General features: G+C 34.9%; 1 long non-coding RNA gene across 1 annotated transcript; it reads left to right on the top strand.

Annotated features, from left to right (window-relative positions):
• The first annotated feature begins 40,654 nt into the window (after positions 1–40,654).
• LOC123384333 lies at positions 40,655–52,375 on the top strand. The gene is made up of 3 exons (XR_006595255.1): positions 40,655–47,172; positions 48,005–48,181; positions 50,710–52,375. It is a non-coding gene; the product is annotated as an uncharacterized LOC123384333 (long non-coding RNA).
• Positions 52,376–72,089: the final 19,714 nt, after the last annotated feature.

Here is a 72,089-nt window from a genome sequence, read left to right as displayed (position 1 = left end):
AAGCAAACACAGACAAAATCCTTTATGAATATAAATGCTAAAACTCTCAGTGTGATACTAATAAATTGAATTCAGTAATATATTATAAAGGTTTATACATAATGATCATGTGGATTTATCCCAGGAAACAAGAGTAGTTGAACACACTAAAATAAATAAATACACCATATTAATAGGATGAAGAAAAAAAAACACATGATTATCTCAATTGATGAAGAAGCAGTTTTACAAAATCCAGCATCTTCCATGATTAAAAACACACAATAAACAAGGAGTAGAAGGAAGCTTCCTCTACCCGATCAAGGGCATCTAAGAAAAACTCATAGCTAATATCATTCCCAATGGTGAGGCACAGAACTTTCCAGGTTAGATCAGGAACAAGACAAAGATACGCTTTCACTGCTTCTATTTAGCATTTTACAGGAAGTTCTAGCCAACCCAATTAGGAAAGATAAAGAAAAAACAAATAGATCCAAAATGGGAAAAAAAAGAAGCAACACTGTCTTTATTCATGGATGATATATCTTTAATATAGAAAATCCTAAAGAGTCCACAGACTACTAGTCCTAATAAACAAATTCAGGAGTGCTACAGAATACAAGATAAACAAGTAAAAAATCAGTTGTATTTCTATGCATTAGCAGTGAAAATTTTGAAAATAAAATTAGGGAAACAATTCTATTTATAATAGCATCAAAAAGAATAAAATACTCAGGGCATCTGGGTGGTTCAGTCAGTTAAGCATCCATCTCTTGGTTTTCGTTCAGGTCATGATCTCACAATTTGTGGGATCAAGCCCCCAGTCAGGCTCTGTGCTGGTGACAAGGAGCTTGCTTGGGTTTCTCTCTCTCCCTCTCTTTCTGCCCCTCCCCTGCTCTCTTTTTTGTCTCTCAATAAATAAGCTTAAACAAGTAAAATACTTAAGAATTAATTTAACCAAGGATGTGGAAGACTAGTGGTTTGAACATTGTTGCAAGAAATTGAAGAAGTCAGAAGTAAATGGAAAGACATTCAATGTTTATGGACTAGAAGACAATATTGTGAAGAAGACAACACTTATCCAATCAATCTACATATTTCTCCAACCCCTGGCCTTTTTGGTAGAAATGAAATGCCTATCCTAAAATTCAGATGGAATTATAGGGGACTCTGAGAAGCCAAAACCTTTTTTTTTAATATTTTTAAATGTTTATTTATTTTTGAGAGAGAGAGAGAGAGAGAGAGAGAGAGAGCGCGCATGAGCAGGGGAAGGGTAGAGAGAGAAGAGACAGAATCCAAAGTAGGCTCCAGGCTCTGAGCTGACAGCACAGAGCCCAATATGGAGCTCGAACCCATGAACTGTGAGATCATGACCTGACCTGAAGTCAGATGCTTAATTGACTGAGCTACTCAGGCACCTCCAAAACAGTCTTTAAAAGGAAAAACAAATTGGAAGATTCACAATTCCCCATTTCAAAATTTACTACAAAGCTATAGTATTCAATGATGTGTGGTACTGGTGTACGATAGATACATATAACACTGGAATACAATTGAGAGTCCAGAAATAAACCTTACAGTTTTATTCAAATAATTTTTGACAAGAGCATCAAGATCATTTAATGGGAAAAGTATGGTCTCTTAAATAAATGATGTTGGGACAACTAAATTTCCATATGCAAAATAATAAAGATAGACCCTACTTTATGCCATATAAAAGATTAACTCAAATGAATTAAAGACCTAAGTGTAAGAGCTAAACTATAAAACTCTTAGAAAAAAATATAAAAGTAAATCTTCCGGACCTTGTATCTGGCAATGTATTCTTAGGCATAAAGCAAAAGTAACAACAAAAAATAGATAAACTGGACTTTATCAAAATTAAAAACTTTACACATAAAAGACACTATGATATGGTGAAAAGACAACCTATAGAATGGAAGGAAATATTTTTGAAACATATATCTGATAAATATCTAGTATCCAGAATATATTAATAACTTTTACAACTCAACAAGAAAAAGACAAACAACCCAATTAAAAATAGGCCAATGAACTTGAAAAGATAATTCTCCAATGAAAATAATCAAATGATCAACAAGCAAATAAAAAGATGTTCAACACCATTAATTATTAGTGAGTTGAAAATCAAAACTACAGTGAAATACCACTTTACACTTACTAGGATGGCTATTAAAAAAAAAAAGGAAAATAAAGGTTGGCAAGGATGTGGAGAAACTGGAACATTTGGACATTGCTGTTGGAAATATACAATTGTGCCATCACTGTGGAAAGCAATTTGAAAGTTCTTCAATAATTTAAACAAAATATTAACATATAATTCAGCAATTTCACTCCTAGATATATACTGAAAAGAATTGAAAGTAGTAATCAAACATATACTTACACACAAATGTTCATAGGAGGACAAAAAGGGAAGACAACTCAAACAGGGCTTGAATGGATAAACAAAATGTGTTACAGCCATACAATGAGATAGTTTTTAACCACAAAAATGAATAAAGTATTATTTATACAAGCTATAATGTAGATGAACATTGAAAACACTATGCTGAGTAAACCCAGACATGGAAAACTACATATTGGATGATTCTATTTATTTGAAATGTCCAGACTAGCTAAATCCCTAGGTACAGAAAAAACATTATTGGTTACCAGGAGTGGGGGGAAGGGAGAAATAGAAAATTACAGCTTAATGAATACAGAGTCTCCTTTCGAAGTGATGAGAATATTTTGGAAGTAGAAAGCGGTGATGATTGTACAACATTGAGACGATATGAAATGCTACTGAATTGAACTTTCAAACGGTTAATTTATGTTATGTAAATTTTACCTCAATAAAATAAATGTCACCAGTGACCTTTGAAAGAGAAGCTTTACAGCTAATTGAAAGCAAAAGTCAAATAACTGTAAGTTCTCTGGCAAGTTACTTCAAATTTTTAAAGCTCAGGAAAGTGGAAGAAATGAGAGTAATTCATAGATATATTTTGAAGATTTAAATGAGGTGATAAATATGGACATCACATTATACAAAATGGTGAGTTTTCAGTAATACTTATATATCTTAAGTACTATATTAAAAAGAATGTCTAGTGAGAAAGAACAGGTAGTCATGACAATTTTATAGACTTGACTTTCAGCAAACTTGGTATTAGAGAAAGGAAAAAAGTATATGCCCATTAATACAGGAAGAATGTTTTAAGTATAACTAAGATACAAGAATATGGATAACCATTGGGATGGAAAGAATAGAAAGAGAAATTGAAAATTCAAATGAGAGATGAGAAAGTTAATAGGGAGAGCTCTAAGAGGAGGTAGAAGTGATTGGGATTACAAGGAATTTTGAAAATACAAAATGACAGTTCTCAAAAAAAAAAAAGAAAAAAAAAAGAAAAGAATATTAAAGTTCCCATTAGGTTGAGTTACCAAGAATTTGTATTGGTTCCAACAAGTGTGGTCTTGTAAGCTTTTCCAGCTAACATGATTTGGGGCGCCTGGGTGGCGCAGTCGGTTAAGCGTCCGACTTCAGCCAGGTCACGATCTCGCGGTCTGTGAGTTGGAGCCCCGCGTCGGGCTCTGGGCTGATGGCTCAGAGCCTGGAGCCTGTTTCCGATTCTGTGTCCCCCTCTCTCTCTGCCCCTTCCCCGTTCATGCTCTGTCTCTCTCTGTCCCCAAAAAAATAAATAAACGTTGAAAAAAAATTAAAAATAACATTTGTGAGGGAAGGTGAAAAGCAAGGGGTATCACACAGTCGGACTCAGGAAAAGAGAAGAGGGACAGAGCACATTTCAGTGAATCCACTTTTTGGAGAATACAAATAATTGACTTCAACTGAATTAGAAAATTTAGTGGAGTCAGAAATAGAGTGATCAACTAGGAAGATAAAGAGGAGTTGGCTTCATGTTAAAATGAGGCAGATTTAGATGAAGCAGGAAGAGGAGTAGAAGAAGAGTCCATTGTAGTCAGAGTGGTGGAATTCAGAGTTTAAATCTTGCATTTAGAAAATTCTCAAGTAATAAGGAATGCTTAAGTTTTATGTTCTTGGTGGGTAATGGAACAAACATTTCAGTTTAACAAATAATTATTAACTGTGAACTTTGTGTCAGAAATTGTGGAAGTTGCTAAGAGAAGCATGTAGATGAAAACTACCCCCTAATTACTGATGTCTAATATGAAATTAAAAATAGATGTAAATTACAAATAGATGTAAAATAGAATTACAAATAGATGTAAAGTTTCAGTATACTGTGGAAAGTGTTATAATAGAGGGCATACAAAGAGTGTTATAGGAGCATTGAGGAGGGCTCACTAGGACAAGTGAGGTCTAAATTGAGTCTTATGGAATAGTTAATATCTATTCAGAGTCTGAATGCTTGCTTTTCAGGCAGAATGAATGAATACATAGAGATATGATCAGTAATGGCAGGGAAGTGGAGCTAGATGTAGGAACCACTAGAACCTGAATATAAGAGAAGCACCTTAAATCACTTTCTACTTGGCTGGACTAATTCTCTCCATTCCCTTTGTAATATATACCAATCTGTGCCCACCTCACAGTAATACTTGTAACTGTTAACTTTCCTACTCAGTGGGCTTGTTCAGAACATTGTTGTTTCCGCTAGCTGAGTTATACACTTAGAAAGAGTCATTTCTATTTTGTTTCAAAGTTCACCTGTAACAATTATTAATGCATTAAGATAATTATTTAATTACATTAAATATATCATGATATTCATTCATACAAAAGTTAAAATGACAAGAATCAGTAAAGAACTTTGCTGTTGAATTAGATGTGGGTAAAACAAGTAGAAATTATCGGGAAAATATTAACTAATTGAAAATCCAAGTTGCTTCTCAAATGCCTTGAGATTATTATCTTAAAGAATTTGACTAGAAATCATAAATGTTTTATGTCTGGCTCCTGCAAAAATATTAATAAAAATTCAAACCAGCTGACATATTTAAAGAAAAGATTATAGCTCTACATTAGAAGTAAATGAGTCTATATTTATAAGCCTTAAGATACCTAAAACATATATTTATTATCAATCTTAATGACTCAATCTTTAACAGATTTTTATAATTGAGTCACTATGTGTTCTCATTGTGTTGGATAAGAAGTGCTTCCATTCTACTGGTAACCGTTAAGTATAAGGACAGGAAGTGAGATAGATTGGTCAATCTTATCCTGAATGAGCTTTGATGAAATACTGAGCAATGTAGCACAGTGCTTTGAACAAAAATATAATTAGTAAATACTTGCTGAATGAAACAATATAAAGTTTAGAATTCAACTTGTAGGTTACGGCAAGACATTAATGGGTTTTAGCAAGTGAGATTGTGTTTAGATGGATTACTCTTTCTTGTGGAGTGGATAACACATTTAAGGTGTGACAAAGTGGTTGTTACAAAATGGAGGAGACTATTATAAATATCCATGTGAGATCCAATTAGGGCCTAAAGCCAGTTAAATTTAGTAAGGGTTCATTTCCTTTTTTTTTTTAATGTTTCACTGATTTTTGAGAGAGTGCAAGTGGTGAGGGGCAGAGAGAGGGACAGAAGATCTGAAGTGGACTCTCCTCTGACAGCAGCCAGCCCGATGTGAGGCTTGAACTCATGAACTGCCAGATCTTGACGAGCCAAAGTCAGATGCCCAACTGGCTGAGCCACCCAGGTGCCCCAGTAAGGGTTCATTTCATATATCATACACTTAACTACCAGTTGTTGCACACATACAATATGCCAGATTTTGGATAAGGACCTGAAGATTTATTTATGAATCAGACAGCATGGAACATGTACTTATATAATTTTCATCCTAGTATAAAATATAGCTAACAGTTAGCTATTTTTGTTATGCTAACACCTGCAATGATGGGGGAGATATAGTGTGCTATGGATACCTATAGGAGGAGAATCTGATAGAATGATGCATAATCAGGGTAGGCTTTCTAGAGGAGGTGAGCTCTATGGTCAAGTTCAAAGAAGGAATCCAATTTAACCAAGCAAAGAGAATTCAGGAGAGGTCTTCTAAATACAAAGGCTGTGTGAAAACTTATAGGTAAAGGAGAGCAAGAATGAAATCAGCAGAATGGAATGTATGGATTGTCAGTAGTGAGGCGAAGTAGTGGCAAGAGGTGAATATATAACATGAATATATAAACAGAGGTCAGATAAAGGTAAAATTAGCTTTGCTAAGTATTTAGAGCTATCTAGTGAGGAACATCAGCCATTGTAGTGTATAAAATGAGTATGTTATGTGGTTAATTTTAGTTTATAAATCTCATTCTGATTATTAAAAAAATCCATTTAATAAATGGATTAAAAAGTAGCAAGAGTTTAAGCGAGCAGTTTAGAAGCTATTGCCATAATCTGTGTGACTAGAGCTTGTTGCTAGAGCTGAAATATCATCAGTGGGGTAAAAAATAGTATAACAAAAGGTGACGTTTATTGAGTACTTACCATATACCAAGGACATGCTAAGCACCTTTAAACTTTTTAATTACTCTGTAAACTAAACTATAGTGTAGTCATTGCTATTATTTTCATTCTATAGATGATGATATTCAGATTCAAAGACATTAACTTACCCAAGATCATAGAGTGAATAAGTGTTAAAGTTATGTCATGGATATTTCTACACAGAGTACAATGCTTACAAAATTGTTGGAAGAGCTGATGAAACTAGTATAGCTTTGGCCACCAGAAATGAAAACACAACAATAGACAAATGGCCAATCAGCTGACCTACACTCAGGTCACTCCTAAAGTTGTAATGGAATCACCTACCCATTGCTGCTTCCAAGAATTACTCTGGCCCTACAGGAAATGGGCAAATGGATACTCACAGCTATAATTAAGGGATCAGGATGACAGATAAAGCGCTGCCCTCTGCCACTGCCACCACTGTTCTGATGCTTCTTATCATGGAAGAGACTGGGGAATAGAATCTGGAATTCTGTGGAGAAACCTCAGAGATCTATGGCTTTGCTAGTTTCTTAGAAAATTACTTAAGAGCAAGGGGATATGGCATCTGTCCAACTTCCATCTTCCAAATCTCACTCTGTGCATATAACTGATCCAGTACCTAACTTCAAGGGAGTCTGGCAAACGTAGTTTTTAACTTTTCAACATCTCCAATTAGGATAAGGGTAGAGGAAAGGGGATAGGTAAGCCAGCTAGAGAGGGACAAGAGGGAAATCATGGAAGATACCTAGAACGCTATGGTTAAAATCCAAACAAAAGACAATCATGGCTCAGACCAGAAGGGTAGCAGTAAAGACAGTGAGAAGTAATTTAGTTTGGAATATATTTAGAAAGTAAAACTACTGAGCTATGCTGGTGCATTAAATGAGAAATATAAAAGAAAGAGATGCGGTGCCTAGGTGGCTCAGTCGGTTGAGCGTCTGACTTTGGCTCAGGTCATGATCTCATGGTTCGTGGGTTCCAGCCCCGCATTGGACTCTGTGCTGACAGCTCAGAGCCTGGAGCCTGCTTCAAGTTCTGTGTCTCCCTCTCCCTCTTTGCCCCTCACCCACTCATGCTTTCTGTCTCTCTATCAAAAATGAATAAACATTACAAAAAATTTTTAAAGAGAATAGTCCATGATAACTAATACTTTGAGCTGAAGCAAATGGAAAACTGGAATTGCCATTTGCTGAGGTGGAGAAACCTAAGAAACAGATTTGGATGAGGAATGGGGGGAGAAAGCTTAGGAGCTAACTTTTAAACATTAAGTTGAAAATGTCTTTTAAACATCTAAGGGGAGATGTCAAGTAGACAGAAAGTATATCTGAAGTTCAGTGTGAGTTCAGTGGCAGAAAATAAATTTGGAAGACATCATCTCCTATAATTTAAAAAATGTAATTGTATGAAAGACAAAAACTTTGATAACTTTTAGTCTGCATTTTAGTCTGCATGTGTTTTATGAAATCTATCCTCTGTTTGGTTTAGCATCAGTAAGTTGTTAGTGCAACAAAAGTATACGATTCTGTCTGACAGTGCACACAGAATGATATAAATAACACTGAATGCCACATATGAATGAGGAAGATATCTCCATGTTGGAATGAACATGAATCTGGAACAACTCATGATCAAACTTAATCAGAGTTATTGCTTAGGACGATATGCAGATTATAGAAATCTGAAATGATTCAAATCCAGCAAGAGACACGAAAAGAGTTAACAAGTCTCTTGGGGCAGAGGGAGTAAAAGAAGATGGTAGATTGTGTGTTTAAAAAATGGTTCACAAAAGAATCGGTCAGAAGGCAAAGAAAAAGCTAGATTCTAACAATGAATTGTGAAGAAAAGTGAAGCAAACCCACATTGATTTTATGCACATTGTCATGCAATGTTTACTAAAGGAGAAAAGGGTTTCCCAGCTCTTGTGATAGATCAAAAGATTCTTCTAAATCTTAATATTCTCTCTTTTGTGTTCAACGTGTAAAAATAGTAAAGATTAAAGTAATTGATGGTGGGTAATATGATAAAAAGTTCATAGGTCACCCTGTTGCATTTTGCGCTCTGCTGCTTTGATTCTGCTGCTGTCTCCTTTCCTTGCAGCATTATTTATTCAATCTGTTTAGTTTGCTTTACAGGCTGTGGCAGCATTCACAGGGTGGACCTATTGAACCAAGCCGTAATAGATGTAATACATCAATACATTTGAGCTGAACAGCTTTAATTAGGCCTTCCCGGTCATTTCATCAATTCAGTTGAGTACCATTGGGATTTGGATAACACCGAGCCTCCTGTCGAGCATGAGAATTACAGCACTCCAGCAGGGCTCCACCAGTCACAAAGCAAGGTTAGGCAATCAACGATAATTCACACAGGGAAGTGCTCCGCGCCCAACCCATAAACTTGCCCTTACAGTAATATCTTTGAAATCCGGAAACCTTCACACCCAAGTGTCAATTCGGAATGCAAACTGCCTTAAAACCCCTCAAACAGACACATAAAGCTCTTTTCCTGCTCAATAGAAGAACAGGAGTTTACCTTGTTGCTGCTGACATACATGTATAATCAAGATACCGTTTCTGTAGCAGTTAGGTTGATGGACAGGATCTAAGAAGATGCAAAAACTGTGCTGAGTGTAAAATTTTATGTATGCAATTTGAACTTTCAATAACACAGCTGGTTTATATTTCGTGTTGTACTTGTCACGTACAGCCCAGAATAAATATGCTAAAAGCAACCTGATATAGAAAATCTATACAGATGAACAGTAGAGCAGGGCCAAACCATGTCTGGAAAAGGATAGACTACTTTACACACAATTTTGGCGTGACTCATGGCTAATTTTCATCTACAAAATGTCTTCAAAAAGAAATCCCAAAAATGAAAATGAACATTGGTCAGTATGGTTTGCCAAAATCCAGGTAACAAAGACATTTTCATTTATGTAGAAAGGCATCCAAAAAATCTGATGTCATTTTTCTATAATGTGTACAGTGTGGAGATATCAATTTGTCAAGAACACCCAGTGAAGATTTATTGGGGAAGAATCAACTAACACTGTAGGTGCAGCCTTATGGGTCATGGCCGGCACAGGAACTGACCTGCCTGTAGCGCTCTGAAGTGGGCTTTCCCACTTTAGATTTGAAATCTAATGATTTCCAAATCATTATATTTTGAAAACAGAAGGAATGGGCCAGGTGTATTAGACTGAGGTCTCCATTTCCCCAAATGCCAAAGAATAAATCAGCAGATTAATCGAGAATACCATATCCTAGGAAAAATAGTAAGAGGTCTTTATCAGGTAGTCTAACAAGGCTCTCCTCATTGTTTTTCATCCAAATGGAACCTTTCTCCCAGGGTAAATATCCTGGACACCTGGCTTGTGCTGTAGCCACATCTGCTGAAATTTGGGAGCAGAGCCTGCTTCATTTGACCATAAGTCAAGTAGCAACCAGTCCAATTTGTTATGACTATGAAAGTTTTAAGTTATGAAATGACAAAGGGAATGGAATGTTTCTTTAAAAAATTTAACCATGTTGAAACTGTTTTTGCAAAAAATGAAAAAGGTAGATGTACAAAATTAGAACATAGGAACTAGCAAAAGGATAAATGGTTTTCTCACTTTAAAAAATTAACCACATTTCTATGAGCTTAAAGGGTTACGCCATTTACATTTGAAAATAATACTAGACATAATATAGGTTAATTTGAAATACTCTTTCTATCAACTGCAAACAAGAAAACCAGATTAGTCTTAATTGTGCCTTGTTTAACTTGACCATTTAAATTAGAGATTCTTTGCTAATCTAGATGCTTTTATAGTTACCACATATTTTCACATGGAACTTTTTTTTTAAATTTGACTTCTTTGACCCATGGAATATTTTAAAGTGGGAATTTTTATCTTTGCAAATGGTAAGAGTGATGCTATAATTACACTTGTGGGTCTCTGAATATTTGAGTCTTTACAGTGTTCAAAACCACAATATTGATATTTGTTATTCATGTATATGGTTAGCAAGTAATATTAGTTCATTTGTTTTAATATAAGAGAAAATAATACAGCTTGGTTATGAGAGAGAATATAAATCTAATAGATATGTCAAAACAGACAGAAATATTAAGTTAAATTGTAGTAGCATTTAACTCCTCTTATTTTAATATTCGTTTTTTAGTTTGATGATGGATTGGCCAGACAATAAATGTTGGGCTGTTACACATGGAAAAAGCATTATATCAAGAAATGTAATTACAAATTTTATTAATGTCAATAATACAAATAATCTTTTAAAATGTTAAAAGATGGGTTTTCTAATGCACACCATTAACTTACAGCAAGGGTGGTTAGAGTATATAAAACATAATTATTGTGCAGTTGAATCCAAAAATCCTTCAATGTTTTCCTTCAATGTTTTCAAAGCTGTCCTTCCCACTCCATCAAGGTTCCCTGGCACATAAATTATTGTGGCTACTTATTGCACTCTGAAAAAAGATTTAGATATAGACTCAACATCTACAATATGCTCCTTCTGTAACTCTTAAATCCTACATTCCCTATCTGGATGGATTTATATTTAGATTTATATGTGATGTATATGTTATATGAAAAACATATATATGCTTAACATATATAACATATAGATACACATTTATTTTTATATGTATATATACATGTACTTTTATATATATGGGCACACATACATATATATGTCTATCCCTTACACCCTATCAAAATGCTATATGAAATCTAATATATTAGAGAAAACATTGCAGTGGTAGCTAAAATCTATTAAGTTTTAATTGTTTTTCAACCTTAAAGCAAATAAACTAATGTAGAAAAATTTCCTTAAAAAATTTTTAGTAACTAAGTTAATATTGTTGTTGTAAAAATTCAAATAGTAGAATGTTTAGAGAAAAAAATAAATATTCCTGTCCTTAGTGCATATCCCTGGGGATAACTACTGCTATCAGTTTGGTGTATATCCTTTTTGTTATTTGAAATGCATATTTTAATATTAAATAAGTAAAATAAAATATATACACTTACATTTGTTATTTTGCAATTATCTTCATTAATATTTTAGGCAAAGTTAATGTTGTGACATTTAGATTTACCTCATTCTTACTAAATATATTTTTATTTCACTATGTGCATATATAGCTATTCATTTATCTGATCTCCTTTTTTAAAAAAACATTATTTTATTTATTTACATTTTATTTATACTTATTTTTAATGCCTTATCTATTTTTGAGAGATATACACAGGGCGTGAGCAGGGGAGGGGCAGAGAGAGAGGGGGAGACAAAGAACCCGAAACAGGCTCCAGGCTCCGAGCCTTCAGCACACAGCTTAACGCAGGGCTTGAACCCACGAATAGTGAGATCATGACCTGAGCCGAAGTCGGACAGTTAACCAACTGAGCCACCCAGGCACCACGTTTTTTTATTTATACTTTAATTAATTTCTATTTTGCTAGTATAAACTGTGCTATAGTATATATCTTGGACTATATAACAAGACACTTTTGGAAATATCTCAATGTGTTAAATTCTTATATTTGTAATGCACACGTCTAGCTTTTATATAAAAAAAATTGTATTACATTTAATAGGTTTCCCAATTTTGCTTCAAAAATGTCACCCTAGTTAACACCACTACAAAAAGTATATGTGAGTGCCATTTCTCTCAAATTTGCAAGCATAGTATATTAGTAATGTATCTGTAAAATACATTTTAGATATTTTCTCCCAGTGTATACTCATTCTGCTTCACTTATTGTGTCTTTTCCCGGTTAAAACATTTTTCTCAAGTCAATTTAATTAATATGCTCCTTTATGTCCTTGGAGTTTTATGTCACATTTTAGGGAGTGTTTTCCACTCCGAGATTATAAAAGTGTATTCTTAGTTCCAAATTTCTGGAAGCAGAGTCTGAGTGGGGCTTCTAGTGAAATGTTTTATTAGGGATGCTCTCTGAAGAAATTTTAAAGGCATGAGAGAAGCAGAGTAGGGAAAGGGGAGAAGTTGAGTAAGCTGTGGATTCAGGTGAGAACTGGTTAATTCCACATGGAGCTCTGGGATATGAATGATACCATAAAGGTTGTCTCGCTTTAAGATGGGTGAGTAGAACCCTTGCATCCCATCGTGAGTGACTGGTTTCTGAGCTGGGGGAGAAGCATAAATGCAAAGGACTCCCTAGCCAAGTGACATCATTCTCACAGAGAAGGGTAATTCTCCAGAGAACACTGCAGGTGTGAACCATTAGCAACAGACTGTGCAAGAACAAGAAGTTACCAAAACTTTGGGCAGGGCACTGGCACCTTTTGCTGCAAGTGAGCTCCTGCATTTTCTTCAATTAGCTGTACAGACTTGTAGATGTTGTTGTTTTGTTTCTGTTTTTGTTTTTAAGAAAGCTATGCCTTCTGGAACCTTTTAATATGTAGCATGATATATTATTTTTTCCCCAGAGATCACCAATTGTAACAACAGCTTCAATTAAATAATAAATGCTTTTCCCCTATAAATTCAAAATACAGCATTTACCATATCAAATTCCCACATGCACATCAGTTTTTAGATTCTAAATTGTGGTCTACTGATATGTTTTGTCATTACTATTCTCCTCCCATATTGCCTCAATTATTTGGTTTTTAAGCTTTTAAGAAAAGTCACTCGACGTTATTCTTTTTACCCACATCTGGCTATTTTATCTTTACTCTTTGGGGATAATATGTAATGCAATTGAAGTCTTTGCTTAGATTAAATTTGATTTATTGTTCATGCCTACGCTGGAAATAAATCACCAGGCAACAAGCAGAATTAAAATAAAAAGAAATAAAAGTTCAGTTATGTGTGTTGTTAGGACCAAATATCTGATCTCTGCATCATGCTGAAAGCCATGTGTTGCACTAATATTTCTATTTCAGACCTGGATAATTTTAGACTTCAGCAACAGTTATATTGTACTATGGTATTATTCACAACCCAGGACATAAGTAGTGATTCTCAAATGCCTTGAACAATAGCAAGAGAAATATCTTATGAGATGATAGCATGCACAAGAATTATCAAATACGTGAGGAAGTCCAATGTGATGGAAGATACTCTATGAAACAACAAGCTGGAGAATACATGTATAGTAAATTGACATTAATAGAAAAATTAGATCCTGTAGAATGGGTATGTTTCAATATTCCAAGAAATAAAAAATAAATGAATCTCTATAAATAAGATTGTGGATATATAAAATAAAAAGACCTAAAGGAGAACAAGATAGAAATTATGAAGATTAAGTTCTTAATTTCCAGGAAAAAATTCATATGATTACTTAAATATTGACTAGTCGCTGCCAGAGAGTAAATTATAAATTGGAAGAGTGAGAAAAGAAAATAAATGAATATATCATAGTCAGATTTTTTCAAATCACTACATAACAGGAAATCTAAGAGATATGAAGGATGGGGTGTGAAGCTCCAGTATTCCACTAGTATTTGTTCCAGAAGGATTACAGAAAGAGATTGGATGAGAGGCAGTATTAAAAGAGTTAATGACAAATTTCCAGAAGTAAGAAAAAGTATGATTGAGTTCTCAGATTAAAATGTTTCACCTAGTGCTAGGAATGAGGATATTTGTAAATCCATACCTGGTCAAATCACAATAAAAATAAAGACATCAAGGATAAGGAAAAATCCTAAAAGGTTAACAGAAAGGTCTGAATATCTACAAAGGATGAATTATCAAGAGACATATCCTCAGCAACAATAGGGTGACATAAAAGAATGGAAAAGTATCTTGAACCTGCTAAGAAAAATCTTTTTTTAAACATTTGTAACCAAATTATAAATATGAAATAAAGAGTATATTTGAAATAATAGTAATTTACAAATTTTACACCCCAAAACCTCAGTGAGAAAATATTATAGTATGGCCCCTGAGCTAAAGAGACAGCAATTTTAGAAAAGAATGGAAAGTAGGAAAAAAAAAAGAGAACAACAAAAAAAGAAATCAGTAAATGACAATAGTAAATCTAACTAAGCTTTTGCTCTAAAACACTGGGTCATATTACAGTCAACTGGGGATGTATTTAAAACAGTAAACAATGGAAATGATATTAACATTACTTGGGGGTATGTTTTAAAAGTAAAATGAAAATAAAATAGAACAATAACAGCGACTTTTGTGGGGCATTTAGTAGGAAGTGTGATAAAGTCCTTGCCTAATTTCAGAAAAGGCTAGAGATGATCTTCAAATTAAGATATGTTAGAACATATACATTTAAGTATCTGTGTTAACATAGTAAGAGGTGCTAGTAAAAAAAAAATAGACACAAAGATTATTATTTATATTCAGTAGGAGACAATGAGAGAAATGAAAAAAATATACCATATGATTTCTTTCACATACAGAATTTAAGATACCAAACATAAACATAAGGGAAGGGATGCAAAAATAATATAAAAATAAGGAGGGGGTCAAAACATAAGAGAAACTAAGATATAGAGAACAAATTGAAGGTTGCTGCAAGAGTTGTGGGTGGGGGGATGGGCCAAGTGGGCAAGGGGCATTAAGGAAGACACTTGTTGGGATGAGCACTGGGTGTTATATGTAGGTGATGAATCACTGGATTCTACTCCTGAAATCATTATTGCACTATATGCTAACTAACTTGGATGTAAATTAAAAATAAATAAACAACAAAAACAAGCAAAAAACAAAAACCCTTAACCAATGCAACAAAACATAATCTCAGAAGCAAAGAAAAAGCATAGCAAATAGAAGCCACAAAATATGACAGAAATACATCGAAACAATCAGAAGTCAGAATAAAAGAAAATGGCTCAAACTTGCCAATTAGAAACTGCTCAATGGTGGGAGAGGGTGTCACTTATTCTTCACTCCCAATGTTTCCTTCTCTTTGAAGGGACATTCATTGGCGTCACACTACACACTACCGCGTTCTCTCCAGCCCTCTGTGCATTTGGGGATTTTGAATCTCTGGCCTGGAAGTTAACAGCTCAGCTGTCTTTTCTTTGACTCTGTGATCCTGCTTCCTTTGGGGTTTGTGTTTTCTGGCCTTTTGCTCCAAGCAGAAGTTATAGAGAACTGTGAACTGTGAAAAGATAAACTGAGGCACATTAAACATTTTAATATTTTTATTCGAACAAAAAACAATTGGAATTGGGCAGTGACAAATTGGAAGTGGTTAGGAGTACTCCACCAACAGGAACCAGGAGAGAAAAGACTTTTCAGAGAGAAAAGGCATGGAAAAAAGCAAAGAAATTATTTGATTGGCTATAGTGTGAGGCTTTGTTTTATTTAGAAAAGTCTTGGTAACTGTTTTTCATTGGTTGTCTTTAGGTTTTGATTTCTTAATCCTGAGGCATTAATAGGCTTAGGTTTTCATTTGCTTTTTTACTTAAGCTGCTAAGGTATTCAAACCACCTCAGTCTAATCATCTTCTTACTTACTTGATACAATGGAACTAGCACAGAAGGACATGTGGTTGTTCAGTACTTCCTGTGATTGGGTAGATAATGTTCAACTCTAAGGTTCAGTATTACGGGCCTCATTGTTCATAAATACCTGGGCCACATTGCTAATGTCAGCATTATAGATAATAAGTATTTTTATATTTATTCACCTTTTAATATTTTTGTTTCCAATCTCACTGATATTTTTTGTCTCAATATGATTTTTTAAATCCTCGGCTATAAGAAAAATCAGAATTTAAATTATTAATAATCTTAAATATTTTAATATTTAGTATCACATTAGTATTATATAAATATTTGCTATTAGAAAAATCTTCAAGTTTAAGCAAACTTCATTCACTTCACCTTTCCTTTAAAATACATTAAGATATATATATATATATATATATATATATATATATATAGCCAGCTCTCATACAGAGTCTTTTTTTTTTGGACTAGGAATATCAGGAAAAACTTAATATAAACTGCTTTGCAATTGAAAGAGGTCACATGATAGATATTTATGGGATGAGATGGGCATCCTGTGGTGCTTATGACTTTTTCAAAAGCTGTTTACTTTCTAATACACAAAGGAGCTATTTTGTCTTTTAAATACCACATTATCTTTTGAGAATGGGGCATAGTTCATTCTAAAAAAAATCACCAAGTTTAAATAATGGCAGTAGTTTACAAAAAAACAAAAGCAAACCCCCATAATTTAGTTTTTTCTGCAAGTGGAACATATGGTCAAATTTATTGGAAATTAAAAAGGAAACATCTGAATTTGGCTGCATATTATGAGAAATTTTACACTATACTTATTGGTTGGCTGAATTCACTACTTGTCAACTCTAATTTATTCTAAAAAAGTCACCTTGCCAAGTGCCTGGGTTTTCATTGTGCCCACATTAAGTAATGCATTTCTAACAACAGGCATTGCAATTCAACCATCTCATACATGCGTTATTTATGATAAATGCATTTGTATATTCTTTATTCAGTTTTGCTTGTACTATATTCTCTTTGTCTGATTTTGTATGCGTAGCATAAATGTGAATTGATTCTGGGGAAACTTTGGGTTAATCATATTTTAAGTTATCAAAAAAGTAACTGCATACACCAAAAGTATAGCATTTCATTTAATAGTGGAAATTCTTTAGCGAGACATTGATAGTAGATTTGGCAGCTGAATGATGTATTTCTCGAAATAGGAAGATGTCCTAGAAGTAACTTGTGGCTGTTCCTAAAGATTTATTAAAACTAAGCTGACACTTGCATCATTGATGGAGGTAATTTTAAAGCTCTTGAAATTCTACTGACCCTAAGATAATGAAACCACCACCTTATACACATTTGTATTCTGTGGCATGTAGTGTGGTTAGTGGTATGGAATGTGAAATGCTATCATTATCTTCCAGAAGAATTCACAAAAGTAACTGAGGGCAAATGCACGGACTAAGAGACACTGCAAAGAAAGGTAGATACAGTGCTGAGTACCTGATGAGTGGTTATGTATAAAAACAAACAATAATGATAAGGGATTATTTAGGCAGTTAATAAATCATGAGGCTCAGTGATGCACATAGCACCATAACCAACACAGATTTCTTAAAAAGTGTTTCCTTTATCGTGTATCACAGCAGAGAATTTATATTATGCCCTAAAACAAATCAAATCCAGTGCCTATGAAAAGTACCATGAAATGTACTTAGAAGAGCCTTGCTGAGGCAAAGATATGTGCATATTTATGACACAGACTGCCATGGGCTCCACAAATGAAAGCTCTGCTTATAATCCAAATAACATTTCTAACAGTATTTTCAGATAAGGAGAACGTGTGTTAAACTCTGCTCAGAAGCTTCAAATCTTTAGGCTCATTCAAAATGCGGATTGTGCATATGAAATAGGATGATTGCTTTATATTGAAATTCAGCAGAAATATTAATGAAAATCTATGGGGATGGCTAACATTCAACTGCTTTCAGAGATTCAGCATTAAACTATGATTTATTAATCACATATTCATGGAAAGAGTTTATAACCCAGTTCGAGCCCTTCCCTTCCAATACTAAGATTCACCAGGTAAAAAGATTAGCTTTCTTTTTTTTAATTTTTGTTCTAAGATTTCATTTTTAGGTAATCTCTACACCCAACGTGGGGCTAGAAATTTATAACCCAGAGATCGAGAGTTGCAATCTATGCTGACTGAGCAAGCCAGGTGCCCCAAAAAAGACTAGCTTTCAAAAAAAAAGTGTGAGACAAGTGGAGTAGGAGGGGGAAAGGAAGATGTAGCAAGATAAAAGATATGAAGCGTAGATGGTTATGATACCTGGTACAAGTTAAAAATGTGAAACAGCCTCTACCTTCAGAATTGCATTTCCCCTTGGGTGACTACATCACTATAGATTTTAGTAGATGTTAGGCATAATCCTTTTGTGTTTCCCTGGTCAGATTCCTCCCTCATTGCTCAGGATGGATACTATAAGCCCATATCCCTATGAAGTCTCTTATTTCACCACACTTTCCCATTTTCACTAGATGGCTTCATCTTCAAATTCACAAAGATAAGAATTGCCTTAATTAACTGTCACAATTTTATGCAATAGCTGAATTCATCATCATTTTCCTTCCTTCCCTCAATGAAAACTGTATTTCCCTAGTCTTGTAGGTTTGATCCCACCTCTTTCCCATTGTGTCATTCATGATCCATTTTCTATTCATTTTTCTCTACCTCTTGGCTCCTTTTCTCTGTTCCATTGACTGTCTATTCTGTTTGTGTTTTTTCCTATCCCATGGCTTATTTCCATTAATATTTAAGCTTTTAGAAGATATTTGGTTTTGAAAAGCCTTTCTTTGAGGTCATACTCCTTCTGCTTATATCTCAGTCTCTTGCCATCTGACACTCTAATTCATTAAAATTATTTTCCCCAATAGATCCATTCCAAAAGAAATTTGATTTATATTTCTCCTCTGTTTCTTCCTTCAAATGGCCTTAACTTTACTTTCAGATACTAGTACTACATAGTCTTTTTTTTTCTGTAACAAGATTTCTCAGTCTTTACATGATTGATATTTTGGACTAGATAAGACTGTTTTTAGGTGTTGTCTTGTGCACTGTGGATTTTTAGTAGCAACCTTGGCCCATTCCTGGACTCTACCAAGTAGATTCTAATAGCACACTTCATCCCCACCCCTTTCCTCCATCATGACCCTAAAAAATGACTCCAGACATTGACAAATAGCTGTTGGGGGACTATATTGAACCCAGTCAAGAACCACTGGTCGATAGTGATTCATTTCCTCTCTGTTTCATTCTGCACTTGCCAGTTAAATGTTGATGTTCCTTAGGTACTACTCTAACACTCTGATAACTTTACATATTTTCTATATGCTACTATCTTACTGATACATATTTCCATGTCAGAATGCTCCTTGAGTCTGATGTATTCTCACCTACAGAACTATGGGACATCTCACAAGTGCCTCAAACTCACAAGTTATGAAACTGAATACATCATTTCTCACACCCACTTCCCCCAACCTGAATATCCCTTTGTCTTCTCAAGGTGAAACAACTACCTATCCAATTTCCAAGGCAGAAATCATGGGAATCATCTTTGACTCCTCCCTCACCCAAATGGCATATGTCACATCAACAAAATACAGTACCTCATTTGCACCATTATTCTCCCATTTCAGAAGACCATCATTTCTGATATACATTACTACAATATATATTTTTTGGTCTACTTTCAGATTTGGATCTTTCCAATGCATTTACCACATTGCAGTACAAAAAACAAACAAACAAACAAAAAAATGAAATGAAAACCCGGTCTTAGAGCTCCTCTGCTTAAAACGCCTGTGGTTGCCTGTTTTACTAAACAGAAAAAAATATATATATCACAGATTCCTTAACATTCTTGCATGCCACATTCTTCGTAATGATCTGATTCCTATTGCATCCCCAATCCCACGTCTTGTCATTCTTATCCATACTGAATTACTTCCAGTTTCCTAGAATGTATAATTCCATTCTATTTTAGGTCTTTGCATTTAGTAATTTTTTTCCCTCCTTGGAACACTTGTATTTCATGACTTGCAGCAGCTTTGACTGCAGTCACTGACCAGTTCTAAACTATCCAGGGTGCTTATTCAGGAATCTTCTCTTCATCTTTAGGCTTTTATGAGACATCTGCCCTTCATGTTTTCATGAAACACTGTAGACAACTACATATCACACTTTATTGAGATTATGTGTTTACTTGTCTATGTCCTCAGGTGGGCATAAAGTGGCTTGAAGCTAAAGACTGTATTTTAGTCACCACTGTATCCATAGTGACTTATAAGTGCCCAGCACATTGTTAATGTCCAGTATTTATCTGTTGAATGAACAGTAAATGAATGACTAAACTTTATCCCACGTATAACATTTCTGCTGTTTTACTAAATCCCACTCTTGCTTCCAGTAGTCGACATATTTTTCCCTTTCCCTGATTTTTTTGGAATACTTGTTGTATTCATTCATTCAGTGAGCATTTGTTGATTACTTGCAGTAATGTATGTAGGCTAGTAACACACGGAAGCTTCTTCTGGTGGGAAGATAGACAAATAGGAGAGGTGGCAAGAGACCATGCTCCAGAATGAAAAGGAACGATAGATCTAGGCATAATTATTAAGTGAGAGTTCTCCAAGTAACAAAAGAAGGGGTGGGGGGAGTCTTGTAGACCGTCCTATAACACAATATCAATTACTGTTTCTCTTAGCTACCACGTATTGTGTTTGCACCACTATGAGTTGGCCCATGAGAAACCCCACATTGGCCCACATGGTTTCATAACTGCGTCAGGGCTTCTCTGGGGCTGGAGTGAGAACTGTCAGGTGCCACATTTGCAGGTGTAGTTTCTAACAGGTGATGCTGCTCAAGTTCTGATTTAAGAAAGATGGAGGTGGGGCTCCTGGGTGGCTCAGTCTGTCGAGCCTCTGACTTCGGCTCAGGTCATGATCACACAGTTTGTGAGTTTGAGCCCCACCTCGGGCTCTGTGCTCTCAGTTCAGAGCATGGAGCCTGCTTCGGATTCTGTGTCTCCCTCTTTCTCTGCTCCTCCCCCACTCATCCTCTGTCTCTCTCTGTCCCTTAAAAAATGAATAAACGTTAAAAAAAATTAAAAAAAAAGAAAGATGGAGGAAATAGAGAATGGTTCAGCACAGCTAGGGAAACTTGAGGAAGTCCTGACATATAAGTGCTTGATTAAATTCTGTCTAGAGATCAGTGTCTAGTAGGTACATTGTAAAAGGAGAAACAGAAAGAAACAAAAAAGGAAATGCAATAGCAGCAAGAATAAAACTTGAATAGTATCCAAAGTAAATAGGCCAGGAAGCAAGAGCTAAATCTTCAACCTAACAAGCACAACCAATTGTATAATGTAGAAAATAGGTACATCTCCAAAGGAACTCCTGATATGGACAGGTCACTGTCAAAATAGAAATAACTGCAGAAAATTTCTTCATAGAAGGGCAGTGAGACCTTTTTAATGGTAGCCCTCAGTCTTTTTAGGTGATACAGTTGGACAGTTAATATGCAACTTAGCATCAAATCTCCTTCAGTCTCCAATGCAGCATGACACAGTGTGTGACCTTGGACAAGTTAATTAACTATTCTCTACCTCAGTTTCCTCATATGTAAAATGTGGATAAATCTGTCACAGAGATGGTCTCAGTTATATTTATTTTTTATATGAAATTTATTGTCAAATTGGTTTCCATACAACACCCAGTGCTCATCCCAACAGGTGCTCTCCTCAATGCCCATCACCCACTTTCCCCTCCCCTGCCCATCAACCCTCAGTTTATTCTCAATATTTAAGAGTCTCTTATGGTTTGCCTCCTTCCCTCTCTGTAACTCCCCCCCCCCTTCTCCACCCCCCTGGTCTTTTGTTGAGTTTCTCAGGATCCAGATATGAGTGAAAATATATGGTATCTGTATTTCTTTGCCTGACTTATAGAGATGGTGTCAGTTTTAAGCACTAACATTAAGTTTTGGACATAATTTGTATTCAACTACATGAATTGTTGAATCCTTATCAATATGAAATGTGAGATGAAAAATAATCCACAGTAAGATCCAAAATTATAATGTGATCTCATCAAATTTAAAAATAGGCTAAACCTCTTTTTCAGTAGTTTATCTTTATATTAATTTTTAGGTATAGCTAAAATAAAAATTACTAGAAATTGGAAATCTAGTATCGGGGTAGCTAAAGTAAGTCATAGTAATCTCAGAGCATAGGACAGTAAGAAAAGCCAATATATTTCAAGGATCTCATAGTGGTCTTCTGAGGATCACTACTAAATATGTCACAAGCTATAATAAAATTATATATTCTCTTCTGAAGCTGTTGATAAAATAAATCTCCTATTAGGTATGAAAGAATAACCAAAATGTTAGTGCTTGATTAGCAAAAATTGAAGGTCTTTTGTTAAATGGTTTCCTTTGGTTCATCCAATGTTCAGTACATTTTTCATGTATTATAAATAAGAAAAAGACTTATATCTGTGATATAGTAACCCAGCTGTGGGGTTTTTTTTTACAAGTGGATTGTTATAAATTCCATTTTTTTTTTAAATGGGATAAAGATGGTCTTAACCTTTCCTTCATCTTGATTAAACTTTACACAGTCTTCTTTCTTAGGCTTCTGACCTCCTTTTCTCAGAGCATTTACTTTAGAAAATTTAATTACAGATTCTTTCTCTGCTCCTTTTAGATGTAAATCTCCTAGCCTTTGGCTAGTTTTACAACCCAGGTTCTCAAGGATCTGAGAACCATCCCTTTAAAAAGTAAACATTGAAGGAGATAGTGCCCCTCTCTGTCAGGCTCTGTGAATGGATAGATATCTAACTGAGTAAACTACAATTAGCAAACACAGATGGTTTAATCATATTTATCAATCTTCTCCATTCGTGTCTAATATTTTTTTAAGTTTATTTTATTTATTTTGAGAGACAGTGAAAGAGAGAGAGAGCATGGAAGGGGCAGAGAGAGGGAGAGAGAGAGAATCCCAAGCAGGCTCTGCACTGTCAGCATAGAGCCTGACGTGGGGCTTGGTCTCAAGAACCATGAGATCATGACCTGAGCTGAAACCAAGATTCGGATGCTCAACCAACTGAACCACTCAAGCTCAGTCCTCCAATACTTCAGCTCACCCCAGTGCTAAAAATTCCCTTTCTCCTGCCCCTAACACCTTTTGTTTCAAGGTAGTTAGATTCTATCTCTCTCCCCTATTGCAATAGTCTAGAGTAAAGTCTTTCTTGCCTTTTTCACTCCATCTGTTGCAATTTTCCTTTCACAACTGAGAATGGTAAATTCTTGATATATTCGAAGATGATTCAACAGAAGTCAGTACTGGAATATATCTGATAGGATAGGCTATTTAAAGTGTTATTTTCTACATTAAGGACTTGGTTATAAATTAAACAGTAATAAATTGTCTTTGAAATTGATTCCTGTATATATCCAAATAAGTGAGTATTAATTTTTTGGGTTCTTAGATAATGTATAAGTTCAATGAAAATCCTAACTTTTGGTCTATTTTTCTATCTCCCAAAATATGGTTATTTGTGATATTATTTGAACTATCAGGAAGTAAAGTTTAAAACTGATTTCTTATCCTGCTTCCAAGCAATTGATGTTCTATTCAGGAAGGTAGGATTATCTGTTTAAAAATGCATTAACTTTCACATAACCTCAATATGTTTACCAAAATTCATTTTAAATTTATATTAGAAATGTGAAAGCTTTGAAATTGCTGCCTAACAAATTATTCACAGAGGGATTCAAAATGACTCACTTCTGTGTTTCAGCCCTATAGGGTCGTTACTAGAAAACTTATATGTAGTTGAAACTTTGATTAGATTTCCATCTGCCAGGTAAATATATTTTAGGAATCCAGTTTTAATAATACCATAATATAATTTTAACTTACCATCAGAAATGAAAATAATGTAGGGAAGTCTGTAATGGATCATCTCAGTACCTTCTACATAATTCTAGCATTGATCACTTCCAAGCCACAAAAATGTGAACTGACCATCTATACGTTAGAAAGCAAGTTGTCCAAAAAAAAAAAAAAAAAAAAAGCAAAACAAACCTAATGGCTCTTTCTTCACCCTCCTGCCAATATTTTTAGTAAACAATTATCTAAATGTTAATTGTAGGTCATTTATCTGTTAAAATATCTTCATATACCTATAGTTGGTAACCTAAGCCTAGAGTAAACATTTTCCTATGAATTGCCAAAAGTAGCTGATTTGTGTATCATGAGGAATGTGAGCACAGTTAATGCATTGTTCTCAATAATTGTGCATTGTAATGTGGAACTATTCTTATGTAAGATAATTTTCAGGAAATATCAACTTAGATTCTACAAATGTCTTCATTAAAATGGAAACTATAAATAAACAACATAAAGGGAATGTAATGATAATAATAAAAGAACATTTTTATCATGATTTACTAATTCATACACATACAACTTGAATGTTGCAGAATGAATGTGTTCCTGAGAATTATTTGAAAAGATGAACATTTATTTTAAATCAACTGTATTTTAAAGCAGTAAGGTATTGCATAAAGGCAGTGATTATTAAAAAGCAGAGAACACTTTCAGTAATGGAAACTATCCCAACTAAAATAACTTGGTTTAGGTTGAAGATGAAGACCAAGTAGAAAGGGAAGCATTTAGGTTCAAAATCCATGGCATATGTATAGCATGATGGAATGACCATGGGGGTATAGGTTGCATTTAGTGTTCCAGTTGACACAGGAATAATGTATGCCAGCAATATGACACTGCTGCAAAAATTCAAAGAAGGAGACAAATAAAAAGACATGTTGAATCTTAAACTACATTGATGAAAGATTAAAGAAAGTCACAACCCCAATAGTCTTTTCAGTGTAGACTATGCTTCACGATTGTGGTAATTTCATGTGGTCATAAATGCAACATTTCCAGAGTGATTATGAGTCTTGAAAGCACATAGAGCTGCTATTTCCCAATAATTTACATTTGTACATTTAGCCTAAACCTAGAGAGACTAGAAAGATGTTAGAATAGGAAACTGTCTTTGAATAAGTTTGCCAGATAAAATACAGAATTCCAAGTTCAATTTGAATTTTAGAAAAATGGTGAATACTTTTGTAGTTATTATAAGCTGCCCAACACTGCACGTGAAAATTGCCTGGGGCATATTTATGGTAAAAAGTTACTTGTTATCTGAAATCCACTTTTAAATGTGTATCTTTTATTTTTATTCGCTAATTTAGCAGCTCTATATTTTGCAAGTCCTTTATGTAAAGAAATAGGTTTGACTTACGTATATACTTTCAGTAAGTTGAATAACAGCAGACATCATATGAAGATATAATTAGGCTAAATGTAAACTAAAATGTATGAGGTTCACAAAATGGGAAAAGAAACACAACAAAACAGATTTCAACATTGGAAATGTTCAAACAGTGATTATCAAGACATCATAGAGAAGATTCTCCTTCAGATTCAATATTGACTCAGATGATGACCCCTAGAGTCTCTTGTATTTAAAATATTCTATAAATCAAGTTTGGCATGTATCAGATTTGATAATCAACACTATTTACTAATATTGTTCAGGCGCTAGTCACTTTTTTAGTGTTTTCTGTAAATATTACATGATATCCTGTGACTCTCACAAGTTTTGAAATAAAATAATTATGTGCAAAAATAGAAATAATGTTCATTGGGGAATTAAAATGTTGTATCACTCATTCAGTAAACTTTCATTCTAAAAAATGTCCCTAACCATTTTATTTTATTTTATTTTATTTTATTTTACTTTATTTTATATTAATGTTTATTTTTGAGAGAGAGAGAGAGAAAAAGAGTGCAGGCAGGGGAGTGCAAGCAGAGGGAGGGAGACAGAGAATTGAAGCAGGGATCAGGTTCTGAGCTGTCAGCACAGAGCCCAACACTGGGTTCAAACTCAAAGACCAAGAGATCATGATCTGAGCCTAAGTCAGACGCTTAATGGACTGAGCCACCCAGGTGCCACACTGCACCCCCCCCCAACAACACCTAACCATCTTAAAACAATGATTACACATGATTTCCCACTTGAAAACTCCTCTACTTTAAGGTCCTTAAAAAGTCTTAGATTTTTTCTTTTAGATATTCATAAATTCCATCTTTGAGGATTATTTGCTTTGTTTAAAATAGCCATAGATTTAGTAGGTAAACATAGGAACGATATATTTTACATAAAATTAAAAATAGTTGCAAAATTAAAACAATGTGAATTTTAAATCTAATCACATATTCATATTATTTTCTAGGGAAAAAATGAAAATCTTTTAAGTATTAAAGAATGGGTTTTGCTATAAGATATAATGTGTATAAGTGTGATATAAGCGTGTATTTCTAAAATGAAGGCCCAGATTGGAGACAGCCTAACTGAAAGAGCAACCAAATATATATAAAGTGGATAAAAGTAGGAATGAGTTATTTAGTATCTATAAAAGAATGATTAAATATGCATATGATATTTAGAGGAAATGTGTTTGTGGAGATTGAGAAAGGTAGTGCCTTAAATCCTAATACCATTTATTTTTCATTGCACTAGGTAATTGTGCCCCACTTCAATTATTTTGAGTATTATTTCACAACATGTATTATAGCACTTTATACTTGAAAAGCTCTTTGCAATCATTTGCTAATGAAAACTATTTATAAAAATTATTCCCTTTTCTTCAGTTGTCATGTTGAGAAATAAAAGCTTGAAATCTCTTGTGAAAGAAAGAAACAAAACAAAACAAAAAAAAAGGACCTTAAAAGCAAAAAGCAAAGATGCCAATACTTAAGAATAAAACTGCACCTTGCAATGGAAAATAAGGAATAATATTCTTGAATTTTCTTGATCAAAAAGCATTTCCTGAATTCCTATACATGTTATATAAACTGAAGGCTTGGTAATAAGTATTTTTTTAATGGCATATTTCTTGCCTAGCAATAGATGATGTAGTTAAGGATATAGAAAAGGAGTCAAAGGACTATAGGAAAAACAAGATGAAATTGGTAGATTTGAGTTTGGAACATTGGGGAACACTTAGAAGTCTTATTTGAAGGGAAACTTGAATGAAAAGATACTGTCAACAAGTAGAGATGGAAGTGTGTGAAAAAAGGCAAAAATAGGGGTTGTGGCTGAAACATAGACACATAAAAAGAAAAGGAGTGGAAGTGGGGTCTTACATATCTTCAGTCAGTAATGATATCATCTATGGAGACAGAAGGAGCTGAACTGTTGCCTCAATAACTACTTCTGCATCTGGGTTACAGTCGTCCCTGAGAGTTTCCTGCTATGCTGGGCTGGAATTACTGTGAAGGTTGAGAGAGGATCTGAGACATCCGACCAATCAGAGGTCAAAGTGCAGGAAGGACAACTGACATGTGTCTAAGGACATTGTAGGTGGCCAGCCGCTAATCTATCAGAGACAAAGGGATAAAAACAAACAAACAAACAATTTATGGGAGCAATAAATGTTTGGTGAATGTGACTGAAAATATCAAGGATATAACTTGAAGTAACTTATTATTTTGAACATGGAGCAGTGATACTGTTATATGCATGAGCAAAAGACATGCAAAAAAATACTGAGTTATCTGTTGATACCAAGTTTCACCTCAAGGATTTACTTTATGCTTTTTTCATTCTCACCAAGAATAAATGAATGCTTTTTAGAATTACTGATGTAAATTTCATTTGACTTGTGAGTAACTGTTGGTACATTTCTCTATCGATATGAATTCCACGAAACACTAATCTTATGATATGGTCTATCAACAATATTTTATGAGGTCAAATAACTTTTGTAAACACTAACCTCAAATAAGGTTTAGAGTACCACTATAAACATTAGCATCTTAAGGATTCTCAGAAATTTACAGTAAAAAAAAATCCAAAGAACTGTTTATTTTAATCTAGCATTTCTAAAACATTATGTAAATAAGAAATCTTATTTTTAAAATAATGAACATTTACTAATATTCCATGGAACTACTGTTCCTCTGAACATATTTTGTGGAACACCAGTAAATTGAATTCAGGCACTCAATCTAATGTATATGAAGCTAAACATTGTAGGTTTCAGTCCCTCCATGTATATGGAAAATATATCCACAATTAAAAATGGACAAAAAAATAACCACTTACCCATAGAAAACAAAGCAAACAAATCACCTGCAATAAACACTTTTCCTTAGAAAATAATATGCCTCCAACAGTCTCTCACATAGTTGTTACTTTTTAAAAGGTAAGAGAGATTTTATCTAGGTTGTTTTAACTCTCCAACTTCCAGCTCTGTCAATGTTTTGAACTTCATCCTGAGTCAGAGAAGGGAAGGCATTAAAAAAACAAACAAAACAAAACAAGGAGAGAATGAACAAATGAAAGGATGAAGGCTCAAAATATAAGGCAATGGGGAGAGTAATCAGACACTGATATGGTTTTGCCTGAAAGCAAGTGAGTAAATTCATCTACCTGTCAGGCATTCACCAGGGAACATGTGATGTTCTACCACTACTCAGAATGAGAAAGAAAAACAAGATATTGATCGAGCACAGGAAAAAGTGAAGAGAAGAAACAAAAAGATATTTAGATTCCTGAGCAAATGTTTGAGAACAACTGTATTTTACTTCATTACTACAGGCTGTAAGGAATAGAATAGTCATAGGAAGCATCAATTGATGAAAAATAATCTTTAAAAACTGAAACAGTGCCTTGCTTAAAAAAAGCTATTTAAATTTTGTAAATCGTTTAAATGTAACTCAACTACAGCCATAGAAAGAAAACATTTTAAACAGTGTAATCCTCAACTAATCCCTGGCAATGCTCTGAATTAGATAGAAAGGAATTTGTATCTGAGGACAAGAGAAACCACAGAGAGAGAGTCTAGCAGAGAGTGGACAAATATCACTAATGACCAGAAGGGATTGACTGTGCTTTATTCATACCAAGCAGAATAAAAAATCGATTCAACGTTTCACCAGAAAGCACAGGAGCTTTTTCATGCAGTAGAAAAGTAATCAGAAATGTGGGTTCCCAGGAGCATTTTGGCATCACAGGTCTATAGAATGTGCAAACAATTGTAAAATGGAAAGGGAGACTAGAATTGAGAGAATTATAAAAGCAGGGGGAAATGGCCAGTGGCGTATCACAGAAGGGGTCTTAAAGTGATTGCTAAAATTTACCCCAAGTAATTGCAGCACTAGCACGATACAGTCAAAACTTCAAAACTCATCAATGATTTTGTTGAGGAAGCGAATAACAACTAGTTTCTCTTAAACTAATTGAAAGAAGCCAGGAAGAAAATGTAGTACAGTAATAGGACCAAGAATCATGCTGTTGAAGCAGGAAAGAACCTTAAAGATAATTATTAACAACTGGGCTGACAGTTGAGACTTTTTCTCTAAGCATGGGCCTAAACTAACCAAACTGAACATGGACCCAAACATAGGTAGTTCTCTTTATTCTGTGCACTTCAGTGTTCTTTAGAAAACAAGAGGTTCTTATGAGATGAATTCCAAATTTCTCTTCAGCAAAATCTTTCTGCATTCAAGGGTTGTGCCTGGTGCTCACTTGTTTTACCCTATAATCCATGGATTCATTGCCTATTTACTGACTTCATACTATGTGTGAGGCACTGTGTTTGATTTAGGGGACACTGAATTGAATAATGAAGAGTCCTTGCCCTTATGAAGCTCAAAATCTATTTGCTATGGAGATACTAACAGTTGTCTACCTTCTCTCTCTTTCCATTTCTTCTTGTTGTTGAAATTGATCACTGGAGAATATGGTATTTTGTATACCGTTTTGTTATGTTCAAGCTGCTACTATTTATAGATTGACTTCTGCCTCTTACCCCAGGAAATAGTAGCATCTAGACAAAAAGTTGGTTCTCTTTGTATAGTACCTGAACTCATTGGAACTTAATAAATGAGGTTTGTTGATGATACTGAGTAAGAGAAGTGATATTGTTATAGCATAGGGATTAAAAACATATGTTTTGGAGTCAGAGAGTACTGAAAGAGAATACTTATTCTACTTTTAAAAAATAACTATTAATATTTATTGAGTGCTTACAATATGCAAATTATCCTGGTTATCTCTTACTATCTAATAAACAATCTCAAAACTTAATGGCTTAAAGCAACAACATTTATTTTGTTCATCAATCTGCAATTTGGGCAGTGCTCAGCAGAGAGAGCTTGTCTTCTGTTCCACTCAGTGCCATATGGTGCCATTCAGAGTCTGGAGTCTAGAATCATATGAAGGTTTGTTCACTTGTATATGTGGAGGTTGATGTTGGCTGCCATATGGCATGGCATGGGCCTCTGCATCACATAGAAGTTTGGTTTCAACCATCCTAAATGAGAGATTCAGGCAGAAGCCATATCAGCTTTATGTTGCCGAGTTAGAAGTTAGGTGGTGTCACTATTGATATAATCTATGGGCCAATGCATTGAAAAAGCCTGCTTAATTTCGACTGAAAGGGAAATAGAATTCTCATGTTGATGGAGGAGTGACAGTTTCTGGAAGAATACATGGACCAGAAATGTTCTAGTGCCTTCTTTCAAAAACTGCAATCTGCCACAATCCTATGTCACTTTCCTGTATATGAAAAATACACTTCCCTACCTACCCAAATCCACACTCCCCCAGCCCCCTACCAAAATCTCATCACGTTTTGGCATTAGGCACAAACTCCAGATCCAGGATCCCTTTAATTAAGTAAAGTCAGATTGTGGAAGAAACTCCTTTGATGCAATTCCTCATGTTTAGAAATAATTTGAAGAGGTAGGAACTAAAGAGACAGGTTCTCTGCCTCCCGCTCCCTACCCTAAATACAATGGTGGGGCAGGCTTTTAAAAAGAAGAGAAAGAGGAGGCCTACTGCAAATCTGGCATCAAGTTTGGCACTAGTTTTTATTTCCTTCATTAGGACTCAATCCTGCTGTTTGAAAATGAATTACCAGGACCCTTGTTCCACTCTCCGCATTGCCCCTCTTCAGAAAAATGCCTGAATTTGATGCTCATTTTTTTTCACTCAGTAATCCAGATAACCAAAAGATCCCCAACCGTTTTTTAAATTTGGTGCTTTTTCTACCCCTTTTATCCAAATTAGTTGTGTTTCTACCAATATAATTTTCTTAAAATGTGTAAGTTCCCTATGAATTCTATTGTAGTTCACATCACTGGACAAAAGTCATACTTTTAAGTCTCTTGCCTAAGAAGATTGTTAAAGACACTGTAATGGCAATTTTATGGATGAATCTGAATGTGTACAATCAGATTTAATTTTCAATTGTTAGATTTTAAAAGTAAAGTTGGGGGGTACCTGGGTGGCTCAGTTGGTTAAGCATCCAACTTAGGCTCAGGTCATCATTTTGCAATCTGTGGGTTTGAGTCCTGGGTCAGGCTCTGTGCTGACAGTTCAGAGCCTGGAGCCTGCTTCAGACTTCCTATCTCCCTATGTTCTTCTCCCTCCAAAAAATAAATATATATTAAAGAAAATTAAAAGTAAAGTTGAGCAATAGAATATCACTAGATTTAAGTCTATAACTGTTGAAAAAATGTTTTCAATTATAGACATGAAATATGTGAAATACATGTGATAATGATAAGTCTTACCTCCCACTATGATTTATAATGTTGACAGGGGATTCATAATCAAATTTTGTGGTGTTACATACTTATCTCTATATATCCAAATAATACTTTAAGAATATTAAGTATTCTCATGGTTTAATATGGACATATGTTCTGCATATCTTGTTTCCCCCCTGGATCTGTTCTCCCTGATTGTCAACCTGCTCTGTGCCCAGGAGAGCTGATTCAATGAACTGCATCAATAAGACACTTGTTCTCCTTCTCTGGATTCAACTAAAATATATAAAGGCACAAGAAATAGGACAAGAGGGTGAAGCCATGCATTTATTTTCCTGTGGCCTTTCTGCCAGGTCTCTGTAGATTCACTGTATACATTTATCAGCACTACTCAGAACCATCCAAGGGTTCTCTCCATACACACTTTCCTGGAATTTTGGTAACTTCTCCCTCCCCTGGCTTTGCCTGTCCTAGCAATGGTTTTGGCTCTCAATATATATTTTTAATTTTTTTTAATGTTTATTTATTTTTGGGAGAGAGACAAAGTGTGAGTGGGGGGAGGGGCACAGAGAGAGGGAGACACAGAATCTGAAGCAGGCTCCAGGCTCTGAGTTGTCAGCACAGAGCCCGACTCAGGGCTCGAACCCATGAACTATGAGATCACGACCTGAGCCAAAGTCAGATACTAAACCAAATGAGCCACCCAGGTGCCCCTGGCTCTTAATATTAAAGAGGACTCTACTATACTTGTTGGATATGAAGATGACTAACAGGTACAGTTTCCAATCTAATGTAAGAAAGAGGCAGGTAAATAATTAGCAATAATAGAAGCCAAAAGAATTTCTTCTAAGAAGAACACATGAAAGAGTTTGGATGGAAATAATTTTTAACCGAGTCTTAAAGCATAGGTGGGATTTAAATGCACTTGAAATAGTTGGCTGTATTTCTTAAATTCTTGTAACAACATTATGTCTCAAAATATGAAATTACATATAGCTGGTCATGTAATTTTTAACAAATTTTGAGGAAAAACATTCTAGATAGAATTTCTAGAGTGAAAAAGAAATTAGCATGCTCTGAAAATGTGGCTGTGACACAAGAGTGAAATGAATTGTGGAATTTTGTAGAACATAAAGCCATAATGATAAAAATAAAGGAGGACAGATTCGTGGCATTCTTTCATTTGTTCGGTGATAACTTACTGTTACTTCTGAATGACGTGTTTTCTGACCATTCCATCTAAGTTTTGTTTTCCTATCCTTAATACACTCTATTCCCCTTGCCTGCTTCAGTATTTGTATGTAGCATTTATCATAATCTAACCTACACTACAGTTTACCTATTTAGTTTATTGTGTACCTCCCTCTGTACTATTGTTCAGATTATAGAATCCATGAGAGAATATTTCTGTTAATTTGCATGTTATTGTATCCCAAATGCCTGGCAAAAAAAAGTTTTAGATGGTTTATTCTAGACATTAATTAGTAGAGAAACTGTATGTTTTTACTACATTAAATCTATGTGTAGAAAATTACTTTCCAGGTCATCCTGAAGAAAAATTTAGTGATTTCTTACTGTTTCCCTCTCTAATGAGTGGGTAAATTACTTCTAAAAATTATTTTCCTTTTTTGTCTATGTTTTTAAAGTTTTATACTGAAATTTCTGGAACTTGTCCTATTGCCAGACTCCCAACGTTATAACAGACTTTTAGAGATTCAGCACTAGGAGGACAGTATGTGTGTTAATTCAAACACATTCTTTCTGTCTAATGATCTTAGGTTTTCTTCAATCCTACCATGACTCATTTGTTCTGATTTTTAATTGATTAATTTAGTTGCTTAAAATATCTTAACATTGTTCCTGTCATAGAAATTTGCACTCTAGCAAACATTCTCATGAGGCCATTCCCTCTTTTAAATTGATCGTTGTAACAGTACTTAGGATTGCTTTGGATGAGCTCATTATCCTGGAACAAATATTCTCAGTCTTAGCCCCACTTTTTGGGTTACTCACTACCTTGATCATAATTCTCCATTGCCTTCTAGTATATGTTGTTGCTAATAAGAAGTCTAGCATCAGTCAAGCCATCTTGACTTAACGAGAAGTCTTCTTTGGCTCTGCTGTTGAAGGTCTCTGACCACCCTAACTGTCACAAACAGATGTCTCATATTGCCCTTGTCTCCATGTCATTCTTCAGTGTTCCTACATTTTACCTGTGCATATAATTCTGGTTCAGCTGTTTATTTTCCCCAGAACTTTGAAAGCATTTCTCCATTGTTTCATACCGTCTACTGATGCTCCTAAGAAGCTGGATTGTCTGTCTTTGTGGCAGTTTTTAAAGTTTTATACCATTGTCATTGCTATGTTTTGGCTTTTTTTGTTGTTGTTTGGTTTCTAGAATAATTTTTTTTTATTTTTCCCACTTGCTCCTTAAAATTAACTGTTAATCTAATAACTTATGTCCACCTTTAACTCTGGAAAAGCAACAGCCATAACTTCTAATAATATTTTCCTTTGATAATATACCTATTTCCCCCTCCTTAAATATCTACTGACCTATGTTAGATCCTCCAACAATTCTACAAGTCTCTTAGTTAATATTTTCATATTTTTGTTAATCTTTTTTTTCTGTCTCTGCTTAATCTAGGTTAATTTAGCAGTACAGTCTTCTAATTTGTCGATGATTTGACTACATTGAGTCTAAAGTTTTTAAAGTTTTTTTTTCATGTTTATTTATTTATTTTGAGAGAGAGAGAGAGAAAGAGAGCTTGAGCAGGGGAGGAGCAAAGAGAGAGGGTGACAGAGAATCCCAAGCAGGCTCCACACTGCCAGCATGAAGCTTGATGAGGGACTTGAACCCACAAACTGCGAGATCATAACCTGAGCCAAAACCAAGAATCTAATACTCAACCAACTGAGTCACCCTGGTGCCCCTCAAGTTTAAAGTTTAAATTTCACTATTTTTCATTTCCAAGATTTTTAGCTTTTTTACATTCATTTGTTCTTTTAAAATAAATATCTACTTATGTTTAGTAATTTCTTGGCCTGGAATTTAAGTTCAAAAACTATATTTTTAATTTCTAAGATTTTTATTTTTTCATATTTTCCCTTCTTGTTTAATGTCTGCCAGATTATGTTTACTAATTTCTTCTATTTATGAATATCATTACTTCATTTTTATCTTTGGAGCCTTATATATGTTAATTTTTAAGTATTGTAGATTGATTGCTCCATTTTTTTCATTTCATTTAAATAAATTAATTTTTAAATAATGCTTTTGTTTCATTATAACATACAATGTTATAATGTGTTAATTTCCCTCACATGCGTGGAATTGAATTTTGCTTTGTGAGATCATTTTAAGTATGAAGTTTTGATCTTTAATTGTTCCTCTTTCTCTTTGTGCACTTTCTTCCCTATTTAGTGGTTTTGTGATCATTATCTGGAGTCCTCAGCCCAGAATCTGGTTATACGTTGGTTTCTAGGGGCTTCCAACACACAGACATTGGGAACATTCCAGATATGTCCATCAAACAAATGTGTAGTGGAAGCTTGACTCAGGGCTTCATCAGAAGGCACTGTATGTGACCTTCTTTCCATTTAACACACAGTTTCAGATAAATTGTAGTTCCCAGAAAAAGCTTGCAGTGACTTATTTAAATTTTTTTTTCATAAATGGGAAGTTTCACCTCAGCAGAAAACTTGGTTTTGGTTCATTATCTTATGTGGGAAGCATAGAGTGAACTTTCCAAGCTGTCTTGGACACCTAACTTGGAAATTGGCAAACTGTTCACATCAACTTGCTGACTATTCTATGTCTTTCATTTGTGATCATTAGAAATATTTACTGTGTTAAGCATGGTTCTATAATGTTAATGTTCTGTCTTTAACTTCTTGGTAGGCAAATCTTTGCCTTAACAAAGGCAAAAGATTGTGGTCCTCAAACAATTTAATGAGAACACCGTCTTGATCATAATTTATCCCTATCACATTTTAATATTACATTTATAAAAATCAATATTGCAATAAAAGTATCTCAATATAATAATTATTCATTGTTTATATTATAATGAAGGCAGAGTGTAAGTCAAGTAGAAATAGAGACAATGAAACACCTTGCCAACATAAAATAAATTCCTTAATTATTATATCTCTTAAGAATAACAAGAGTGTTCTTTAGAAAAATGTCTGTTTACGTCCTTACCATTTTTTAATCAGATTTCTTGAGTTTAATATGAATATGAATATGTCACTGTGTTGTTTACTTGAAACTAATGTAACATTGTGTGTCAACTCTATTCAAAAAACAAAAAAAAAAGTGAAAGAATAGAGAGAGTGTTAGGGTGATATATTAATAGGAATTTGCCAGATGAATAGTCAATAGGAGTAGATCTAAGGAAAACATGAGTATGTACAGAGGAATGGAGCTGTGAGAAACTATAGCCAAGGTGGCCCAAGACTTACACACTAATGACCAATAACTTCAAGGAAAAAGATGATTTCTTCTCTAATAGTTATGGCAAATTAGTCATATTTAAGATTACATTTGTTTTGGCACAAAAACAGACACATAGACCAATGGAATAGAATAGAAACCCCAGAACTAGACCCACAAACGTATAGCCAACTAATCTTTGACAAAGCAGGAAAGAACATCCAATGGAAAAAAGACAGTCTCTTTAACAAATGGTGCTGGGAGAACTGGACAGCAACATGCAGAAGTTTGAAACTAGACCACTTTCTCACACCATTCACAAAAGTAAACTCAAAATGGATACAGGACCTGAATGTGAGATAGGAAACCATCAAAACCCTAGAGGACAAAGCAGGAAAAGACCTCTCTGACCTCAGCCGTAGCAATCTCTTACTCGACACATCCCCAAAGGCAAGGGAATTAAAAGCAAAAATGAACTACTGGGACCTTATGAAGATAAAAAGCTTCTGCACAGCAAAGGAAACAACCAACAAAACTAAAAGGCAACCAACGGAATGGGAAAAGATATTCGCAAATGACATATCGGACAAAGGGCTAGTATCCAAAATCTATAAAGAGCTCACCAAACTCCACACCCAAAAAACAAATAACCCAGTGAAGAAATGGGCAGAAAACATGAATAGACACTTCTCTAAAGAAGACATCCAGATGGCCAACAGGCACATGAAAAGATGCTCAGCGTCGCTCCTTATCAGGGAAATACAAATCAAAACCACACTCAGATATCACCTCACGCCAGTCAGAGTGACCAAAATGAACAAATCAGGAGACTCTAGATGCTGGAGAGGATGTGGAGAAACGGGAACCCTCTTGCACTGTTGGTGGGAATGCAAATTGGTGCCGCCACTCTGGAAAACAGTGTGGAGGTTCCTCAGAAAATTAAAAATAGACCTACCCTATGACCCAGCAATAGCACTGCTAGGAATTTACCCAAGGGATGCAGGAGTACTGATGCATAGGGGCAATTGTACCCCAGTGTTTATAGCAGCACTCTCAACAATAGCCAAATTATGGAAAGAGCCTAAATGTCCATCAACTGATGAATGGATAAAGAAATTGTGGTTTATATACACAATGGAGTACTACGTGGCAATGAGAAAGAATGAAATATGGCCCTTTGTAGCAATGTGGATGGAACTGGAGAGTGTGATGCTAAGTGAAATAAGCCATACAGAGAAAGACAGATACCATATGTTTTCACTCTTATGTGGATCCTGAGAAACTTAACAGAAACCCATGGGGGAGGGGAAGGAAAAAAAAAAAAGAGGTTAGAGTGGGAGAGAGCCAAAGCATAAGAGACTGTTAAAAACTGAGAACAAACTGAGGGTTGATGGGGGGTGGGAGGGAGAGGAGGGTGGGTGATGGGTATTGAGGAGGGCACCTTTTGGGATGAGCACTGGGTGTTGTATGGAAACCAATTTGACAATAAATTTCATATATTGAAAAAAAAAGATTACATTTGTTTTTGCTTTATTTATGTGAATATTCAAGAATTAATTACTGAGACTAGTGATTAATACTGGGTAAAAAATTCACATCTGTGTTGTGGAGATGGGAACTAATTCTTACCCAAATCACACAAAAGAGAAAAGAGGTTCTTTAACTAGAAAGGAGAACAAATGAAGATAACGGCAAACACAAGAAATATTTATGGAAAGGGTGGTGGTGTTAAATGTGGCTATAAACATATATTGTTTGCATAAAAAATAATACCACTCATTGTCGAAAGAAGACTAAAAATAAATTTCTATTAATGTAAACACAAATTTATAACATACACACGTTTTTCCATCTGCAGATAAATAGAACCATGTTTCTAAATACTACATTTCTAAATCACGCACTTATGTGGTTTAATCTAAACTGTGTACTTGTCTTTCATAAATCCCTAATTTCGACATGAAACTCCTTAGGAAATCCTAGATTTATTCAGCCTTCTAGGTATAGACAACATGTATACTCCAGTAAATACTAGATAAATTACTAGTTAATGGTATTAACACTCACATATATTTCTCAATAAATGTGTATGTTTACATATTTCTAAATAAATATGTATCTAAATAAATATGTATATTACACACACACACAAACACACACACCCATATGCTAACCTATTTCCAGATGTTGCTGAAACAAAGCCTTCCAAGATGATGAGTATTTTGCATTAGCTGTTTCACTTAATAATGCTTTAAAGTCATTTATTGTGGCAAAAAGGCACTAATATGAACATTTTAAATGAGCTAATTTAGAATTCATTTTAATAACAATAGTATTGCAATCTAACTGAATAATCAAGTAAGTTTAAGGACATAATTTTATTTTATGATGTATTATTTTAATCTGCCCCTTTGCGCCTTTATTTTCTAAGTCTTTTGCATACATATCAATCCAAAATTATTGACTTCTCTTGCAACCTTGTTGACTACAGTCTCTGGGATTTCTACTTAAGTTATTTATTTATTTTTTTCATTTAACCTCTTCAGAGATTGCTGTCTGCATCTGCTTACATTAATGCTAGCTCTCCTTTGAGAGATATCTTACATTGGAACTGCTGATCTTTCACTTCACATGGAAAAAGAAAAGAAGTGGTGTAATTTTCTTCTTTATTCATTGTATCCTGAAAAGCAGTTTTTTTTCAGTCATGAAAAAATAAACTTTGTCCCTTTAAGGTTAATTCCATGTAAAAACATTCCCATTGTCCTGGTGTCTTTTTTTTTTTTTCTTATTATTACTAACTTATCTCTAGTCAGTCACTCATGTATTTCATGATTTGGACTGTAATTATTTCCACCTGAATCCTTGTGATTATCCTTCTCATTCCTGTTAAACCCACACCTCCTTTTTCCTCATCACAACCATGGTAACGTTGAAGAAAGGTCTCCAAAGCTTGACGTATGCCTGGTTCAATACTGCCCTTAGAAAGATGGAAGGAGACTCACAGAGCTCTGCATCCTTATGTAAAACCACCCTCTCCCTGGTCTCAACATTATCCAAAGCAGATAGGTGAAAGACCTAAGAATTGTGCTTTGGTGGACAAACCAATTATCCCCCAGCCTGAATAATTACCAACATTGGATTTGGGGGAAAAAAGCTTTAATCATTTTTTACTACTGAGTACACCGCTTATCTCTTCCATCCTGTCTGGCCCATACATACAGAATACCTGCCTCATTATTAAAGGATCAGGCTATAACTGGAAATATCTTCTTCCTCAGGTAGAATAGTAACACTAATTCCATCATGTTCTCAACTTTGGTATATAAGTTAATATGAAGAGTCCAAAGTGCCCATTGGACTCATTGCCAGAGTACAATCCCTATAAGAATCAGTACATAGTCTTTATGATCCACTTTGTCTCTGGAATGTACTTTTTGTTGCCTTCTCTTTTTTCCAGCACTTTCTCTGCAGCACTTCTACCCCAACATTTACTCAATTTCAACATGGTTCCAATCCATCGATCTCATTACCTTCTTCTTCCTCTTCGGGTGTCTCTGCTCAGTCTGAGGAGCTCTTCTTTCTGCATCCATTCAATTTCTAAGTGCTCAGCCAGTCTCCCCTGGGTGATGATAATTAATAAGTTGCTCAGCCCTGTCATTTGCCTTGGTATCAAGAATCATATATCCTGATATCTTCACTTTCGTATCTAAAGGACTATGAAACTTAGCGTGACCAAAACCAAACCCTGTCCTCTCCACCGTTCACAAAAATGTGACTTTGCCTTCAGTGTGTTTCATCTTAATAAATAGTAACACTGTCCACAGTTGGCCAAAGAAGAAATCCCTCAGTCATCTTTGATTCCTCTTTTATACATCCCACATCCTATTCCTAAGCATATTTTATGTGTTTTGTTACTTTTAAAGATGTAAATACTATAAAAATCATATCCCACATCACTAGCTCTATTTCAACTACCCAAGCTAAGCTACCTTTTTACATGAGTTTTTACAATATTCTCCCATTCAGTTTCTCTACATCCTGGTTTCTCTTCCCTACCCTATTAAATGTTTTTTTTTAACATTTATTTATTTATTATTAACAGACAGAGAGGGACACAGCATGAGCATGGGAGGGGCAGAGAGGGGGAGACACAGAATCCCAGGCAGGCTCCAGGCTCTGAGCTATCAGGACAAAGCCTGATGCAGGGCTTGAACTCTTAAACCATGAGATCATGACCTGAGCCAAAGTTGGACGCTCAACTGACTAAGCCATCCAGACGCCTCTTTCCTACCCTATTTATATCACAAATTGCGTTCTACAATTCAATCCCCTTTTTAACACTTCAAATGGTTTCCCTTAATACTTATGATAAAGCTCTTACTATATTCTACAAGGTTTAATATGATTGAACCAGTCTACTACTCTAAACTCATTTCCAACCATTTTTCTTTTTTAAAAAATTATTTTTTAATGTTTATTAATTTTTTGAGAGAGAGAGAGTGAACAGGGGAGGAGCAGAGAGATAGGGGGACAGAATCAGAAGTAGGCTCCAGGCTCTGAGCTATCAGCACAGCACAGAGCCTGACGTGGGGCTTGAACTCACAAGCTGTGAGATCTTGACCTGAGCTGAAGTCGAACGCTCAACCGACTGAGCCACCCAGGTGCCCCTCCAACCATTTTTCAATAGCTGCTCTGCTGTACTGACATTGTGAGCAGCTCCAATGATGCAACATGAAATAAATTGGGAAATTAACAATGTTAAATAATTGTGGTACATCAGGAAATTGGGATTCTAGAATGTGAACCTTAGAGCTAGGTAATTTGAACTCATTAATCTGCCCCACCCCCCTGTTCTCCCTCTACCTGCCTGTTTTGAACTTGTATAAAAATCAGTGAAGCCAAGTTCTTAAAATTGTATAAAAACCAGTGATCTGGTGAATTGCTCCATCTGTACAGGTCACTGAAAGCCTAGGACTTTAGCATGTATCAGTGAAGAAGGAGGGCTGTAACAGGGAGCTATGTCCACCAACAGGGAGCTGTGTCCACCTGCTCTATCATATGTCTTTGAGATCATATGCCTCCTTCGCATTACTCTAGCCTGTGTGGGAGTCAAAATGATGTGTCCTGAGCTGAGTGCAAGTCATCATTCTTGCCAATACTTAATACGAGGCCAATCCTTTATATTCTGGCTTCATCAAACCCTTGTCCGTTCTTGCAACACAGCAAACATTACTACCTCTGAGCTTTACACTTGCTATAGGCTCTATCATAAGTGTTCTTGCTTCAAATAGTCTTATGTTTCATTATTTCCTATTTATTCAGGTCTCTGCTTAAATGTTATCTTTACAGAAATGTTTTCCCCGGATACTGAAGAAACTGTCCCTGTCACCCTGTTATGTCCTAACTCTGATATATTTTCTAACATAATACATTAATATGTTACTTGGTTACTTGGTTAGTAGCTGACTACTAAACTCCATGCCTTGTTTTTCTCAATGTGGTGTCTCAGTTCTTAAATAGTTCTTAGTAGGTATCAATTCTGAAAAAAAAATTTTGTTTAATAAATCGTAAGTTATTTAAATATAAACCCAACATAACTCAGTCTTTTAGTTCCTTGCACTTACAAGGTCCAATGATCTTTATAACTCCTGTAGTTTGTTATTACTCCGGAAATTGTTTTTATGCTGTGAACATCCATAGACTTGAATTCTTAAACACCAGTATCTGACTACAGCTTACCTTTCTACTTCCCTTATTCTTTTACTCCTGACAGTTCTGATCTGCTACTTCATCCAGTCCTTAAACTTCTTCATATCCTTCCCCATTTTTTCTTGGCTAATATATCATCTCAATCCACCTCCTTTTTATTCAGTCCCTTCTTTTTTATTGTTATTTTAGCATCTTAAGCCATGGTTGTTTACTTGAATTTCTCATTATTTCTCTCAACTCCCTCATTATGTCAACCTTCACATTATATTTTTATCTGAAATTCCAACCTCAACTAAATTCTGCAATTATATTTCTCCTCTTCAGCAAAGTGGTTCTCAAGCACAACAGGAGAACCATCTGAGCAGTTGAGTTTCACTCAAATGGATATTAAATTCCCATCTCAATCAAGCCATCACCATGACCCAGAAAGCCTTTTTTTTACCTTGTTCATTTCCTTCCATTACCATTAGCACAGACTAACGTCAAGTTATACTTCCACCTCACCTTGGATTATTTCATTTGTTTTTTTCACAAAGGATAAATAAGAGACCACAGCTTGTAATTCATAATCGTGTTGTCCTCAAATCGCCTAATCATCTTGATATATTACCTTCTGTTCCTTTCCCTTCAATCTCAGAGACAGGGATGCTCCCAGTCTCTCCTTTTTATTTTGGTTTTCATTTTAAGCCATAATTGTCTAATTTTGACCCTTTCTATTTTCGTTTCCCTAATCCCCCCTCTTTTAACTGTATAAGTCCCCAAATCACTAGTTCCTTCCCATCTGCTTACACTTCCACCAAATACCATAACTTGATGAAATCTTTTCTGACTTTACCTGGGTAGTTTATCTTTGTGCCGCCATGCAGAAATTATATACTCCTACACCAAAGCATGATGAACAGGCTGTATAGGCTCACTCATGTAAATGAGTAGCTCAATTGAAATATCCTCTCATTGATTTGCAAAGCTTTTCTGCTCTATAAAATGGATTACAATTAGAGGAACTGTGTCTCTCTATATGAATTCTCTCAACGTACCATGAAAGACCTCAAGAAAGAGTTTTGCTCATTGTGAGTGCCATTTTCCAGATACGTTGCTGGAATAATTCCTTAAAAACTGAATAAAGCATAAGAAAAAATAAATAAGTACATTGTCTATATCTCAAGGACAGCTGAGATTGGCTCCCAACAACAGAAATCCCGTATCCATCTTTTACCTTTAGGTTAATGTTTATAAAAATGGTTTCTTGTAATAGTATATCCTCAACAATGTTTTAACATCCAAAATATAAATATAGAGACTTTCTCCTAAGATAACAGAATAAAAAAATCATCATTCATACGGAACATGATGTAGTGGTCAATCAATTAAAAGTGATATATCTAGTTAGAGGCCACAAAAGGATCATCATAAAAGTTTTTGTTCCTTTGCACCTTACTTCTGACTGAGCACCACTCTGAGTGCATCACCTAGCCCTAATACCATAAATCATGGGAATTCTCTTCCCCTTTAACTGCTCTCAAAACTCAAAAGTAAATTTCTCAGCACTTAATAGTTTAAAATGAAAAGATGTGCTAATTTTTAACCCAAATATATTTGTTTCAATAGGACTAGTGTCATGAGTGCCAATTTGATGCTTTAGGCTTTGAAAATGCTTTCTCTTCCATTTCTGTCTCATTGTCTTTCTTGGTTCTGTGGTCAAACATTAGGTGATAATAGGAAAGGAGATTATGAGCTAGTATTCTGTTTGTGAGGTCACATCTATTTCTTCACCCTGGTAATTCTACCAGATGTATGTTTCTTCAGAATTATACCTGCCTTCAAAGTGGTCATCATCCATCCCTATACACTGAAGCTCTCCGTTCCCATGTCTGGTCCAGTTTTGTGTCTTGGCAGCATTTCTTTTCTGTTCTTTTGCACATACACAATGAGACTGAAAAGAGTCATTGGTTTGATTGTTGGAAGTGAGGAAAGTCTGGGAAATGTTGCTGTCAACAGTCAATATGAATAACATATGATACTTATAATCAAGGCTTTCTAATACTTTGGCAGACCTGTCAATCAGAAATATAACTTAAGGCCAAACACTGCTGAATGTTTGAATAATATAAAAAATAGGTTTTTCTGCACATAGAAAAAAATGTATTGTGACTTCAGTCACTTAGAAATTGATTTCTTTCACACACACACACACACACACACACACACACACACACGTCTGAATAAAGATAGTTCAAGACTAGTAAAATAGAGCCACAACCATCAGTGACCCAAGCTCCTTCTATCTCTGTTCTATCATTTTACCTGGCACCTTCATCCTAGATTTCCAGATGGTTTAAGATCCTTATGGAGCTCCAGCCATCATATCTGAGTCCCAGGAAGAGGAAGAAAGAAAGGCCAAAGATATTTCCCCCAATTTGAAACTAATATGGACAAGTTTTTAAAGTAGTCAAGAAATATTTTATATTGTAATTTTATGGTTATTGTAGCAAATCTAAACAAAGTTAACTTCTTTACAATAGGATAATTTAAAGATCATCATTTCTATTTATGGATTATTCAGAAAGATCTGTGTGTGTAACAGTAGCCACCGTGTAGGTTTATATTTTCTGTAATATAGTATCATTTGTTTTTAACACATGATCTAGCAATGCTATTTCCCTAAGCATTCCAGCATCCTGTGTGTAGATTAATAGTGAAAACTTGAAGAACTAGTGAGCTATAGCTATATAATTTCATGTTAAATTTAATGATGCATAAAACCACCTAAGGTCTCAGCCTTTTCATATTTAGGAAAATTTAAATGTGTTGTGATTCTGAATTAATGAAATGTAATTAAAATGTTCTGAGACATGCCCTAGACACATTAGCTTATATCTTAAGTGACTTGTCATACATTTAGGAACTGTTTCTAAAGGAGTATAGCAACTACCTCTGCATATTAATTTAGGCTCTAGAATTCAAAGTTTAAGTTTCACTGAAAATAAGCAAATCAAACATAGATAAACAAGAATTTCAATTAAAATGGAATATATATTCTGCTTAACTGGAAACTGTCACTCAAATTCTTAGCATTTTGGATCTTATAAGGACTTATAACTGTCCAGAACTCATTAGACTTTTGCACATAGTTAAAGTTTTGAAACCAACATTGCATTCTGGTATAAATGTATTTGGGAGGAAAAATTCTAGGTTTGTCTCCCAGATAAACGCCAGTAAAAATTATTCTGTGAAGTCTCTTGAGAATCCATGTGTGTGAAACATTCATGAACTTCATCAATGGTGCAGTGGACATGTATATTAAGAAGAAATATGTTGGGATTTTCTTTAAGTTTCATAATATAAATTTATCACTTAGTGATCTAAATTTTGAATATAATCTTATTATTTGTTATTCTTTTAACATTTATCACATGTAGTGAAAAACAAACAAGTAAACATTGATAACCTTCAAAGTTGGTAAGATTTTTTTGCATGACTTACTGTTGAAATCCAGAAACAAAAATTATAACTAGACATGCAGAAAATCCTTTGAAGTTCTCTGAAGTATAACAATAAATGATTTTGTTTAAGTTCAAAACATTATTATTTAAATGGTCTGTAATTAATCTAATTCATGACAATAATTGTCAAATGTATTTCATAATAGAATAGCTGTCACAGCTTAATTATTACACTTAGGTAATACTATCACCTTCACATATTAACTTCAGTGGAATTAATGAGGAAAAAAGATACAGCAAAGCATAAATGATCAAACCATCATCGAATATCTTTGCTTGAGTACTCTCTCTCAAGAATTAGTGGCTCCATAAATATGGCTCATCAGAGCTCTTTAGGAGAAGTGTGTCTGAAAGCTACCCTTCCATTATGCATGTATCTAGTCTTCTATTTCTCCTCCTTCTATTAAGCCTCAGGCCTTTCTTTGCCTTGGTTCTCTAGATTCTTCCCCATTGACTGTCACCTGGGCTCCAAACTTTTTCTTGCTCCACATCATTTTCTTCAGTTCCTCTGTAAAATTTTCAAAGATCTTAAAGATAATGGAGCTAATCTAATAAACTTATAGGACATGTTAATAAATTATATGTCTTTGAGATTTTTACTTTAATGTTGGAAAATTTACCATTTAATGGGAAGCACCATGCAAGAAAAATAGGGAAAAAAGATAATGGAGGACAAAAAAACTATTGCAGTCACACTTAGGTTAAACCATGCAGGCGTTTCCCTATCTCATTTGAGTCTTCAGCTGATCTAGTGAAAAATTTGGAATCTACATCTTCAAAGTTAATCAACTAATACCCTAATATAGAGAACACATTTTTCTGAAGTTCTGTGCTTCCCTATTTTGTTGATAATGATGAATGATTTATGCCATATTGTATAGCTTTATAGAAAATAAGGTAAGGCAAATTACTCTCAGGACTTTGAATATTTATAACTGGACAAAGTAATGTACACAATAAGTGACTTTTTAAATGATGCAGTATGTAGAAAGTATAACTGAAGCTACTTGTTTAGCAAGGCAGGTCTTTCAAGGTTATCTCTATAGCCTCTTCCAAAATTATCCTATATAATTCATAAATCTCAAAAGATCTGTAGAATAAGGTATACCTATCTACACAATAGGTACGAATGCCATGGCTGAGTCCACCTTATCTAAGAAGTAATAAAGGGATTTTTGTCTCCTAAACAATAACAAATACCACTTCTGGTTGGTTGCTTTCTTTTAAAAAATTCCCAAGAACATATACTTTTATGTATAATGATGCAGCAGGAAGAAGGTGCCATATGTCTTATAAATAAATGTGATAATGTCGTTAGAACAAATGAAATTGAAAGGTACACATTATATTCAGAATAGCTTTGTCTTATGTTTAAATAGCCAGTCCTAGTCTCGGGTTGGGCACTGTTTGTTGACTTGGAAACACTGTGGATTGCCAAGGCACTTTAATAGACATGGTTGTGGCCTTCTAAGTGTGCCTGCTGTGTTCCGGTCAGGAGATGTCAATACTTAACAGGCTCGGGGTTTAAGAAAAGGCTTAACCTTATCACATGTCATTACAGTTAGTTAATTGCTGTGACTTCTGTCCTAGATTGTGATCATTGTTGATATTTTCTGTTTAAAAAATAAAGAAATGGCTAATGAAATATATTTTTATGAGTGGTCATGAGAAAAAAAAATAGCTCAAATCCAGAAGACCATCATTTTCTGAAGTTGTACTTAGAAAGGCAGGCTGTAGAAGTGATTTTCTCAGGCTCCCTTCTGACCAATTCATGGAACAACAGTAATCAATCACAATTGTTTTATAGAATTGAGTTGCTGGTACCATGTCACAACAAACTGATTAAACTCTCCCAGAAGAAATCATCAACTTTATTGGGACTAATGGTATCTAAGATCGTAAGTTAAAAAGCTGTTTTCATTCACCCTTCAAGGAAAAGTCTTGCTTTTGAAAACTCAGCAACCCTGACTTAATATTAGACCTTATCCAAATCGTGCACTCCACCATTCTTCACATTTCAGGATATCAAAGGATATTGTATTTTTAGTATAATAGTGACAATTAATCTCCCTTTCAAAATATTTTACTAATTAACACATCTTGCTACAGAATTTGTCACATTGTTGTCTCTCTTCTCTCACACACATTTCCTTCTCCTCTAATTTTAATATATTTAATATGACAGTCTGCCCTGATCTTTGTTCTTTATGATGGGACTTGAAAATCACATACGTGGTTTTAAAACATGAACATATGCATGATCAGTTTTTATTGCCTCATGATATTCAATAAATATTTAATAATAATTTCTCAGTATGCTGATGACCTCCAGGAGGGATTGGGTCAGACCATATTAGCCACTGTATGATAAAGAGGCAATCAGGCTCTCTGTACTTGGACTCAGGCCAATAAAACACTTGTTTTCTTTCTTTGTTTCTCTTTTCTCCTTTCCTTCCTCCCTTCCTTTCCTTTCCTCTTTTTCTCTTTTCCCTCCCCTTTTTATCCCCCTGTCCTCCTCTTCCTCATTCTTCTTCATTATGGCTATTTACAAATGGTCTGAAATAGTTGGTACATACTCTTATTCTAAACACATCTTTGATCATGATAAATGCTGCAGAGGCCATCTGAGTCCTAGAATCTAAACTAGTTTGTGAAAGTTATTCATTATGCATTTAAAATGTATGCTATTGCCTCCTTAACATTGGAATTTCCATTTTCATTGTTCTTTAGGAAAAGTAAAGCTCAAGTGTGGAGCTCTCACATCCCTGATATTCTAAAAAAAATGGCTAACAGTTTACTCTCAAATCAAACTATAAACTTCATATTTAAAATAACAGAAGCATTTGAACAAGGAAGACAAAGAATTGTGATGGTTGCTTTTATGTGTCTACTTGACTGGGATACAAGGTACCAGGATTAACATTATTTCTGGGTGTGTCTGTGAGGGATGAGGTTAACATTTGAATCACAGGACTGAGTAAATCACATTACCCTTCTCTCACTGAGAAGGGTATATTGATATAAGTATCAAATATTTAAGACCAGAATAAAACTAAACGGTGGTGGAAGGAGACTGATTCAGCTGGAAACTGGTCTTGTGCCTTCAACTGAGACTTACACCATTGGCCCTCCAGTTCTTAGAACTGAACATCAGTTTTCCTGAATGTCCAGCTTACAGACAGCAGATTGTGGGACTTCTCAGCCTCCATAATTGCATGAGCCAATTTCTTATAGTATATCATAATAATATCATATCAAAATTCCTTATAATACATTATAAGTACATATAGTGTATTTTTGTTCTGTTTCTCTGAAGAGCCCTAATATAAAGATTGTCTTTGTTTTTAAGAATAGTGTATCAGAGAACTCTTCTACTGGAAAGAGTAGAATCATAACACTAAAAGAACAATTCAAAGACCATTACAGTAATGTTATCTGTGACATAATAAAGACCAATGACTATGGCTATAGGTCAGAAAAGAAGATACAATTTTAGAGAGAGATTTATAAAATGTAATCAAAAAAAATTATAGAAGGCAAATGGACATGTATAAGAAACCACTATAAGAGAAAATTGTGAGAAGCATAAAAATGCAATGTTTAAGTCCTAGATCTTGAGAACGGAAAATAGGCATTGAGGATGATCATTGATGGTGATAGATAAGAAGGCAGAACAAGTTGAAATTAGGATAAACATTGGCAAGGTTAACAAAAATTGTGCGACATATTTATTACTTTACACATAAAGACATGAGGGCCAAAGAGTTTGTTTTGTTGCATTGTTTTGTTTTGTTTAAAACTGGCCTAAGATCATACAGCATGTAAAACTGATATAACACTGATCTAATAACTCAAAGCCTAGGGTCATTCTACTAATAAGCTGCATCAAATATTAAAGGTAAGACAACATCATCCTAAACATTTCAGGTCTGAAACTTGCTAAAATTTTGCTCTGATGATTACAGTGTGAGTATGGGATCACAAAACTTGCTTGGGAATCAGCTCACCAGTAGATCCAAAAGAAATTTTTAGAACTGACGTATGTTATATAAAATAATGACATCTACCATTGAGTTATAGAGAAGGCAGAAAAACTATGATGGCAAATAAATTAACTTCTCATGGAGAAGCCAAACATTTTTGTAGCAAAATGTATATATGTCCAACCATGAAACAAAATAAGATTAATTTCACAAAACAGTGGATTCCAAACATATAGAAGTACAACTTTCAATTGTATATACAATAGGAAAAAAAGATGTTAGACAAGGATCTTTTATGCCCTATTTATAGGTGAGGATAATGTTAATACAAAGACATTAAGCAATAGTCACATATTTAATCATAATAACTGTAAAGATAGTAAATAATATGCACATTGAGAGTTGGAGTATAAAGTATTTTCACTTACATCTTTATAATATCTTTCAAGGTATGACAAGCAGATATGAGTTTTTCCCCACCATTTTATAAATATTAAAGAGAAACTCAAAAAGATAAAGTATATTTTTCTTGGATTATGCAACTATTGTGATCTCAGGACTTGTGGTTACAACTGCTTTATGTTTAAGTTACAAACATATAGAAGTGTACAAATATTGGGGTGCCTGAGTGGCTCAGTTAAGTGTCCCAACTTTGGTTCAGGTCATGATCTCACAGTTCGTGAGTTCGAGCCCCGTGTTGGTTTCTGTGCTGACAGCTCAGAGCCTGGACCCTGCTTTGGATTTTGTGTCTCCTCTTTCTCAGCCCCTCCCCGCACCCCCCCCCCCCACCGCCCCCGCTCACACTCTGTCTCTGTCTCTCTGTCAAAAATGAATAAACATTTTAAAAAAATTTTTTTTTAGTGCACAAATACCGAGACATTTCTAAAATGGCCACTTGGGTATAGAGTAATCTTTTGGACAAGTTTTTAGGTGTAACGCAAACACTAAAATATACAACCTTTGCTTACATTTGGATATTTTAATAAGACTTTCTGGATGGAGTTCAAGTCTATAATTTGATGTAACCTTTCCAGAAAGACCTTTATTTTCCATTTTAAAGTTCCTTTTTTCCCTTTGTTGACACTATACAAGTTTCTAAGTCTATTCCAAATCTTCATTCAATAAGTAAAAGATTATCCATGTCTCATCAAATGCATGCACTAAAGTAGTTGGTGTGGATCTGTGTTTGTGTGTTTGTAATTGGTGTACTCAGTATACCTTCTCCCAGCATTCTTTTGCTGAATCACTTGTTGCCTAAACTTTATCATCATCAATTGGTATTTATAACATGCTCAAAAGCTTATAAGGTGTGCTGAATTAAATTGTATAAAGACAAATGTTTTCTGAAGGGCAATTCCAATTATTTTGTATATAAACACCCAACAACACACAAAAAATGCACGTGTACATGTTATTTTTTATTCTGTTATTGCTATTAATTTTTACTTACAGATCGAAAGGAGGCTGGCTATCAATATCCTCATCACTGAGAACTGTTGTTGATTATGTACCTACTTATGTGAAAATCAAATCCAGGTGTTGGAGCCTGTGACACATAAGGTACAAGCTTGAGCTAAGGAAGTGTCTACTTGAATTGGGCATACGTTCATTCTTACTGAATAACCAGTTATGGTTTCCTGTGTGAGAAAAATTGCCGGGAAGGATATTTCAGGAAGTGTGTGTTTTGGGTCCTTAAATAGTAGAAGTAAGGATAAAAAGGATGAATGGCCCATTTTAGTTAAAAGTATCTTCCACGCACAGTATTTCTCCTTTGAATACACAATATATATGGTTCATAATTGTTTTGCTTTGTTCTGAGACCATTAATATTAGTGTAAAACAAATAGAGGGGAAGGATTACTGTTGTCTATCATTACCTATAAAACTAAATGTGTATTTTCTGGTGTTTACATTATATACTTGTTTACAACTTTTTATTTTTCATACTGTTAATTGTGCACAAGGAAACACAGAGCTCTTCGCCCCAGATCATGCTGGTTTTGTTTAATTTATATACTTAATAAACTTTAGAGAAAGACAGTAGTTTTGGCATTTTCATAGCCTGACATCAGTATTCTAAAATTTATAACCAGACAGTTGCTATGCTTCACTTATATGCCATCTCTGTTCTCTTTCCCTCTGGAAATATTTACTGACCTCTTCTTTTATTCAAACATTCATTTTATATGTACTTTTGTACATAGAAAGTTTTATTGTTCGTAAGAAACTTCTAGAAAAAGTTCTGTTAAAAGTTCTTCTACTGTGACAACTGAATGTTCTCCTTTAAAAATATTAAACTTACATGTTCATGGTTACACGGTCACAGGAACAGGGAAGTGAATAGCTTGTACATGGCTAAAATGAAGAATTAATTTTGAGATATTATACTACCAATAAATGTGTCACACACTAGGAAACCTGGTTACCTGTAGGAAAAAATACTAAAGTTTTACTACTGTTGCCATCTGCATCATGTATCATTTAAATTTTTGACTAATTCAGTCATCTCTACCCCATGAATTTTAATTAGCAACAAGGGATATCTTTTCCCTTGGGCAATGCAACATGTAGAAAACAGGTATTTGAACTTCTAAAAATAAAATATTGTCACATTGTTAGATCTTAATCTAGTTAGGTTCCCCTTCTCTTGTAGACTTTTCTGGTGGCAAACTTTAATGTTAAGATATAGTGTCAATTCAAATATATAGAACAGAGGAAGAAAAAAAATACCAAAATTTGTTTATAAATGCAAGACACTCTGCTAGCTGGAAATTTTAGGAAAAACAATAGCATTCGTACCTAACATTTATATACTTATTTCAATTAGCCAGGTAAGTGCTTTATATTTATTTACTCATTCACTTCCCACAATAATCCTCTGACATAGGTATATTTTTACTTAGGTGTGTTAAACTATGCCATAGTAAGTTAATCACCAAATCTCAGATTCTCACACAAGAAGTGTTTATTTCTGTCTATATCCAAAGTGAATTCTAGGCTGGAAAGGAAGAAAAGTTTCAAGTGTATGACATAGTGATTCAACAATTCTATACATTACTCAGCATTGATCATGACAAGTGCACTTCTTAATCCCCATCACCTATTTCACCCATCCCCTACCCACCTCCCCTCTGGTAACCATCAGTTTGTTCTCTATAGCTAAGAGTCTGGTTTTTTGTTTGTCTACTTGTTTTTCATTTGTTCTGTTTCTGAATTTCCACATATGAGGGAAACCATATGGTATTATCTTTTTCTGATTTATTTCACTTAGCATTTTATACTAGATCCATGCCCATCTCTTTCTTACACCTTGTAAAAACAGGCAATTAGAACTAACACAAACTAATAACACTTTGTTTTCCAACATCCTCTCCTATAGCAATATGTTCTTTAGTCACCAAAACTATCTCTCCTATCATTTCAAATGACAGTTTAACCAAATAATTTGGCACGGCGTAACAACGATCACCATGTTTTGAACCTCCATATTAGTTTCTTTGCTATCTGCTCCCAGCTGCTAAGGCAATAAATACCATTGTGTGTATGTTTTTGTTCACGAAATACTTTACTTGTAATAATAACTTTGGTAGTATATAGTAACACAGATGGTGTTTCAACTGTTCCTATCTCCTACCAAACACCTAAGATTCTATTAGTCTCCTGGTCTGGAACCTTTCATTGACCACTCTTGAAATCCTGGTGACCTCTTTGTTTCATCATCATCCTGTTTCTTTTCTTACTCTACATCCTTTTGTACCCATACACAAATTATGTAGCGAGCACTATGATTTTGTCAGAATAGCTATTGCTATCATCCCATTTGCAGATAAAAAAAAAAGGCACAGTGTTGTTCAATTACTAGCCGAAAGTCACACGCCAATCAAGAGATACTCTCCATAGCAGATGGTCATAATTGCAACACTATTAATCAATTTAATTTTTACAACTATGGTCTTAGGTGCTTTTTATTTTAGATGTTGTTATTTTAGAGATAACAATTCTTAGTTCCAGCTAAGCATCAAAGACAGAATTTACATCTAAGTTTGTAGATTATTTGACTCCCTATTTGATCTCTCAACATTAGCATTTCCCAAATTGGAATCAGAATGTATATTTTCCTTCCTAAAACCTGCTGTTCCCTGTGTATTCTCTGGTCAGATTAATGACACCATCATCCACAGAGTTGGTAAATCACAAAATAGTTCACTCTTTCTTTTCTGAAATTCCTCTTACTCAATTGGTCACACATTCAAAAGGGCTCTAGAATCTATACTCACCCTGAAGCTTCTATTTTGTCTCCCTCTTTTCTGATTTAGAACCTTATCTCCTATTTCTCTTGGACTATGGCAGGGGCATCCCACTAGCTTACTTGTTTATAGTCTCTTGTCTGGAACTTATATTTTTAAAATAAAAATTTGGTATATTATTTCCCTTTGTAAAAAAGCCTTTGATTAATGAAGTAGTAGAAAGAGAAATCACAAAAACAATTCCATTTACAATTGCACAAAAAATAATAAAACACCTAGTAATAAACTTAACCAAGGAAGTGAAAGACTGTACTCTAAAAACTATAAAACACTAATTAAAGGAATTGAAGATGACAAAAACAAATTGGAATATGTTCCATGTTCATGAATTAGAAGAATCAATATTGTTAAAATGGCCATATTTCCCAAAGCAGTCTACAGATTTAATGCAATTCCCATCAAAATACTAACAACATTTTTCATAAAATTAGAACCAATAATCCTAAAATTTGTATGGAACCACAAGATCCTGAATAGCCAAAGAAATCTTGAAAAAGAAGAGCAAAACTAGAGGTATCACAATCCCAGATTTCGAGACAAAGCTGTAGTAATCAAAGCAGTATGGTACTAGCACAAAAATAGACCCATGGATCAATGGAACAAATTAGAAAGTCTAGAAATAAACCCACACTTATATGGTCAATTAATGTACAACAAGGAAGCCAAGAATATGCAATGGAGAAAAGACAGTCTCTTCAACAATGGTGCTAGGAAAACCGGATAGCTACATGCAAAAGAATAAAACTAGACCACTTTCTTACGCCATCCACAAAAATAAACTCAACAGATAAAAGACCTAAATGGGAGACCTGAACTATAAAACTTCTAGAAGAAAACATAAACAGTAATTTCTTTGATATTGGCTGTAGAAAAAAATTTTTTGAGATATCTCTCCTCAGGCAAAGGAGACAAAAGCAAAAATAAATTTCTGGGACTACATCAAAATAAAAGTTTTGCACAGTGGAGAAAACCATTGAAAAAACAAAAAGGCAACCTACTAAATGAGAAAAGATATTTGCAAATGATATAGCCAATAAAGAATAAATATCCAAAATGTAAAATGAATGTATACAACTCAACACTAAAAACACAAATAGTCTGATTACAAATGGGACATGGCCTGAACAGACACTTTTTCCAAAGAAGACATACAGATGGCCAACAAAAACATGAAAAGATGCTCACCATCACTCATCGGGACAATGCAAATTTACATCACAATATATCACTTTACACCTGTCAGAATGGCTTGAACCCAAACATAAGAAATAACAAGTGTTGGTGAGGATGTGGAGGAAAAGGAACCCTCATGTCTTGTGGCAGGAATGCAAATTGGTGCAGCCACTGTGGAAAACAGTATAGAGGTTCCTCAAAAAGTTAAAAATAGAATTACAATATGATCCAGTGATTCTAGTAGTGGGTATTTACCCAAAGAAAACATACTAATTTGAAAAGATATAGGCACCTCTATGTTTACTGCAGAATTATTTACAAAGCCAAGATATGGAAGCAAACCAAGAAGAAGTGGTACACACACACACACACACACACACACACACACACACACACAGAGGAATATTATTCGGCCATATAAAACAATGAAATCTTGACATCTGCAATAATATAAAGGGCATAGAGAATATAATACTAAGTGAAATAAGTCAGTCAGAAAGACAAATATCGTATGATTTCACTCATATGTGGAATTTAAGTACCAAAACAAACTAACAAAGAACAAACAAACAAAAAACAGACTCTGAAATACAAAGAACAAACTGATGGTTGCAGGAGGGAAGGTGGATGGGGGATGGGCAAATAGATAAAAGGGATTAAGAATATATTTATGTTGAACACTGAGACATGTGTAGAATTGTTGAATCATTGTATTGTACACCTAACCTAATATAGCACTGTATTTTAATTATACATTAATAATAATAATAACAACAATAATAATAAATCATTGATAGTCTCTTACTTCTTTTTACTATAGAATAAACTGTAAATTTCAGTTAATGGGAGTGTATAGTCACCCTCAACTGAGGTGGGGAAGGCTATTGTTGGAACAGGTTTCATGAGGAAATATCAGTTTAGAACATAAAGCATTTGCATTGGACATCACAATGGAGTGTCAAGTCAGCATTTGGATATATTAGTCATTATGATATAGATTTTATTGGAATCTGGGTAAACAAAATTACACCACCAAGGGAATGGGCACTGAGAAGGAATGACTACTGTGGTAGGAAGAAAACCAAGAGGGAGTGGCACACTGGAAGACAAGGGGAGTAAGTGTATCAAAGAAGAGGGCTTAGTGGGGTGCCTGGGTGGCTCAGTTGCTTAAGCATCTGACTTCAGCTCAGGTCATGATCTCGCAGTTTGTGAGTTCAAGGCCTGTGTTGGTCTCCATACTGATGGCTCAGAGCCTGAAGCTGGCTTCAGGTTCTGTCTCCCTTTCTCTCTGCTCTTCCCCTACTCTTGCTGTGTCTCTATCAAAAATAAATCAGCATTTAAAAAATTAAAAAAAAAGAGAAGAGCTCAGCAAGCTTTCAAATATGTTGGTAGCTAAAGTAATATATGATATATAATATGAATGTTATAATATAACATACAATATATATTATACCCTAAATATGTATGTATTCAGAATTGAAGCTTGAATTTACAAAGTGCCTGGAATAGAAGTTTTGGCAAATTGAGAAGTTCCAAAGCTTGATTGATGTGGACATCAAAGGAAATTAGAGGAAGTAGAGGTGGGGAGTATAAACCCCCTTTTTTTTTTTTAGAGGTGGTGGGGAGAGGCACAGAGAGAGAATCCCAAGCATAATCCACACTCAGTGCAGAGCCCGATGCAGGGCTTGATCCCATGACCCTGGGATTGTGACCTGAGTCAAAATCAACAGTCTGATGTTGTTCAGCCCAGTGAACCACCTAGGCACTCCTAAACACCTATTTTGAAGTGGAATTTCAATGCCAAAAAGAGAACAAAGAAATATATTTCATTAGGACTCCAGGAAGACTGAGACTTCAGAAGTCAATGCTGAAGTATCAAGCACTTTGGCAAGTCAGGGTGTGAGATTTTGCAACAGGATTTAAGGACTTACCCAAATCCAGTGTCACTTACATCACCCTATAAGTAGCCACATATTTAAGCTCCTCTTTTAAAAAAAAAATTAACATTTTCTTATTTCTGAGAGAGAGACAGAGACAGAGACAGAGCATGAGTCAGGGAAGGGCAGAGAAAGAGGGAGACATAGAATCAGAAGCAGGCTCCAGGCTCTGAGCTGTCAGCACAGAACCCAAAGAGGGGCTGGAACCCATGAACTGTGAGATCACAACCTGAGCCAAAGTCGACGCTTAACCAACTGAGCCACCCAGGCACTCCTAATCTCTTAAAGATGTTTCTGTATCTGTAAACAAGCACCAGAGGCAGGGTGGTCACATGTCACTCATAAAACAAAGTCTTCAAATGTTGTCTGAAACCACCAAACACAGAAAACCTATCTCCAGCAACGTGCAAACAGTAGGAACTTGTTGTTGACACTGATTATAAGGATGATGATTTTGTGGCTTTTTAAATTCACATCTCTATGCAGATAGCAATCACCTTGAAAGACTGATTGCTAATGTTCAAATTGCCTTTTGTGCAAAGCTGACAAATTTTAGACCAAATTGCTGTTGGCTATGTTTTCAGAAAGGTAGATCTTAATAATGACATTTAATTTTTCTTTTTTGAACAAACGAATGAGTTTCAAGACTGTTTCTACAAAGACAGAGCACCATATAAATTCCACATGAAAGCAAGCCCTAATTTAAAAAATAATACCCTAATGATGCCTAATTACTTCCTTGAGAATAAGCAGCAACCTAATTAGTCACCTTTATCTTCATATGCACCTGGAATTGCTATTGTGAATAAAGCATACAAAGCACAGTCCATTTTAAAAACAATACTCTGCTGTAAAGGAAACTGAGAAGGTTGGGTTAGGTGGGCAAGGTAATTTATGACAAATCATTAAATTTCTAATGGTATTTGATCCATTTTTTTTAGGTAATTGATAAAATAATTACCAGAGTTTGGAAAACTCTCCGCTGCAAGTTACATAGAATTATTTAAAAGCTACACATAAAGCATTTCCTATAAAGCTAGATAACATGCAGTTTAAGGAGATGGCGTGTCTGTATGTGTCAGACATTTCTCTGCCATAGCAAATGGCAACTATTAACTCCAAACTTTGAGATTTTATCCAGAAGAACTTGGAAATCTCTTCTCAGTTAGATAATGTCTTCTCAGAAATGGGCTGTGGACAGGATAGATTAACCAAGCTGACAACCACTCAAATGAGTTTCTGGAGGTGAGCCTTTGCAGACAGAAAGGAAAATAAAAGTTTCCATGTCTTCACCACTGCTAAAGTGAATGGCTCCAAAATCAGTTTGTACCATCTTCTATAAAATTCAAAGTGAGAAAGGCAAGTCATAGTCTCTCCTTGGTCACTGCACAAGAGCTGGTCTTCATCTGTATTATTAACACTGTAAATCTTTAGAAATATTCAAAGTGGTCATTCTACCCAAGTGGACACAATCCTACTTCATGGTAAATTGTAAATAAATTACCATGGGAGGTAGAAAGCAATCTTTTTGATTACTGTTGAGTATTTCTAAGCTGTTATCTTTTATATTCCTGGCCTTTTCTGAGCAGTTACTTTTAGATACTTTATCAGTTGCTTTGTAGCAGCTTACCACAGATTTAGCAATTTAAAAGCAACATGCATTTACTAACAAACAGTGGCTGGCTGTCAGGAGTCTGGGAATTGCCTGGCCAATTCCCACCCTTAGGGTCTCACAGGCTATATAGCCAAAGTCATCCAAGGCTGGGTTCTCATCTGCAGTCTCCACTAGGAAAGGATCTGCTCATAAGCAAATTCTGGTTGTTGGGCAGAATTTATTTCCTTTTCGCTGCAGGACTGATAGCATTACTTTTGCTGGCTGCAAGCTGGAGAGCACCCTTAGCTCCTGGAGTCTGTCCAGAATTTCTAGAGACCACCTGCAGTTCCTCGCCATGTGGAAGTTCTGAGCCTGACCACAAACTTCATTAAGCCAACAAGGAGAGTCTCTAGACAAGTGGGCTAGCAAGACACAGTCTTGTATAAAATGACATGATCACAGGAGTGACCTTCTATCATCCTAGCTATGTTAACTTAGAAGCATGTCACAGGTCCTCACTCACATGAGGAGAGGGGCATAAACAAGGCCATGAAGACCAGGTGGCAAGGATCTTGAGAGGGACCTGCTAGAAACTGTCCAACCTTGTCACCTGTTTATCATGGGGCTTTATTTCTTCTCCTCTTCTTTTTTGTAAACTCTTAACTACAACCACGGAATTGTTGAGACTTTTATTCAGATTTCTTTTCTTTCTTTGATTTTTTTCATGTATGTATGTATGTATGTATGTATAGAGAGAGAAAATGAGTGTGCACATGATCAAGCAGGGAGGGGCAGAAAAATAGGGAGAGAAAGAGAGAGAGAGAGAGAGAGAGAGAGAGAGAGAGAGAGAGAGGGAGGGAGAGAGAGAGAGAGAGACTGAGAATCCCAAGCAGGTCTGCACCATCAATGTAGATCTCGCCTTGGGGCTCAATCCCACAAACCACAAGATCATGACCTGAGCTGAAATCAAGAGTGGAATACTTAACCGACTGAGCCATCCAGGTGCCCCTAAGAAGATTTAGTTAATAAGTCTGCATACCTAAATTCTCAGTTTTCCATGATGACTATTATGTGCCATTGTCTTCCAATCTCCTACCTTTCCCACAAGAACCAAGAGCATGTTGTTAATTCAAAAAAAAGACACTACATCATTTTGTAGGTTCCTAACAGCCCCATATAGTATAATCAGATTGTTCTTTTTCCTTATTTTCCTTATAGTGCAACCTCTCCTAACTACATTTCTTTAGGCTACTAAATTTCACCTTCCCTTTAGTAACTGGAAAAAGAATATCTTTTTTAAATTTGATTCTTGGAATGGATCAGCTATCTAAGAAAAAGCTTTAGCACAAAGAATTTACCCCAACCCCCTGGATTCCTCTCCTCTTTTATTTTCAACTAGTAAATTCGGGTTTCAAGATAATTTGATGTTTCCATTTTTATACCTGCCACTGTACCTGACATCTAGGGATGTCCTGCTTTAAAAAAAAATCTTCTGTTCTCTCCAAATAAACCACAAATAACTGAAAAATTATTTTGTAAACTATAGCCTTAAAAACATACAAAATGCTATTATTTTCTGGATTTTCTGATTATTAAGAAGATTATTTTGATATCCAGGACAAAGTATATCAGTATATAACTTCAATTTCTATGGTGATCACTTAAAGCAGGAACTGCTTACTGTTGTATTCCTAGATATTTATCTTCAGGCCACATTCTATGCCTCTAAGCACTTCATTCTGAAAAACCTATTCATCCAGTCTTGTCAGAGAAAAAGATTTTTTTCTGTCTTTATTCACAACATGAAACTTTGATGGGACACCTGGGTGGCTCAGTTGTTTGAGCAACTGACTCATTTTTGGATTGGGTCATGGTCCCAGGGTCATGGGATCGAGGCCCATGCCAGGCTCTGCAGGAAGCATGGAGCCTGCTTAGATTTCTCTCTCTCTCTCTCTCTCTCTCTCTCTCTCTCTCTCTCTCTCTCTCTCCTCCCTCTGTTTTTCCCCCCATTCATGTTCATTCTGTCTCTCTCTATAAACAAACAAAAACCACGTACCTTTGGGTCTTCAACAATTTGACACTGACGTCAGACTCACTGCCATTGACATTCTTCTCCTCCCTCCCCTTCCCACCTTTGCATGTTCTCTAAGCACCTATTGGATATACCTGAAGTATTCATTTCCTGATTTGAAAAGCTGATTTTAGTCCTTCATATCATTTCTTCTCACACTGATTTTCTAATATAATAGCTAGGGGATATTTCTCTAATAATTATATAATTCTCATCATGGGTTTCATCTTTATCAAGAGACTCTCTATGTAACACCAATATCCTTAAATAATTGCAAGCAGAGTCTTCTTTTCCAAAGCTTAGTCTTTCTGTATATAACAATATATTTTTTAAAAGATTGTTATATATTTAGCTTATGTGTGAAATAGCTCAAACTCTATTTGCAGAACACATACAATTACCACATCCACAGTTCACTGTAAAATCAAATTCATCAGCTCTCTTCCCTATACTTTAATTTCCCTATGGCATATGACACACAAACCTACATGCTTCAACTCAGAGTGACTGAGTTGAAAACCCACACTTTGGTATCCTTCTCTCTATTGTTCTAATAGTCACTGACCTCAACAAGTAGACCAGGTTCCCTGGTTGTCATGCGCTCTCTCCTAAGGAACTCTACTGGCACTCTGAAACTTATCTTTAGTCCTTATACTTTGGTCATATTCCCAGGCCCTGTATGTCCTGTATTTGGTATGACATTGGTTCATGGTCCCAGATTTGGCTGACTTCTACTTTTAGTAACTAGTAATTCTTCCATTAAAAATGCATAAATTAGGGGGGTTTATGGGTGAAATTGGTGATGGGGATTAAGGAGTGCACTCACCCTGTTGAACACTGGATGATGTATGGCATTGTTAAATCACTATATTGTACACCTGAAGCTAATATAACACTGTTAACTATCCTGCATTTAAAGTAAAATTTTTAAAAATGTACAAATTATGTGAAAACTTGGCCATGGCTTCTAGGTTGCATAATTTCATGGCATGTATATACTATGAGAATTACTCCCCATGAAATTATGCAACAAGGTTCTCTGCCTGAGCAGTATCTAGAATATAGCTATGTGTAAACAGAAACTTTAACAAATTATTTTCTTTTGCATATATTCTGGCTCTACGAACTAGCCCATCTTTTCCAATTATCTACTTAGTCATCCTTTCAATTGAACCAGGAAGGTTAAATCTCAATTAAAATTTCTGTCCATAGAATAAGAACTATTAATCAATTAATATAAAAGGTAATCTAGCTATAAATTATTAAATAAAGTTAAGAGTGTTGAGAGTTGTTTATTTGTAGAATCTGGATGCATACATGGTAACAGAACATGTAAACTCTATGCCTTTACTACTTGTAAATATGTATATATATATTCACATATATATATATATATAATTTCATATCTTTCTTAGTCTCACAAACACATAGGATGCCACATCTAAAATTGCTGGACTCCATTAACCTTATTTCTGAAACTAATAGCTCTTCAAAGAGAGGGAAAAAAAAGTTGGCTACTATGTGAATCTTGGCTAGTATCTGGTCCCCATGGAAACAGAGATGTGTATCCTGATATCAAGATCTAACATGCGACAGATCTACAGAGCATTTTAGTTTGTGTTAAGACAAAAAAAAAAAAAGACACTCTCAGTCCTGAAAAGATGCCATAAAAATGTCTAATCTATGCTGGTAGGATTTTGCATTTCATTTATCAGCCTTTCCATTTGGGTTTATACCCTCCTGTGAACCAAGGGACAGTGTGTCTTCTACTGAACTGTAGTATGTACTGTCCAAAAATCATGATGCCGATAAATTTTAGCATGCTTTGATAAATAATTGTAAACATGTGATTTCCAGATATTTTGAACATTTCTCTAATTAACTTTGCTCCAAATTAATAGAAGAAAAGGGTAGTCAGTTCCAGAATGTGAGATTAACACCAGGAACCTAGTCTCTACTCTCCTCACATGTTTTTTGAGTTGAGGCCCATTCACTTTCCATTTCCATGAGGAAGTTCTTCTATGAGGAACAATTTATCCCCTTTTTCTTATGTGGCCAAGGAAGAGCTAACTAGCACATCTGGAAAAGAGTAACTTAAAGATTAAAGGTGACTTCCACCCTGTTCACTGATCTTAAGGATTAGCTGCTCTCAGGGAGCACACATTCTCCCCAGCCTCTCCACGCTGTAAGTTATGCAAAGGCCTATCTTACAACACTGTCCAAGAAGTTCAAAGGAAGCGAGAGTGATGAGACACCTGGGTGGTTCAGTTGGCTGAGTGTCCGACTTCAGCTCAGGTCATGATCTCATGATTTGTGAGTTCCAGCCACATGTTGGGCTCCTTGCTGTCAGCACAGAGCTGGTTTTGAGACTTCTGCTCCCCTCTCTCTCTGCCCCTTCCCTGCTCGCGCTTTCTCTCTCTCAAAAATAATAAATAAACATTAAAAAAAAGTGAGGGAGAGTGAAATGATAAGGATAGGGCTTCTGTCATCTTCTGGACTTTAAAGTGAGTATTTTTAGCATTTTATAATTAAATACTTAGGTCTTTGGTGGATATGTACCTTGTAAGCAATTCCTTTCTATTTATACCTTGTGAGGAGGTATTTTTAGTAATAAAATAATGTTGAATTTTATTAAATGATTTTTTGCCTCTAATGAGATCATCCATCTTTTTTCATTTTTCAAAGTAAGCTTATATTAAACTGCATTCATAGATTTTTTTTTATTGTCCTTAATTTAAAACCTACATCGTGTACTTGGAATAATCCCAAGTGTGGCATAATTTTTTTTTTTTTTTGGTTTTGCAATGTCAGTTTACATTATTTTAAGAACTTTCCAATTTATATTTGTATGATTGGTCCTTTTTTCCCCGTATGCTTTGTTGTTTAAAGTGACATGTTCCTCTAAAGGTATATTGGAAACAACCCATAAATGTAAATCTGAACCAAAATGTATCCTATGTAAAATTATAAACTAATGATTCAATTACTTTAATGGATTTCAAATATTTTGTGGTTTCTGTTTCTTCTTGAATCAACACTGTAACTGTAAATTGTTCTCATATTTGTTCTGTATCCTACAGGGTTTTCAGGTTTCCTTTTTCCTCCCTCCCACCCCAAATGTGGTCCACATATCCTTCAACTAACATTTTACTTTCTGCTGCAACTATAATTCTATCCCATTTTATCTTAATATTTTTTATTTACACCTGTATATATTTTCATTAAATATATTTGTCCTGTGTTTTGTCAATTTTATTAGTATTTTCAAGAAAGCAATTTTGAGTTGTTAATTCTATTATTATATTTTTGTGTATTAGATTATTAACATTTATTCTTATATATTGTTACTCTTATTCTTCTTTCTTTTGTTTCTGCTCTTTTCTTTCTCATTTCTTAATTTTAGTGCTTAGTTCATTTACATTCATTTTTCTATTATTAATGGAACATTTAAAGCTATATATTCCCCTCTAATTTCTGCTTTAGCTTTGTCCTAAATATTTGATAAGTTGTTTCTTATTATTCACTTCTACATATGCTGTATTTCTCATTAAGATGTATTCTTAGATGTAAGATATATATAGTGTCTATTGGTTGTAAATTTGACTTACTATGTCTTATCGGTGAATGAGGCCTTTTATCAAAACATGATCATTCTTTTTCTCTCGTTTTAATTTATACCTTAGCATTTATTTCTTCTCTTGATATTATTACATCATTTTGTTTTTGTTTATATTTGCCTAACATATTTTTTTCATGAATTTACTTTCAAAAATTTTTTTGTTATTATGTTAAATGTATTTTACTTATAAATATTTTAAAACTTGGATTATTTTTGATCAAGTAAAAAGCTTTGACTCTGGAAAGATTGTGGTTTTCACTGATGTGACTGCTGATATATTCAGAGTAAATTTTACCTTTCCTTTATGCTTCTCAGCATTTGTGTGTGTGTGTGTGTGTGTGGTCACTATCATTCTTCTTTTTAAAACAGAATTTACTTAGTATATCATTTTTGGTTGGTAATTATTTTATCATATTATTTTGAAGATATTATTCTACTGTGTGAGACTTTTTTAGTTTTCTTACACATTCTTCTTTCAGTATAATTCCTTGACAGTAATGTCATTATGTGTTGATCACTTCTAAGAATCTCCCTTTATCATTATTGCTTTAAGATGTCATAGGCTGTGATTGAAATTCACTGTGATATCTGAGGATCCATGTATTTCTTACCTCTGTTCTTATATCTAAAAGTTACATATTTTTTTTTCCTATTTGGATGGTCCCTTTATTCTCTGGTTACCTTCTTCAAGTTTTGCCATCATCATTCATAACTTTAAGTCTATTAATATATTAGTTTATATCTTCTATTTAATATTTACTAATTATGTGGGTTTTGAGCATCTGATTCCCCGGTTTGTTTATTCTGCTGGCTCACTCTATCTTGTAGAGTGAGGATTATTTTCTGCATGTCTTTCTCATAATTGTTTACTATGAAGTTATATCTTGATGTTTTATCTATAAAACTTTTATAAAATCTAGTTCTAAAGTGTATTCTACCAGAGAGAATCAATATTTTGAATCTTTTAGATATTCAAAGATACCATCAAACTAAACGACTTTTATTTTTTCTTATGATGGTATGTGGCAAACATGGAATGAAAATTTCCAACTTCAGATGAATGCATATGGTTAGAAATTTTTGGAGATGCTCTCCCTCCTTTTCCCTCTCCAGGGCCAAGCTTGAGAAAGTCAAGTAGCCCTCCATCCCCTCCTTTGACTTTATGGAGAGCTTATCAAACCAGATTTTGCATCCTGCTTCTTACTCAGGCTTCATATCCTCTCACTGTGATCCATCTAAATGCAGCATCTGAGATACAAGACATTCCCAGAGGCCTCTGAGGACACCAGAGCTTCAGTGCTTGTCTTCTTTCTGCATTCTTGCTTGATTTTTTTCCCCTTACGTCCAACAACTTTAATTTTCCACCCAAGTCAACTATACATTTAGTTTTTATTTTATATTTTTTATCCAGAACTTTATGTATCCTATAACTGGGGAGTTTGATTGGACAATAATTTGCCCAATTACTAGCAAGGAACTACTCAGTAATATTTAGTTTTAAAATAGATGAATAAATTTTTTCTCTACAAATCTTATGTGTAGGCTCTCTAGGTCAATTCTGTGCAGAACTTAAGGTAATTAAGAAAATCTGCATGAATTATCATCATAATCGTTTTAATGATATGGAATTGACCTTTTTGAGTTCATAAGGAGTTGAGTATTAGCATTTTAATATGGTTTAATTTAAATATACATTATATATATATATTTAAATGCAGTAGAATCAAATCGGTTGGGTTAAGAGAGAGTGCTAAAATAATAACTATTGTTGTTATACACTGCAATATATTAAAAATTACACAAATATATTAATGTGATCTAAGCACACCACATATTTGTTTCAACTTTTTTTTTCCCTAGTGCCTCTCCCTTTCAACATTGCTACTGCAAGAGTCCTATGTTGAACACTTCTAGGCATGCCTCCATATTTTTCTCTGTGCTCACAGAATCATAAACAAATATATATATATAATATATATATAAATACATATATATAAACATATGTATACATATATATATATATAATTTTCTACATTTTATTATTTAATACTTCACAAATATGTATGTGTCCATGCAAGTCACCAAGATAGTTTCAGTTCTTTATTGTGGCAGCCTAATTTTTCATAGCATTAAAATAACATGTTCAATTACTATATTAATCATGACATTTCTTGATAAGATGTCATGTTCTAGCAAAATTTTGTTTAAGACAGCCACCATTATATCCTGATTTAAGAGAGATGAGAGTAAATCAGTATTTGGATAACCCAAAATACAGTTATCTAAGCTATTTGTCAATATCTGAATTTTTGAAGATAAAATTCCCATTACTTATTGCCATTTATAAAGTTTGGCTAAACATGGAAGAAACCTAAGTGTCTATCAACAGATAAATTGATAACGCTGTGACACACTCAACACACACACACACACACACACACACACACACACTGGAATATTTAGTCTTAAAAAAGAAGGAAATCCCACCATTTGTGAAGACATGGATGGACCTTGACGGCTTTATGCTAAGTGACATAAGTCAAACAGAGAAAGATAAATACTGTATGATCCTGTATGCTCTCACTTATATGTGAAAAAAAAAAAAAACCCAAAAAACAAAAAAATCCACCTCAGAAAAGATGATCAGATTTATGGTTATCACAGGCAAAAGGTGGGTGGAGAGTGACTTGGATAAAGGTGGTCAAAATGTACAAACTTACACCTGTAAAATAAATAAGTAAGTACTGGGGCGCCTGGGTGGCTCAGTGGTTAAGCGTCCGACTTCAGCTCAGGTCACGATCTCACGGTCCGTGAGTTCAAGCCCCGTGTCGGGCTCTGGGCTGATGGCTCAGAACCTGGAGCCTGCTTCTGATTCTGTGTCTCCCTCTCTCTCTGCCCCTCCCCCGTTCATGCTCTGTCTCTCTCTGTCTCAAAAATAAATTTAAAAAAAAAACGTTAAAAAAAATAAATAAGTACTAAGGATATAATGTACAACATGATGACTATACTTAACACTGCTATGTGGTATAGTTAAAAGTTGTTAAGAGAGTAGAACCTGAGTTTTCATCACAAGAAAAAAACTTTTCTATTTTTTTCTCTCTCTTCCTTCCTTCCTTCCTCTCTCTCTCTTTCTTTTTTTTTCCTACATTATAATGTATTTTAACTAAACCTATTCTGGCAATAATTTCACAATATGAGTCAAATCATTATACTGTACATGTTAAACTAATACAGTTTTGTATATTTTTATATTTCAATAAAACTGGAAAAAATAAAAGTAAAAAAATAGCCAAAAGCTTGGCTCATGATTATGTCTTCTACAGCTTCTTAGGCAAGAAGAGCCAGCTTACTCTGCATTTTTCTAATTAAAGATTACTTAGATTTATGATTGCTTGATATTGCTACTTAGGGGATTTTCAACATCAGACAGTTCAGACAGTTCCAAAATAGTTTGAACAAGGAAATATATATATATATATATATATATATATATATATATATATATTCTTTATGTGTTCTTTAGGGTTTAATCTTTGTAAGGTTGGAATGTGTTTTATCTCCGTGGCAATCTCCTAATTGGCATACAGTACAAAAATTAGAATTTCGTGTGTGATTTAAAAATCTGTTAGCAGTTTATTGAAGTATAATTGACACGCAATTAATTACACATGCTTAAAGTGTGTAATTATGTCAAAATTTTGACATCTGTATGCACTAGTAAAACATCAACATAACCAAAATAGTGAATATATTCTTCACACCCCCAGATTTTTTAATAATCCTGATGTAACCCCTCTATTCTTCTCTTTTGACCCACTCACTTCTCTCCCCCCAGGCAACCACTGATTTACTTTGGATCACTATAGATTAATATACATATGATGGATTTTTTAAATAAATATTAAAGTATGTACTTTTTGTCTAGTTTCTTTCACTTAGCATAATGATTTTGAGGTTCATCTATGTTGTTGCATTCATCAACAATTCATTCCCTTTTACAAATGAGTAGCATTTCTTTTTTTTTTCATTTTATTTATTTATTTATTTATTTATTTATTTATTTATTTTTTATTATATATGAAATTTATTGACAAATTGGTTTCCATACAACACCCAGTGCTCATCCTAAAAGGTGCCCTCCTCAATACCCGTCACCCACCCTCTCCTCCCTCCCACCCCCCATCAACCCTCAGTTTGTTCTCAGTTTTTAACAGTCTCTTATGCTTTGGCTCTCTCCCACTCTAACCTCTTTTTTTTTTTTTTCCTTCCCCTCCCCCATGGGTTTCTGTTAAGTTTCTCAGGATCCACATAAGAGTGAAACCATATGGTATCTGTCTTTCTCTGCATGGCTTATTTCACTTAGCATCACACTCTCCAGTTCCATCCACGTTGCTACAAAAGGCCATATTTCATTTTTTCTCATTGCCACGTAGTATTCCATTGTGTATATAAACCACAATTTCTTTATCCATTCATCAGTTGATGGACATTTAGGCTCTTTCCATAATTTGGCTATTGTTGAGAGTGCTGCTATGAACATTGGGGTACAAGTGGCCCTATGCATCAGTACTCCTGTATCCCTTGGATAAATTCCTAGCAGTGCTATTGCTGGGTCATAGGGTAGGTCTATTTTTAATTTTCTGAGGAACCTCCACACTGCTTTCCAGAGCGGCTGCACCAATTTGCATTCCCACCAACAGTGCAAGAGGGTTCCCGTCTCTCCACATCCTCTCCAGCATCTATAGTCTCCTGATTTGTTCATTTTGGCCACTCTGACTGGCGTGAGGTGATACCTGAGTGTGGTTTTGATTTGTATTTCCCTGATAAGGAGCGACGCTGAACATCTTTTCCTGTGCCTGTTGGCCATCCGGATGTCTTCTTTAGAGAAGTGTCTATTCATGTTTTCTGCCCATTTCTTCACTGGGTTATTTGTTTTTCGGGTGTGGAGTTTGGTGAGCTCTTTATAGATTTTGGATACTAGCCCTTTGTCCGATATGTCATTTGCGAATATCTTTTCCCATTCCGTTGGTTGCCTTTTAGTTTTGTTGGTTGTTTCCTTTGCTGTGCAGAAGCTTTTTATCTTCATAAGGTCCCAGGAATTCACTTTTGCTTTTAATTCCCTTGCCTTTGGGGATGTGTCGAGTAAGAGATTGCTACGGCTGAGGTCAGAGAGGTCTTTTCCTGCTTTCTCCTCTAAGGTTTGATGGTTTCCTGTCTCACATTCAGGTCCTTTATCCATTTTGAGTTTATTTTTGAGAATGGTGTGAGACAGTGGTCTAGTTTCAACCTTCTGCATGTTGCTGTCCAGTTCTCCCAGCACCATTTGTTAAAGAGGCTGTCTTTTTTCCATTGGATGTTCTTTCCTGCTTTGTCAAAGATGAGTTGGCCATACGTTTGTGGGTCTAGTTCTGGGGTTTCTATTCTATTCCATTGGTCTATGTGTCTGTTTTTGTGCCAATACCATGCTGTCTTGATGATGACAGCTTTGTAGTAGAGGCTAAAGTCTGGGATTGTGATGCCTCCTGCTTTGGTCTTCTTCTTCAGAATTCCTTTGGCTATTCGGGGCCTTTTGTGGTTCCATATGAATTTTAGGATTGCTTGTTCTAGTTTCGAGAAGAATGCTGGTGCAATTTTGATTGGGATTGCATTGAATGTGTAGATAGCTTTGGGTAGTATTGACATTTTGACAATATTTATTTTTCCAATCCATGAGCAGGGAATGTCTTTCCATTTCTTTAAATCTTCTTCAATTTCCTTCATAAGCTTTCTATAGTTTTCAGCATACAGATCCTTTACATCTTTGGTTAGATTTATTCCTAGGTATTTTATGCTTCTTGGTGCAATTGTGAATGGGATCAGTTTCTTTATTTGTCTTTCTGTTGCTTCATTGTTAGTGTATAAGAATGCAACTGATTTCTGTACATTGATTTTGTATCCTGCAACTTTGCTGAATTCCTGTATCAGTTCTAGCAGACTTTTGGTGGAGTCTATCAGATTTTCCATGTATAATATCATGACATCTGCAAAAAGCGAAAGCTTGACTTCATCTTTGCCAATTTTGATGCCTTTGATTTCCTTTTGTTGTCTGATTGCTGATGCTAGAACTTCCAGCACTATGTTAAACAGCAGCGGTGAGAGTGGGCATCCTTGTCGTGTTCCTGATCTCAGGGAAAAAGCTCTCAGTTTTTCCCCGTTGAGGATGATGTTAGCTGTGGGCTTTTCATAAATGGCTTTTATGATCTTTAAGTATGTTCCTTCTATCCCGACTTTCTCAAGGGTTTTTATTAAGAAAGGGTGCTGGATTTTGTCAAAGGCCTTTTCTGCATCGATTGACAGGATCATATGGTTCTTCTCTTTTTTTTTGTTAATGTGATGTATCACGTTGATTGATTTGCGAATGTTGAACCAGCCCTGCATCCCAGGAATGAATCCCACTTGATCATGGTGAATAATTCTTTTTATATGTCATTGAATTCGATTTGCTAGTATCTTATTGAGAATTTTTGCATCCATATTCATCAGGGATATTGGCCTGTAGTTCTCTTTTTTTACTGGGTCTCTGTCTGGTTTAGGAATCAAAGTAATACTGGCTTCATAGAATGAGTCTGGAAGTTTTCCTTCCCTTTCTATTTCTTGGAATAGCTTGAGAAGGATAGGTATTATCTCTGCTTTAAACGTCTGGTAGAACTCCCCTGGGAAGCCATCTGGTCCTGGACTCTTATTTGTTGGGAGATTTTGGATAACCGATTCAATTTCTTCGCTGCTTATGGGTCTGTTCAAGCTTTCTATTTCCTCCTGATTGAGTTTTGGAAGAGTGTGGGTGTTCAGGAATTTGTCCATTTCTTCCAGGTTGTCCAATTGTTGGCATATAATTTTTCATAGTAGTCCCTGATAATTGTTTGTATCTCTGAGGGATTGGTTGTAATAATTCCATTTTCATTCATGATTTTACCTATTTGGGTCATCTCCCTTTTCTTTTTGAGAAGCCTGGCTAGAGGTTTGTCAATTTTGTTTATTTTTTCAAAAAACCAACTCTTGGTTTCGTTGATCTGCTCTACAGTTTTTTTCGATTCTATATTGTTTATTTCTGCTCTGATCTTTATTATTTCTCTTCTTCTGCTGGGTTTAGGCTGCCTTTGCTGTTCTGCTTCTAGTTCCTTTAGGTGTGCTATTAGATTTTGTATTTGGGATTTTTCTTGTTTCTTGAGATAGGCCTGGATTGCAATGTATTTTCCTCTCAGGACTGCCTTCGCTGCGTCCCAAAGCGTTTGGATTGTTGTATTTTCATTTTCGTTTGTTTCCATATATTTTTTAATTTCTTCTCTAATTGCCTGGTTGACCCACTCATTCGTTAGTAGGGTGTTCTTTAACCTCCATGCTTTTGGAGGTTTTCCAGACTTTTTTCTGTGGTTGATTTCAAGCTTCATAGCGTTGTGGTCTGAAAGTATGCATGGTATAATTTCAATTCTTGTAAACTTATGAAGGGCTGTTTTGTGACCCAGTATATGATCTATCTTGGAGAATGTTCCATGTGCACTCGAGAAGAAAGTATATTCTGTTGCTTTGGGATGTAGAGTTCTAAATATATCTGTCAAGTCCATCTGATCCAATGTCTCATTCAGGTCCCTTGTTTCTTTATTGACCGTGTGTCTAGATGATCTATCCATTTCTGTAAGTGGGGTGTTAAAGTCCCCTGCAATTACCACATTCTTATCAATAAGGTTGCTTATGTTTGTTAGTAATTGTTTTATATATTTGGGGGCTCCGGTATTTGGCGCATAGACATTTATAATTGTTAGCTCTTCCTGATGGATAGACCCTGTAACTATTATATAATGTCCTTCTTCATCTCTTGTTACAGCCTTTAATTGAAAGTCTAGTTTGTCTGATATAAGTATGGCTACTCCAGCTTTCTTTTGGCTTCCAGTAGCATGATAAATATTTCTCCAACCCCTCACTCTCAATCTAAAGGTGTCCTCAGGTCTAAAATGAGTCTCTTGTAGACAGCAAATAGATGGGTCTTGTTTTTTTATCCATTCTGATACCCTATGTCTTTTGGTTGGCGCGTTTAATCCATTTACATTCAGTGTTATTATAGAAAGATACGGGTTTAGAGTCATTGTGATGTCTG

Source organism: Felis catus, chromosome A1 (genome assembly GCF_018350175.1).
Source record: "Felis catus isolate Fca126 chromosome A1, F.catus_Fca126_mat1.0, whole genome shotgun sequence".
In the NCBI taxonomy this organism is placed as follows: domain Eukaryota; kingdom Metazoa; phylum Chordata; class Mammalia; order Carnivora; family Felidae; genus Felis; species Felis catus.
Note: the sequence above shows the minus strand (reverse complement) of the source record. Positions and strands in the feature narration are given on the sequence as shown.